The sequence below is a fragment of the Saccostrea cucullata genome, unplaced genomic scaffold (assembly GCF_032062105.1).
Source record: "Saccostrea cucullata isolate Sc308-1 unplaced genomic scaffold, CSIRO_AGI_Scuc_v1 ctg3744, whole genome shotgun sequence".
Classification (NCBI taxonomy): domain Eukaryota; kingdom Metazoa; phylum Mollusca; class Bivalvia; order Ostreida; family Ostreidae; genus Saccostrea; species Saccostrea cuccullata.
The window spans coordinates 122,053-185,410 of record NW_026921571.1 but is presented as its reverse complement, the minus strand read 5'-3'; the positions used below and the strand labels follow the sequence as shown (position 1 = coordinate 185,410).

At 35.7% G+C, this 63,358-nt stretch overlaps 4 protein-coding genes across 4 annotated transcripts; 2 read left to right on the top strand and 2 right to left on the bottom strand.

Annotated features, from left to right (window-relative positions):
* Positions 1-5,804: 5,804 nt before the first annotated feature.
* LOC134260378 (putative nuclease HARBI1) lies at positions 5,805-8,445 on the bottom strand. Its single transcript, XM_062742949.1, has 5 exons — positions 8,333-8,445; positions 7,803-7,954; positions 6,769-6,881; positions 6,453-6,564; positions 5,805-6,205 (listed from the first exon to the last, which is right to left on the bottom strand). The coding sequence occupies exons 1-5, from the start codon at positions 8,443-8,445 to the stop codon at positions 5,805-5,807; spliced, it is 891 nt and encodes a 296-aa protein (XP_062598933.1).
* An 18,777-nt stretch (positions 8,446-27,222) lies between these two features.
* On the top strand, positions 27,223-29,560 carry LOC134260377 (uncharacterized). Its single transcript, XM_062742948.1, has 7 exons — positions 27,223-27,330; positions 27,453-27,540; positions 27,643-27,699; positions 27,800-27,978; positions 28,073-28,345; positions 28,507-28,647; positions 28,743-29,560. The coding sequence occupies exons 1-7, from the start codon at positions 27,243-27,245 to the stop codon at positions 29,558-29,560; spliced, it is 1,644 nt and encodes a 547-aa protein (XP_062598932.1). The 5' UTR covers positions 27,223-27,242.
* A 4,065-nt stretch (positions 29,561-33,625) lies between these two features.
* LOC134260376 (uncharacterized) lies at positions 33,626-35,134 on the bottom strand. Its single transcript, XM_062742946.1, has one exon. The coding sequence runs from the start codon at positions 35,132-35,134 to the stop codon at positions 33,626-33,628; it is 1,509 nt and encodes a 502-aa protein (XP_062598930.1).
* A 15,788-nt stretch (positions 35,135-50,922) lies between these two features.
* Positions 50,923-63,124, top strand: LOC134260375 (perlucin-like protein). The gene is made up of 4 exons (XM_062742945.1): positions 50,923-51,226; positions 52,853-52,926; positions 53,055-53,151; positions 62,889-63,124. The coding sequence occupies exons 1-4, from the start codon at positions 50,923-50,925 to the stop codon at positions 63,122-63,124; spliced, it is 711 nt and encodes a 236-aa protein (XP_062598929.1).
* The last annotated feature ends 234 nt before the right edge of the window (positions 63,125-63,358 follow it).

Sequence of the window (63,358 nt, the reverse complement as noted above, 5' to 3'; positions counted from 1 at the left end):
AAATAATTATTAATTAAAAGAGACTATGAGATAAAAATAATGTGCATGGGAAAAATATCAAATATTATACAACTATTAATCACCGTAGTAAAATTACAGAAGAAAATCATTTAACGTTCACTCTGAAAACGTTTGACGTTGTTGAAAAACATGACGTCATTATTAACCTGTTAAAGTATATTTGATAAAAATAAAGAAAAAACCTATTAGAGTAGACGTAGGACCATAAAAATTCATATTTGACAACTTCTAACCATACTCTACCAGAATCCGTGAAAAACTCAAAATGCATAAAAATTGCCATAAGGACCCTTTTCACATGGGCGCAATCATATATAATTTTTAAGAAGTAAACAAAATATCACAAGTATAAAAAATGTTGATAAATGGGCGCAATCATATATAATTTTTAAGAAGTAAACAAAATATCACAAGTATAAAAAATGTTGATAAATCAGCCTGTTGTCATTTAGAGTCCATATAAAGTAACTACCCCTCCCTCTCATCTTTTAACAAATTTGAAATACTTTGCGATTTAAAATTAAGATTATTAACTTTTTTATTTAACATCTTAAAAGGATTTTCAAACTACACTGTATATAATTTATCTGCCTACTACACATCTCTGTGTTTGCTAAATTATGCTTGTCTAGCTTTTTCATTTTTGAAAAGGCATCTAGTTTTCAGAAGGTATCTTTTTCAATTTCCCTAAGTTGTCATTGACAATAAGAATTATGAAATTGAAGCTGTGCTTAATTTATATTAGTAATTTCAGATTAGCTTAATAACAAAGTTCTTAGGACACCTGGCACAATAATTAACCTCTCCAAAGAGTCCCGTAAACAAGTAGGACCCTGTCCCAATTGACAATGAATTTACTCTTCTTTTCCAAAGTTTAAGTAAAAATTTCCAAATAAGATGAACTTTGCATTTTTCGGTGTTTCTCATATTCAACAGAATGTGAAATTTGAGATTTTTAAATAGTGCCCGTATTGAAAATGTATCAAATAGTTTGAATATGAACACTTTTATATAAAAATATCTTTATAAAAGACCAAAAAGCACTTTTTAATAGTGTGTAGAGTTTCCTTAAGTCTCGAAAGTGGCAAGCATGCAATCAGTTAATTAACAGGTTTTATTATTGTCAACATTTAAACAAAATCGAAGTATTACTATGTGAAGATCTCAAATAAAAACTACCACATCATGTTTGAAACGAATTCTTACAAAAATGAGTATGGATACACATGCACAGGTTATGAATGAGCAAAATCGGTGTTCTTTAAGATGTGTAATTCGTAAGACGTAAAACTTGAAAGCATCATCAGATATCGATCCATAAGGATGATCCGATCGTCTTATAAGCGCCACTTAAAAATATTGAATTATGAAATAAAAACGTACCTCAATATCTTCTCTGTAAGACTGCAATATCACCGTTTTCCTCTCTTTTTCACTAACTATATTTTACGTGCTTTCTCCTTCTTCGATAATGCGCTGTTTGAATCTTCGAGCTGATAAGTGCGCCCAATAAAGCGCATGCGCGAGTTCAAAATCTCAGCCTCACACAGCTACTGATAACACCTGTGATCAATTAACATTGGCGGATCCAACGGGGCAGTAATTATCCACAGCAGTTGTTTGAATATTCAGTCGTATCATGCGAAAATATTTGCTATTTTATTTTATATACTCTTCTATCCTTTTCACTTTGCTGGTAGAGCAATAAAGCCGGCTTTTTTTTCAATCATTATAATCCGTTCGTTCCACTTACCATTCACTTTCAAATATAAATAAAGAACTTGTAATTAATCAAAATTACATGGTAATAAAACAATATACTGGGTAAAACGCTCTGTACACATAATCTGATCGTTGTCTCTCTTCTACAATTTCTTTGAGCACTAGGGGAAATATATAAATAAAATACAAATATTTGTCGCTGTATAAAACATTTAATTCCGTAAACTCGGGCGATACATGTAAGAAATTTCTTAATCTAAATTTATTTTATGCCGAAAACACCGAACCACATGTTAAGACGGAGCTTCAATTAATCATGAAGATGTTACAAATCAAATGGTCATTGTTTGCCGAGTGTAATACGTATAGTGTATAAATGCAATCGCTCCCAATATTTTATTTTATACTAAGTTGTGCGCGATTAATTAAAAAACTGTACCTACACTTTAAAGGGAGAAAGAATGCAGAAAATTAAATAAATATTTAAGTTGAATAGATCGCACATTTGAACATTAAAATAAAACAACACTGGATATATGCAATAGATTTTGTTAAAGGTGTAAATATCCCTCTGGAAATTAAGAGTTTCCGATCCGGGAACTACTATTTAGTGGTGGAGAATTAGAAAAATAAAAAATAAATAAATAAAAAAATGAATGAATAAATAAATTAGAAAATAAATTTAATTAAAAAACTAGCAAATAAAAAAATATTTAGAGACCTTCTGGCATTTGATAAAGCCGTTAGTATATTAAATTAGGTTGTGTTAATATCGACACTTCAATGAAAATACTTTCTGAGCTAGAAATTCCAGGTATATAAATTAATGTAGCATATTCTTTTAATTGTGGTCCAGTTTTGGAAACGCGTCAACACTTCCGTATATTTTAAAGTGAATGTATCCAGGTCCGTAAAACGCGCAATTTAAGCAGTTTTTTCCCGGGTATATTATTTTGCTATGGTAAATTTTCCCTACAGTATGCCCCAATTTCCCCAATTTAAATAAAGACGATTATTTTGGAATCTGAACTTTTCACCATTTGATCATTTTTGGGACCCTTCCCCGTTTGAAACCTTAATACTGGCCTATTATCAATGTATAACACAATTACATCACACCCTCCTCAAAAAGAGGGGGGGGGGGGCTCAGTAATCCACCCCTTTTAAAAATAATATTCTTTACTTTTGTAAGAACAATATAAATATAACTGTAAGCATATTTCTAAGTGCATTTTATATGAAAAATAAATGCTAGTAAGAAATGCTGACTTACTTGAATTAATGATAATTCTACTACAATTATAATTTTTTTACATCAATAAGATTTTATACTGTTAAAAATCCATACACATAGTCACATTGTTTCAACAATGAATTTTTTCTCAATCTTTTTTAAAAATGAAAATTATGTTGTACCTTCAATGTTGTTTCAATGTCAAAACAATTTTACTTGTATATGCAATTTTGAAAATAATATTTTGCTTACACACTATGTTGTTTCAACGTTGAATATCGACGAACATTAAACATTCAAAATATTCTGATGTATGTTCAACGTTGACAATCGAAAAATTTCAAAATTGAATTTTTTTTTTAGCTTTTACTGACGTTGTATCAACGTTGAAATATCGACAAACATTCAAGGTTGAAAAAAGTTGTAATTTCAACATTGTTTCCATGTTTGACAAATAAAGAACTATTAACGTTGAAAAATATTGCAGCTTCAACGTTGTTTCAACGTTGTAATATTGAAAAACCTTCAATGTTCATAAAATTCTGCATCTTAAAAAATGGTTTCAACGTTGAAATTTTGACGAACCTTCAACGTTGAAAAAACGTTGCATCTTCAACGTTGTTTCAACGTTGAAATATTGACAAACTTTCAACGTTGAAGATACGTTGCAGCTTCAACGTTGTTTCAACGTTGAAATATTGACGAACTTTCAACGTTGAGGATACGTTGCATCTTCAACGTTGATTCAACGTTGAAATATCGACGAACCTTCAACGTTGAAAAAGGTTGCAGCATCAACGTTGTTTCAACGTTGAAATATAGTTGCTCAACGTTGCAACCTATATTCCACCTCCTTTCAACGTTGAAACAACGTTGCGTGCCTGCTGGGATGTAACATTCGTCCATATTTTTTTGAACCCCAACAAAAGTTATGTCGCACGTCATTCATGGGGGTTCAAAAGGGGTATCTATGAAATCGGGTTGAAAAAAGTACATGTATCTGTAGTGGATTTTGAATCATTCCTCTTTATTTTCCAGTGTTTATAGTATATTTATAACAAATATAAAAAAATGTTATAGTAATCAACTACATGTAACCACATATGGAAAATTTTCCCTAATCATTAAATTTATTAGGCCTACATGATGTTATTTTTCTGTTACAGAAGATTCAGTTTGAAAAAAAGAGAAGAAGCAGAAATAAAAAAGAAGTACTACAACGTCAAGCAACGCAGTAATTTAATTTGTAAATTTTCTTACACTTAGCCCCCCCCCCCCCCCCCCACTTTCAATTTGCTTCCGACGCCAATGACATATAAATGTATCATATAAATTTCTGCATGTAATCAACAGGTTCGAATAGTCTAAGCGTTTTTCAAAAAAGGGGGAGGGGTGTTGGAGTAAAAAAAAATTAAACCTTATTTAAAAAAAGGGGGGGGGGGTTGTTTCATGCAAGTATTTAAATTATTACGTTACACAGTCTAAATATCGAAAAACTATAGGTACAGTTAAATTAAAACAATATTGACCATCCCATTTTATACAGGCAAGAACAAACTTGATCAAATAAAGAGACCAAAAACTGGGGGAGGCAAACCCATAGCTTTGACCACAGCAGAGGATCTTTTACTTCAGTCCATGGAGGGAAGACCTCAGATAGAGGGAATCGTATCCGGGATTGATACAGTTGGCAAGAATTCAATATTATTCAATTTTAATTTTATTAATAATGATTTTAACAAATTAAATTAGAAGATTATATACTATATAATAATGATACATTTTACTCAATTTGTAAACGTAAGGTATTTATTTTTAAAAATAGAAATATCAGGATTGGCGATGATCCTACATGTAGTGACAATGCAATTCAAGAGGAAAACCAGTGTAAATAATTTTATTAAGTATTTTCATTCGAAGTAAAAAATTCTCTATATTTGGTTTTAATAGTATCAAAGACAAACCAAAGTAATGCAGATGCACAAGAACCAAATATAAACAAATCAACATCTTCGACTGCTACATCTACGAATTACACGTATAGAAAATCAAGAAAAGGTAAAATATGTCATATTTAGCAATACACAGTATTACGTTTTTGACCCTTGCAATTAATAAATACTAGTAATAATCAATAAATCAGATTACTGTTTCTCTTTACATATAAAGCTGATACACGCAACAATACACGCAACAGGGGGAAGTTAGCAGAGCTTGAAGAAGAAAATATGAAGTTGGATAACCAGAAGCTTCGGATGCAAATTAACCAACTAAATGAAAACAAAGAAATCCTGACACTCAAAAAGGAAATTTTAATGCTCAAGAAATCAAAACTGGAATTTGGAATCCAAGCTAGCTATCCATTTTTTACCGAAGCACTTTCCGCAAATCAATGTACAGATATTTCTGAGTGTTAAAGACATTTATGAACTTAGATAGAATGTTCTTATCGTAGTTATAAATTTATGAATGACGGAAGGTTTGATACACTCACTTAAATCACATGTTATGAGAATCTATCGAGTTAAGGAAATATTGTATAGGAATACACCTATTTTGTAGATAAATGAATGTGTATTATACGAGTTGAAAGTAAGAAGGATAAAGCTGATCGAGCGTTATATCAATTGAGTTGTATGAAAAGGTAATAAAATTTATGACATCTCTGACCACTAATTTTCATTTCTACCTAGATTCGACAAATGCAAATTAATATTGCCTGTATATTTTCCCGTAAAGACTGCCGGATTGCATGGGTAAATTATGCTTCAATTGTATTCGTGTGATTAAATGAACAGAAATTGTGAATTGAATATAGCAAAATAACTCAAGAGAAAAACAAATCTGCAATTTCATCTCTCTTCCTACAACCATCGTTACTAGGCGGAATTCGATCTACATTCATGGCAATATTGATGCATTCCTGCAAATCATAATCTGCGCAATTACTGCTGATGAAAATATCTGATTTTTCTATCCTTTTGTTGTGTAGTAAGACACAAGCAGTGATATAATCAACAGCTTGTTCAGGTGAACATCTCAGACCGTAATGAAGGCACTGAAACCGCTTCTTTAAAACACCATAGATTTGTTCTATGAGAACACGGGTACGGCACAACGAGCTGTTGAAGTTTTCCTGGGCTCGGTTTGAAGGTACATTATAAGGAGTCATGAGGTAATGAGTGCAGGGGTATCCAGAATCTCCAAGTAAAAGTCCACTGTGTATTCCTAAAAAAAACGTTAAATGTTTTAATCAATACTAATAATTGCCATACATGTCACACATACATGTACTTGCGCAGATCTATCACTGTATCGCCCTAAAAAAATCCTGGATCCGTGTATATATGTCATATAGTAATATGTTTTTGTGACTGTATATAGTTTTATTATTTCTGTTTACTTTATGAAAAAAGAAAGGAATTCATTTTAACAGTACATTTTATAGATGTTCACATTTCTTACTTTTTCTTACCTCTCTCGAATTGATGGCATAGCGCGGATGATCTCCATACCCTACTGTCGTGTGTTGACCCAGGCCATCTTGCACATAGTGATGTAATTCGAAAATTGGGGTCGCATACCATCTGCATGTATTATAATATATATTAAATATTTATATTATATACCTGGTTACTAGCAGTATTTCATACATAACTCAATACCAATTTGAAGCAAAAATATGCGATTTCAAGACTTTTTCAACCTCTAAAAAACTTAATTGTTCATCATTTCAGAAACGGGTGTATTCAAGTTTGTTTCCCTAATATGAAATCTACATGCAATAATACCTGCACATTCAATGAATGGTACCCCTTTCTATTTACATAGTCCACCTCGTTTTCAGATGGCATCGTAATTTTGATAAAAGTGCCGTCCACGCATCTGAGTACTTGGGGGAAACCTAAACAAATAAAACATGAGACTATACACAGGACCATTTTTGAAAAAAAGTGTTCTTAAGATACATGTAGACGAAACCTTTTTTCAGGAAGACTTGAAAACTATTGTGGTGAAAATGGACTAGTTTTATAGACTCCTCTTATTTTCTATTTTTACATTGTTCTTTTTTAGTTATCTCCCGTGACATTACGCGGGCTATACTGTACACAGAATACAAGTACATTTTGTGGCCAGCTCGCGTTTGTTGTTTATTCGCTATATATTGGCGATATTTGTGGTGCCGACAGCTAAAAGCACTACAACTGGTGTCACATAAGTGGGATTCGTCCAGGATTGTTCCACATTAGGACGGATTTTTGTTTATTTTGACGATTACAGATTGTCACAGCGAAGCGCACGTGTTTCATGGCAATGTATGGGGGTGCCGATTGGGAATATCTCGAGGTACTCAGTTACTAAACAGTAAACACTGTCGCGTTCAGGAAAATCTTGTTTCTTAAATTCAATGTTCAACTTCTGTTAATTTTGATTGAATTTATCGCGCAAATTGAATGTTTGTTGATGTAATCTATTTATAGAATTAAAGTTCTAGAGGTACAGGGTGTTTACAAATTATAGAACATACTCGCACCAATTTTTAGGAAAAAAAAGTTTAACAATAAAAGTTTCCGAGTAAATTACAAGTAAATTCATGAATATGTGTTGAAATAAAATAAAATTCATTTATAATTAGGAGAATTAGATAATTATAAGTAACCAAATTAAGGGGGAAAAATTAATTGAATAAAATTACTGTCAACAAATTTGCATGCCCTTGGTGCTCACTGCGATCACTTTGGACATCAAATAATGTTCATTGTTCACTGCGAACAAAGTTTATTGTAGCGGTCAGTAAAGGATTTGGTGCATCTCCTAGAGTCACGACCATTGGTAGTTCCGCAGGAAGAGGCACGAAGCATAGCAGTCTTGGTCTCCGACAGTAAAGGCATTCGATTGGAGCAGATAAAACAGGACACATCCTTGCCACTCGTCTTCCTGTATAAAAAGGGGGCAACGACGAAGGAGCTTGTAGACCTATTGATACAAGAGTTCACCCATCTTACTAAAGGACACAAGCCAGTAACAGTCTACTTTTGGGGTGGAACTTGTGACATAACAGAAAAACGAGGAAAATATATAAACATTCGTGGTCAAGTGACAGATACAGTATCATCTGTAGTAAAAGAGCTACACAGGGCCAAAGATTTTATTCTTGGTAATAACTGCCGCATTAAGTTTATTGGCATACCTATTTATTTAGTTTCCCTGTACAACGATATCAAAGGGCATCTGAATCCAACAGTATTCCTTGACTCGGACAAAGAAGTTGAGATAGAGGTAGATCTCCTCAATACACGTATTGAACAGATAAATCAAAGCCTAGGTCGAAACACACTTAAGTTCAACGCTGACTTGCGGGACTGCAGACGGGGCAAAAAGAGATACTTCTTTGAGTTGCTATCAGACGGTTTGCACCCAGGCCATCTTTTATCCCAGAAGTGGTTACGGCGACTCGAGCTTGACATTATTAGGGAGTGTTACACCCCATGTGATGCACTTGAGGTAGATGAACAAGAGTTCCTCTCATTCCAACATGGCGAACAAGGCCGAAAACACTGATGATGAAATAATAAAGAATACTGACTTTACACAAAGTGACAATGGAGTAGTGACTGACAATAAAAATGAGGAAGACAATTCTTGGCTGCACAAGACACTTGAGTCTTTCAGTTCTTCTTTTGACAGAAAGCAGCAACATAATCAAAAATTATTTGCACAGACTATGCAAGAAATAAAAGAATCTTCTACAAAACAAATCGCTATTCAACAAACCATGTTTCAGAAATTTCTTGAGGAATCGAAGGAGGAAATAAGTCATTCTCTGAGAATACCACCATTTGCTTCAACCCCGAGGCCACACGCGGCTTCGGGATTGATGCATACTGGACAGTATCCGCCGGTTAGTTCACAGATTTCAGATGCTGCACCAACCCCTAGATCACAAGGTCATGCAACTTCTTGGTGGACACCATCGTCTCAGCCACCCTCATTTGCTGGTTATGCACCTGACTTCCCCTCAGACCGAAGAGGAACAGACCGACCATTTGATGAAACCTTGCGTGTCATTGAGGCTAGGGAAGGACAACGACCCTCTCCTTATCAACCTAGCTCCCGAGGTGGATCTAGATCCTCAGAGAACAACCAAGCTGCACCAAGAGGTCCACAGACTAATCTCCCGACTTATGAAGGCTAGAAAGAAATTGAAGTTTTCCTTGTTCCATTTAAAAGACTAGCCGAGCGGTATAACTGGACGGAAACCAAGAAAATAGACCGCCTCTATGAAGGTCTGAAGGGTAAGGCAATGTGGTATGTTTGCTCCTTGCCTAAAGCAATGGCAGCCAACTACATCTCAATACGTGATAGCCTAACTAAACGCTTCGGGCGGAAGGACCCTCCAGCCACTGTTCGCAGGAAACTGGCAGAGATCCGACAAAAGGGAGAGTCAAATGATGAGTTTGGTGAAGAAGTCCGTCGCTTAATTACCCAAGCTTATCCTGGTACTGACTTGGAAATGCAAGATCAACTTGCTGCAGAATCTTTCTTAAGAGGATACCGTAATTCCCGGATTGCATATGATGTGCTAAACAGAAACCCTAAGACACTAAATAAAGCGATAGAGCTTGTCACTTATCAAGAGCATAATTACAGAGCCACTGTTGGATGAGATAATGACTATCAGAGGCGAGAAAGGACTAGGAGGGTAACCTGGACAGATGATTCTGATAATGACGGTCCTCCTGATGATGAGGCAGAAATTCCTAGAGTGCAGCGGATTCAAAAACCCACATATATTACCATGGAGCAGCTGGACCACCGTCTTAAGCAAATAGAGACGCAACTTAAACGGAACCAGGAGAAAGAGAGAATGAAACGAGGCCACCTATTTAAGGATATAAAAAGTAGATGTTTTCAATGTGGGCTGGGCACTTCAAAAGTGACTGCAAATCTCGACCCCAAACAGTCAAATTGCAGGAACAGAAAATGCCAACAGTAAAGGAAGAGACATCCAAGACAGCAGAACAAATCAAGTGCACAAGGCTTTATGGAGCTGGGAAAGGAATCGTAGTCCCTGTCTTTGTGAATGATGTCCAGACCAAAGGTGTAGTTGATACTGGTGCGGATGCTACTATTGTCTCTTCATCCATTGCCCAAGAGGCAGGGATTATTACGAGTAACTGCAAGCAAGTTCGACTCATGAATGCGGAAGATGGTGCAGAGATGACTGCATTTGGAGGTGTCACTGCGACAATCCAAATTGGCAGCCAATCAACCCACTGGCCAGTATATGTTGCACCAATACGGGATTCTGTTGTGATTGGAATGGATATTCTTAACTCCCTAGAAGCTGTTATATTCACAGGTCAAGGTAACCTTCGCATTGGAAAAGAAATATCTGGAACCCTGAGCTGCGATAACAGTTACCCAGCTTGCAGCTCTGTAATGGTTGATGAAAGCTGTTGGATACCTCCTCAGAGTGAGAAGATTATTGTTGGAAGAGTCCAAGTTCCTACAAGTGGTCTATTGTCTGTTTTAGACAGTTGCAATGATGATCTTCCTAATGGTGTTATGGTTGGATCTAGCTTAGTTAATATGAAGGACAAAGTACCTGTTCGGATTCTAAATGTCAGAGATAAGAAAATTCGCCTTGCTAAGGGAACCCATTTGGGGAAGTTGGCAGAAGTCTGTGAGGATGCTGATGCAGTTATTGAAGATGCAGCACATCAAAGTGAAGTCACTGTTGAAGAAATGATAGGCAGACAAGCTGAAAATGGAACCGTACCAACCCACCTAGTAGAGCTGGCAGAGAAATCATCCAAGAATATGACTAAATCGGAACAACAGGCACTTTTCAGCTTTCTCTCTGAATTTGAGGATATTTTTTTTAGAGAGGACTATGATCTTGGCACTTTTACTGCAATTAAGCACCAAATCAACACAGATGGAACAAAACCTATCAGACAACCTGCGAGGCGAACACCTCTAAGTTTCCAGAGTGAAGAAGCTGAATATTTGAAAAAACAGTTGGAAAATGGTATGGTAGTTCCCTCAAGCTCTGCATGGGCATCTCCTGTAGAGTTAGTCCGCAAAAAGGATGGTGGAGTACGCTGGTGCGTGAACTATCGGAAGCTAAACGAAGTCACACAGAAAGATGCATATCCCCTACCTAAGATTGAGGAGTGTCTGGACACTTTAGGGGGTTCCAAACTGTTCTCCACACTTGACCTTATGAGCGGGTATCACCAGTTTGAGGTTCTTGAAAGTGACAGACCCAAGACTGCATTTATTACCAGGCATGGCTTGTTTGAATTCACACGAATGCCTTTTGGGCTCTGCAATGCGCCCTCTACCTTCCAACGAGGAATGGAATTGATTTTAAGAGGACTTCAATGGATCATCCTTCTTATCTACCTAGATGATGTAATCATCACGGGGAATACATTTCATGAGCACCTAAGTAATCTTAGAAAGGTGTTCCTCCGATTTCGAGAATTTGGACTAAAGTTGAAGCCTAAAAAATGCAGCTTAATCCAAGAGGAGGTTATATTTCTGGGTCACGTTGTAAGTAAAGATGGGGTTCGAGCAAGTCCTTCGCTGATTCAAGATGTGCAGAGATGGCCAATTCCAGGAAGTCTTAAGGAGCTCCAAGCCTTTTTAGGGTTGACGAACTACTATCGTCGATTTGTGAAAGGGTATGCTGATATAGCTCGTCAGCCTCACACGCAAAGGTGTACCGTACCAATGGGGTAAAGAACAGGTGACAGCGTTTAAGGAGCTAAAAATTGCACTTACTTCAGCTCCAGTCCTTGCTTACCCACTTGCTGAGGGAACAATGATTCTAGACACAGATGCTTCGAATTTCAGCATTGGAGCGGTCCTCTCTCAGGAACAGGATGGTGTTGAAAAGGTGATTTCTTTCTCCAGCAGACGCCTAGGACCTGTACAGGAGCGGTACTGCGTCACTCGACGAGAATTATTGGCATTGATTGCCTTTTGTCACCAGTATAAGCATTATCTGTTGGGCAGAAAATTCCTCCTCAGGTCTGACCACAGCAGTTTGGCATGGCTATTCCGCTTCAAATCACCTCAAGGTCAACTGGCTCGGTGGCTCGAGGAATTGAGTCAATATTCTTTTGTCATTCAGCACCGAGCAGGAAAATCTCACGGCAATACAGACGCCTTATCTCGGCTAGATACGACAACTTGTGATTGTTACAGTGCTGGGACTTGCTGTAAGTCGTTACCTTGTGGTGGGTGTGCATACTGCCAGAGAGTTGGAGAGCAGTGGGAGAGATTTACAGAGGACGTTGATTATATTGTACAGTTGACTGTTCGTAAAGTAACACCCTCTGAACCTGCTACCTGTAACTGGTTGGAAAAGGAGGATTTAAAAACTGCACAATCTGAGGACAAAGAAGCGCAACTAGTATCCAACTGGTTGTTACATGACAAACCAGAGTCCAGTGATGTAAGAATCCTCGGTCCCGCAGCTAGGAGTTGGATGCTCACTCCTCCATGGCACCTGATCCCACCTCTGATGTTTCGGAGGTCCGTGTTTGCTCTGCTCTTATTTTGTATATTTGTTTAATGGACGTTGAGATTGAATACTGTTCGTTATTTCCATATCCTCAATCTTCAACAGTTTCATCTGGTCAATGGGATACTCCACTATGAATGGTTGCATGATTCAGGCACACGGTCACTGCGACTGTTTGTGCCAAAATCACTCAGGAGGAAAGTAATAGAGAGTTGTCATGATCCACCATACTCTGGACACCAAGGTGAAAGAAGAACTCTCGACAGGGTAAAACGCAGCTTCTGTTGGTATGGTCTGTCAGCAGATGTCCTGCACTATGTATCAAGTTGTGCCACATGTGGTATGGAAAAGAGAGCTTCTCGTAAAAGCAAAGCAGCAATGCAGTCCTTCATTTATGGTGCTCCACTAGACCGTTTGCATATTGATGTACTTGGCCCATTCCCTGCAAGTTCAAGTGGTAATAAGTACATTCTGGTAATAACTGACCAGTTCACCAAATGGGTGGAGGCGTATGCTGTCCCTGATCAGTGCAGTGGGACAACAGCAAAAAAGCTTGTGGAGGAATTCATAGCCCCTCTTGAGATCCATACAGACCAGGGCAGAAACTTCCAAAGTGACCTCTTCAGGACTGTGTGCGAATTGCTAGGAGTTGCTCACACAAGGACCACACCGTATCATCCTTCCTCTAGCGGTCAGGTTGAACGCTTCAATAGGACTGTTTTGCAAATGATCCGGTGTTATGTCGACAAAGAGCAGAATACTTGGGATGAACAGTTGCCTCTCTTACTTTCTGCATACCGAAGCACTCCACACAAAGCCACAGGAATATCCCCAAACTTTATGATGTTGGGTAGGGAGGTACACCAATCTGCAGAACTAGTTTTTAAGGACTCAGAGACAATCCGAGACCCACTGGATACCCCAACATACATTGAGAAGCTTAAACATGCTCTGAGTACAGCCCATGATGTTGCGCAGAAATCACTTCAGCAGGCGCAGATAAAGCAAAAGCGTCTTTATGATCTGCGCATTTCCAGTAAGCAATACGGAGTAGGTGACTTGGTTTATGTCAACAAAATGGCGAAACAGCTGGGTAAGTCGCCCAAGTTGCAATCTGTTTGGGAGGGGCCTTTTATCGTCAAAAAGAAATACGGGCCTGTTTTGAACTAGGTACAAGGACGCAAAAAGTCATCATGATCGTCTTAAGGCATATACCTCTGATTTCGTACCAGGCTGGGTCAATAGGTATACTCTCCCAGAACAAAACGACTTGGAAACCATACAGGAATGTCAAGGAGGAGTGAACAGTGAGACAGACAGAGCGCCCGAAGAAGAAAACATAGACTCAGATGATTCTCTGGAGACGCCTGAGGAGATTAATGCTGGACAAGAATCGAGGCCACTGCGGACTCGAGCTGGCCGTGAAGTACGTCGCCCAAGTCGGCTTAACCTTTAGTGGACTTAAAGGAGCCTAGAGGGGGGAAGTGTGGTGAAAATGGACTAGTTTTATAGACTCCTCTTATTTTCTATTTTTACATTATTCTTTTTTAGCTATCTCCCGTGACATTACGCGGGCTATACTGTACACAGAATACAAGTACATTTTGTGGCCAGCTCGCGTTTGTTGTTTATTTGCTATATATTGGCGATATTTGTGGTGCCGACAGCTAAAAGCACTACAATATATATTGAAATATTATATACTTTCAAGAGCTATCTCTATAACAACTTTAAACAGTAACTGTTTTAAACTTTTGAAATATTACTGATTGCAATTAAAAAAAATATTTAGGGAAAAGGAAATTTATAGAATGTCGAAATCTTTTCGTATGGGATGGGTGTGTGTGAGGGTGTGTATGTGTGTAAAAAGGTTAAGCTCGAAATTCTTGCAGTTCATTTTTTTCATGTACAAATACTACATGAAAGGGGAGAGGGTTTTAATGAACAGTTTCTGTTTTTAAGGGGGCCGACTTTAGTTTCCATTGTGCAATATTTCGCGCATCATAGTAAAATGAAGCGTATTTACTATTTTAATGCAACTTTTTTTCTCTTAATTATTAAAATTAAACAAAATCAAGAAGTAATAGGTATAAAAATGCAATTACAATTTAATATTACTGATTTTTTTTAACTGATTTTGCAATTGATAGGTGGGTTGACGTCGCAATAAAAATATTATTAAAGAAAAAGAAATAAACATACGCTCTTGAAATTTAATACGCAGAATTCTAAGAATATTTTCTATATTTTTATTACGTTTTCATATGACTCCATTTTGTAGTACTCTATAAAAATAGTAAAATTTCGTAATTTTTTTTTTTTTTTTTTTTTTTTGCATTCTTCGTTATATAGACCCTATTCACCAATGAAAAACTTTGGTGACGAGACCCTTTATACCAACATTTAAAAGGTAAATACGTAAGTGTTTATCTTTTCTTTTTATATTTTGCATCATATATTATACCTGTTATTCTTTCTGCATTTTATACTCCATATATATTCATATTTGAAATTCATTATCAATTTAATTTTTGTGTTCAAGATTTTTGACTAGATACATATCTTAATCTAGGTGGCGCTTTTGTATGTTGTCATTCATGACTTCAGCGACATTTATATGGGTAAGTTCAAGTTTTGATTTCATCTGTTTGTTATAGAAACAAATATTACAATGCAGAATATAAGAAACATGTAATACCTGCAATTTGTCTAAAACCCTCCATTACTCTGTAGGCAACTTCTCCGACGGGAATGGCGATGAATCTTAAGAAAACATGGATGATCAAAGAGGTTACAGCCCGAATTTCCCTCCCTGCAGCATTTCTTGAAATATTTAGACTGTCTCCTATAAGAAGATGTGTTGCCCCGGTGGCCAGGAATCGTAAGCAAAGTAAGATAGAGAGAATTGGCGAGAGGGCCATGTTCCGGTGTGTATTCCGTTCCAAATTTCCTCTAATTTGGAGAGAACGATCATAGGCATTAATGCCTGCTGTTCAATCCATTGAATAAAATATATTTTAAACTAAATTTCTTCTAATTTTGTTATGAATGAAGAGAATTGATGCCCTTCGGAACCGATACCTCTCAAATAATTCATTATCATCCAAGGCGAGGGGATCCATTCTGTCACGGAACACCCGAGGAGCTGGCAGTGCCCTGCGATAGCGTCTATAACGCCTTATTCGTCTGTGTACGGCTGCCATTTTGAGACTGAGAATTTACTTAAGTCTGCTATTAACCAAACTTAAGAATTTTCTTATTCTGAGAACAAATTTTGTCTGAGAATTTTTTATGGTCTGCAATCGTTCTCAATTTGAGAAAAAAAATAATAAAATTCTGAGAAAAAAATTGAGTTGAGAACTTTTATTGTCTGAGAATTGTTTTATGGTCACAAGGCCTGAAGAGCTTATGCGATAGTAATGCGTCCTGCGTCCGTCCGTCTGTCTGTCTGTCCGCCTGTAAATTTTTTTTTTTCAAAACGCTACTCCTCCTTCAATTTTAGTTTGATTTCATAATAACTTGGCACACAAGTAGACTACACTTAGATATATAAAATAGTGCATCGGATTTTGATTTCGATGAACGGTGTTGCCATGGTTACTAAAAATAGAATTTTCTGTGAAATTCCTTAAAAACGCTACTCCTTCTTCAGTTTTGGTCTGATTTCAATATAACTTGGCACACAAGTAGACTAAACTAAGATACATAGAATAGTGCATTGGTGTTTGATTTAGATGAATGGTGTTGCCATGGTTACTAAAAATAGAATTTTCTGTGAAATTCCTTAAAAACGCTACTCCTTCTACAGTTTCGGTCTGATTTTAATATAACTTGGCACACAAGTAGACTACACTAAGATACATAGAATAGTGCATCGGTTTCTGATTTCGATAAACGGTGTTGCCAAGGTTACTAAAAATAGAATTTTCTTTGAAATTCTTTAAAACGCTACTCCTTCTACTGTTTTGGTCTGATTTCAATATAACTTGGCACACAAGTAGACTACACTAAGATACATAGAATTGTGCAATGGTTTTTGACTTCGATGAACGGTATTGCTACGGTTACTCAAAATAGTATTTTCTGTGGAATTGCTTATAAACGCTACTCTTTCTACAGTTTTTGTCTGATTTTAAAATAAGTTGGCTCACAAGTAGGCTACAGAAAGATGCATAAAATAGTGCAATGGTTTTTGATAAGTACAAACCAGTAGAGCTACAGTCTCGACAGGTACTTCTGGTTTCTCTTGTAACTTTTAATAACTGTAACGTGTACCCCTGCGTTTGGGTTCTTATAGGGGATAAAATTTTCCTCTTACTCTAACTGAGTGACTCTATCTGAGTATTTGATCTATTCATTTAAATATTTACAATATAAAAATTTTTCTTTAACCTTTCTGGGTAATTCTATTATTTCTTTAATCACAAAATATATACAAGCGTGGTTAAATTATGACTTGGTAACAAAGCACCGTGTACCTTGCCCCAGGTTCCTATTGATGGCGGATACTAGGAGTTTCGTTCTTATGCAGATCTACAGCCCCCAGTATCTCGCCTCAATTCCCCGGGTTTCTTGCCACTGGTGCAGTTTCTTTTACCTCGCCTTTTTCTTATACTTACCCTTCTTCCACTGCTTCTTCTCTGCAGCTCCGCATACAACAGACTGGCCCTGCAGCTCTCGGAGAGTTCTTATATATACCCCTTTTTGGCGAGTCTATTTCAACTCAGACAGGGGAGACAGGTTATTCCATTTGACCTGTATTCTTGGTCTTCTAAACGTTTATAGTTACCACAAATCATTACATCACCCACGCCTCTGATTTCATGCGTCCCGCATGTTGTTTGTTTGTTTTTTCCTTTTCTATTTATTTTTTTTTTATAAGACATTTAGGCAAATAAAATCTTTAAACATTATAAATACATATTAATTTTTATTTATAAAGAGTTAAAGTAACACCTGGTTACAAATTCAAAAGAAGGAAATGCGAACCAAAAAAAAGTCAGTTTTGCTTGAATGTAAAATCTATACGTTAGGCATTTTAATCAGACCAAATGTCCTCTTCCAATCTTTCAATGGTTTCTCCATTCTCTTGAATTTCTTGATTACTCTTATGATCTTCTTATGCCTTCTCTTATTAACATCTTCAACTTGAATGTTGGCCTGTGTAGCTTTTTCCACTGTTTCAACTTGTTTCTTGCAACAGGAGCAATGTTGATCTTCCACGAGTGCCTCCTGTTCTGATTTACTAGTAGTGGCTTCGCCTTCATTCTCCACATCTTTGTCTTGTATTATTCCCTTCTCAGCCACTTGGTTCACTACGTCTGTTGTTTTTCTTTTCACACCAGGCAAACGTGGGGGAGTTCTTTTTCTCTGCGTTCTACCTAACTCGAGGTCGTTTTCTTCAAAAATAAGTTCCCCGGGGTCTTCTTGCCAATCTTCTTCTTTATGCAATTCCATTGACAGATCCTGAATCTGCCTTTGCCCCTTTCCGTGTAATTCTGAGTTCTCTTGTTCTTTATGCATGCGTTTCAGGTGCCTGGTTAAGATAATTTTCTTACTAAAAGCTTGATCACATAACTGGCATTCATACTTTTTTTGATTATTGTCAGCCATTCCACATGCTAGCAAGTGATCCCTCCATTCCTCTTCAGATGGAAGGCGAGCCAAGCAAATTGAGCATAAAATCCCAGGCTTTCTTTGAGTCACTTTGGTCTTCGGCATATTCATCAAACGCACTGTGACATTCTTGGTTAGATTAACCAAGGTTCTAGCCATAAGTGCTTTACTGCCGTTAGAAACCGTTTTGGTTGGCTCTATCAGTAGAGGTCCTTGTACCTTAACTCCTGTAGGTGTCAACAACCGGCCAGAACAACTCATCTCACTTCTTCGGGGAATTGTTTTATTTTCCTCAAGACTAGCACTCAAGCAACCTATTTGGCCCTGCAAATGCAGTTCATGTTCTACTCCAGACGCCAACATTTTAGTATGTGCTACATCCACTAAGCATTGACTTGATTGAAGGAAATCCAAGCCTAGAATTCCATCTGCTTTAATGTTTGCCACGACAGCTTGGCAGTTAACCTCAAGGTCTCCTAGCTTAATTACCAAGTAACCTCGTCCTTGTACTTTTAATGGAGTTCCGTCTGCAGCTACTATATTCTGTGATATCCTTTCAAGGGGAATATTATCCAACTTTATCATTTCATCATATAATCTATCAGCAAAAATAGTAAGTGTTGCTCCAGTATCAACTAGTAGATTACAAGGAACACGGTTCACTTGAGCTTTTTTGAAAAGACCTGATTCTAGACCTGTATTTGCATGCTTAACCGTTGCTGTACTAGACTTGGTAGTATCTCTTTTCTCTGGTGATGACCGTTCCACAGTTTCATTGTTCTTCATATTTTGTCTGGTTCTTGGTACCTGGCCTGGATTAGATTTATTCTTTAAAAAGCAATCTTTGATTTTGTGTCCACGCCTCCCACAATGATGGCATTTATACGGAAAAGCAGGTTGTGATGGTTCAGCATTTTCGGTTGGTTTATTTATTCCTTCTTTCGAAAGGTTTTCAATTTTGCTCTCCAATTTTCTCAAAGATACATGTATCTCATCCCTAAGCTTCTGAAATTCTTCTCTTACACTTTCATCACCATGACTTACATTTTTAGCCCCTTAATCCCTTGTGGCATTTCTAGCAAACCCAACATCATGCCTTCGTTGCCTTTCTGCTCTGCAAAATGCTTCAATTTCAACTGCTAGTCGCACTACATCATTTAGTGACTTTGGTCGACTCTGCTGTATTCGTAGTCTCATGTCAAAGTCTGTCAGTGCATCGACAAACTGGTCTTTGGCGATCATTTCTGTTACTTCACGGGGAGCAGTTGGGTAGGCTAAGTGTGTTAATCGGCGAATACTTTCACCTAACTCTGGCAGAGTTTCTGTTGGTTTCTGTCTTTTCTCCCTCAGCATTGCTCTATATAATTCAGTTTGGTTAGCCGGGGCGAACCTGGCCTCTAAAGCATCGCACAAATCCTCATATGTACAGGCGGTACCTGGGCTCATATTTCCTAGGACAGTCTGAGCCTGTCCTCTTAACGAAGCCGCCAAGTACAAACTTTTCTGTCGAGTGCTCCACATATTTATGTCACAACAGGCCTCAAAGTGTGCCTTGTAATCAATCCAAGATCCTACTCCATCATAAGTGGCTGGTTTCATCACTGTTTTGCCCATAGTATATTCTGCTGCTTTATTTCGTGCATTGTCTAAACTGGGTGTTGGCTGTTGAACAGACATTGAGCCAGTCCTTGCATTTCGGCTGTCTGACCATGTCACATTCGTACTTGTTGAAGGAGCTGCATATCAACTAAAACTCCAAGGCAATCCTGTTGTTGGACTAGATCTAGGGAGAGTTGTGTGCTTAACCTGTCCCGATAAATCATACTTTCTTGGTTTCCCAGACGTAGTAGTACTTCTATCTTTCAATTCTTCTTCATCATATAAGGCATACCTGGGCTTTCGGGACATAAAGTACCTATAGTCTTCTGTGCCACCCGCAGCACCCTTTTCTCTGTCCAAGGTGTGTGTGTATTTAGATGTAAGTTCATCTAAACTAGATTCAAATGGCCTGTATCCAGTATCTATTCCTGAATCTGGTATCTTTGCCGGATTTGTAGACATCTTTGGTGTAGATTTCATTCTATCTAAAGATTCCTTTAGCTTCTCTCGCATAGCGTCTATATCACTTAGGTCGGCCAAAAGGTAAGCTTCTTTATCAGACATTTTACTTTTCTTCTGTATTCTTAAGGATTCCTCTATTTAATAATAAAGACAAGTACACTGAACCCAGATTAAAACCTTGTGACACTATACTTGCCCTGGTAAAACTGGACCTGGTAACAACGCACTTGGCTCTCTGTACCTGGTTATACTGGACCTGGTAAACTGTACTTTGTAAAATGTCCTTGGTAACACAGTACCTGGCTCTGCGTACCTGATACCACTTAACTTGGTAAATAACGCTTAGTAAACTAGACCTGGTACCTAGTATTTTTGTCTCAACTTCTATCCCCTTACCGGCTGCCACCAAAATGTAACGTGTACCCCTGCGTTTGGGTTCTTATAGGGGATGAAATTTTCCTCTTACTCTAACTGAGTGACTCTATCTGAGTATTTGATCTATTCATTTAAATATTTACAATATAACAATTTTTCTTTAACCTATCTGGGTTATTCTATTATTTCTTTAATCACAAAATATAAACAAGCGTGGTAAAATTGTGACTTGGTAACAAAGCACCGTGTACCTTGCCAAAGGTTCCTATTGATGGCGGATACTAGGAGTTTCGTTCTTATGCAGATCTACAGCCCCCAGTATCTCGCCTCAATTCCCCGGGTTTCTTGCCACTGGTGCAATTTCTTTTACCTCGCCTTTTTCTTATACTTACCCTTCTTCCACTGCTTCTTCTCTGCAGCTCCGCATACAACAGACTGGCCCTGCAACTATTATTTCTCTTTTTTCACATTGGTAAAGAGTTGTCTTGGTCAAGGTCTACTAAAATGATAACGGTTGAATATTTTCCAATGCATGCACATACGTTTAAAAAAACATGTAAGAACATTTTTCAAATCATTCGACAAAGGTGTTTTAATTAATATGATAAATACTTATAGTTCTCAAATTTTCTAAGATATCGCCTTGTGTGGAGAAAAATCGGGTTATGTTCACCTGCACGTGATCTTCCTGGTGAAAATTACGAACATGCATTTACTTCTTGTTACATTAGATTAAGAAGTAGATTGGGAAAATCCAACTGATTAAAGTATTTTGGAAATGTATTTTATTTGCACTCGATTTACACTCAAGGGGGTGGGGTGCATTTTTTTTCTGAATGTGAAATAAATAAAAAAAATAATACGGTACCTTTCAGTACATCCAAAATTGTGTAAAAAGATATACATGCATGCATGTATGTATTTGATTTCTATATATTATGCTTTATTACATATATTCTTACATTTTTTTGTTGTGGTGATGGGGGGGGGGGGGGGGGGCTACAACAGTATTAACAAGTTATCGATCTTTTCAACACATTACAAAAAAAGAATGTCGGATGTACGTCTGTTCAATTAATGTAGCTTTGTTAGCTGAACTAGAGTCACTTTTCTTCCAGGAGGTTCTGGGTCTACAATAAATGAAAAAAATACCCCGGATTTAGATCTGGCATTGGTGTGGGTTAACAATTCTGTAATTCAGTTAGATCAGTTTCTGTACAGTTTTCTTGGCAAACGATTAAGCCAAATCAATTTTCGCCACGAATTCGGATCAAAAAACATTTCAAACTACTCTTCCTTCCTTTTTAAAAATAATTTTTACACTTAATATCATCATTGCATGTAATTTTTTGTCGTTGTTGAATAAGAAAGAGTCGTAAATCTGAATTTTAAACAACAGTTGCATGACAATTGTTTAATTTAGTTTAAATGAAAACTTAAATTGTACATGGAACAGAATAAACGTCGACGTGTTGAGACATTTTGTGTATTTAATCAGAACACTCTTAGGTCGTTTTAATGTGTAATACATATGTAGTTTGACAACAATCAGAGTCAGATATGTTATAAAATAGACAATAAACATGGAGCCATGAAAGAAAATATAAAGTTAGTACAACGGAGAAAGTTCTGTGACATAACACAAAGCATGTAGTTGGGACGCAGTCAGTGCGCGATATATTTTGATCAGAGTTTTTGTTGCAAAACAATGACGTCGCTTTTTCTATTGTGACGTAAAATTCTGTCAGATTTCATAAGGGGGGTTTTTGCTTGGAACGGCTCATTAAATCTTTTAAAATTTTCTTCTCTGTCTCTGGGTATGAAGCAGATGAACTACCTATATAGATATGATGAGCAAGGGACCTAATCTTGCAGAATTGTGAATTTCAAGGCCCCAGGGTCAGAGGTGGGGGGCTCTACTTATATACTGGAAATGAATTAATTGTTTGAAATCTGGCCCTTTGTATTTATAAAACACTTATTTACTTTTTGATAGGCAATTTTAAGGGTGCTTTTTAAACATTTGTGCAACCTAGGGTCAGGGGCTTATGTCAGAGTGTTAGGGGCACTACTGATTATTGATGAATATTACTGATTAGTTGGAGTGCATTTTTGTTCCCCTACCCTGCATATGGGTATTCAGTAACCAAGCTAAGCAACTGCTAAGTTTATTGTTATGATGATCAATGATGCTCTTTCAAAATTGTGAATGCCATATAGCATCTGGCTTAAAACATGTTATTGAATCAATACACTGTAACTGGAAAGATGTTGCATAATGCTCAGGTGACCTATAAGGCACGTGGGCCTCTTGTTTATTTATTATTCTTATTAATAAGCAGCTTTCTATTGTAAGATATTGGAATTTTTTTTCTTTCAAATAAAAGGAGTATATACATGCGTTTTTATTATAGAGTTATAAATTTCCATTTAATCTTTATGTTTTTGTACTACATTTTTCTTTTATTCTAGAAATAATTTAGAATTATGATCGGTATAGATCACAGACACACAAAAAAAACTTGATGCACAGCTAAGTCCTTCAGTTGGACCAAATTCCTTTCACTTCCTTCGCTCCCTCCCCCTTTCCCAGTTTTCCATTTTGATTTATTATGTAGTGAAACTTTCTTTTTCTAGCATTACATAACTATATTAAAGGGATTTTTGAATTTTGCATTATCAAAATTCTTTTGATTAATTTTCCTGAAGATATTTTTGTTTTTAATTTTCGATCGTAAAATTGTAAAATGAAACTTGATATTAGAGAAATTCAATTTAAATTTACTTAAAAACATTTAATTTATCGATTCAAGTGACTGCAACCGATCTTGTTCAAGAACGTTAATAATGTCCATGTACATGTATAGGCATTTATTTTTTCCCTGCAAACACAGGTAAGCTCAATACACATATATACGCTCACTCTTCAATGTTATGAAATAGAGCGAAGTACTGTTTTCTGCACAAATGTACTTCACACAGTCCACACCCGAATGATGTATCCTTACTCTTTTTGGGGACAGCTTTGGCACAGTTTTTGCAATACGATTGTTTACAGGACAGTCTTATTAATTTATGAGTTGTAGAATTTTCAGACAGTAGTTGCCTGGCATCTGTCTTCGGCGGTGTCCTGATAGTTCCTATCAGGAATTTAGCTAGGGCGAGGAGGTAGTCGAGTTGTCTGTACTTCTTTGGCAGATTCACACTCTCCTTCAAAATAATAAACGTTTTTTTTACTGGGTCGTCCAACGGAATATTTTGAACGTAACTGGCCAAATATGCCAACTCCTCGAAAAAAGGCCTGTAATGACCAACACTTTGCTGTCGAGGAACAGTAATATCGGTCCCATCTTTAAGCCGCCGACACGCATTGGCACTCATTTCTACTGTTGAAGCCGTGGTGGATAGTATAGCTACAGAGTGACTGTCCATCCAGACTGTGGCACTGACCATCTTGACTGACATTCATTCAGAAATAAAATATTCATACATCAGTATTTTGGTGCAAACTCCTAAATATAAATTTATTACATTATGAATAAAGATTTTTCCTATATATTCCTAGGTAAAACTTAGGTCGACCATTTTGGCCCCACCATAGCCCGGTGGATCATGATTTGAACAAACTAAAATCTGCTCTACCTGAGGATGATTCCACATGAGTTTCATCTTTCCTGGCCCAACGGTTCTGGAGAAGAATATTTTTAAAGCTTTTTCCTATATATTCCTAGATAAAACTAGGGTCGGACATTTTGGCCCCACCCTTGCCCCAGGGATCATGATTTGAAAAAATTTAAATCTCTACCTGAGGATGATTCAACATGAGTTTCATCTTTCCTGGCCCAGTGGTTAAAGATTTTTCCTATATATTCCTATGTAAAACTTAGGTCGGCCATTTTGGCCCCACCCTAGCCCGGTGGATCATGATTTGAACAAACTTAAATCTGCTCGACCTGAGGATGATTCCACATGAGTTTCATCTTTCCTGGCCCAGTGGTCCTTGAGAAGAAGATTTTTAAAGATTTTTTCTATATACTCCTATGTAAAACTTGGGTCGGCCCTTTTGGCCCCACCCTTGCCCCAGGGGTCATGATTTGAACAAACCTGAATCCACACTACCTGAGGATGATTCCACATAAGTTTCATCTTTCCTGGCCCAGTGGTTCTTGAGAAGAAGTTTTTTAAAGATTTTTCCGATATATTCCTATGTAAAACTTAGGTCGGCCATTTTGGCCCCACCCTAGCCCGGTGGATCATGATTTGAACAAACTTAAATCTGCTCGACCTGAGGATGATTCCACATGAGTTTCATCTTTCCTGGCCCAGTGGTTCTTGAGAAGAAGATTTTTAAAGATTTTTTCTATATATTCCTATGTAAAACTTGGTCGGCCCTTTTGGCCCCACCCTTGCCCCAGGGGTCATGATTTGAACAAACCTGAATCCACACTACCTGAGGATGATTCCACATAAGTTTCATCTTTCCTGGCCCAGTGGTTCTGGAGTAGAAGTTTTTCTCAAAATGCCATTAATTCTTAACAAATTCATGATTATCCCCCCTTGGAAAAGGGTGTGGCCCTTCATTTGAACAAACTTGAATACCCTTCACCAAAGGATACTTTGTGCTAAGTTTGGTTGAAATTGGCCCAGTGGTTCTTGAGAAGAAGATAAAAATGTGAAAAGTTTACGACGACAACGACGACAGACAACGGACAAATTTTGATCAGAAAAGCTCACTTGAGCCTTCGGCTCAGGTGAGCTAAAATGCAAGTTAGGTGAAAAAATTAGATGCACGAGTACGTTTTTTTTTCAGTGTGCCAATTTATGCAGAATAAACTTGAAATATAAAGCAGTTAAATCTGCAAACACGTTTTGAAATTATTATAAGATGAATGGCACGAAAAAAAAACCCAACGTCTTTGATTTTCAGCCCCCTCTGCAATAGGTGCATATCGAGAAAACGCCTCGAACGCTGTAAACGTTTATGAACCTGGTAATAAGGTTACTGCATTGGTTCGAAGATGTGCACAAGCCATGTGATATACACCCTGAATTCTTATTATTTAAATATGCATAAAAAAAGAAATAAACTCCGGAAAAGCTCAATAGTAAACACGCTGTCACTACTCCGTACAGACAAGCACGTCGATACACCTAGTCCGTGCTGATCAGATTTTGGTCAGGGAAATATCACAAGTGGAAAGAGAAGTCATTTGGTTTTTGCGCAGCTGAAAGGGGGGGGGGGGGATAACTGCTGTTCATAAGCTATAATTTTGAATTGTCTATCTACATGTAGTTCTAATATACATTCTATACAAAGTCATGTATTTAGTCTGCAGTTGGTTTGCGTCGCAAAATTTATTTATCATGCAGTTATATTTACATCCACTGAATATTTTGTTCTTTATTTTGTTCTTTATTTCTTTAGAAATCCCATTGAGATTATCCCTGCATAAACTACATTAGGCATATCACCTGTACAGATTGCTGTTCCATCAATGAAACTTACAAAGATGTTCGCAACATTAACACAATAATTTATATTTTTAATCCTACTTAAAATGATAATTTAAACAGATAAAAATATAAACAATAAAATGTCTTTCTTTGTTTGTTGTTACTGGAATGAACGATTGCAGCTGCTTCCGTTCATTCCAGTAACAACAAACAAAGAAAGTATTTTATTGTTGAAGTAACTGATTATTGTAGTGTATTACTCTCAAATCTAAACCAAGTACTAGTTATTTGATGTACGGTAATTATTTACTTCAAATCTTGAAAACAATTAAGGTATCCGATCCACAATTCGCCTCTATCAAATCGGCCGACTTCGGAACATGTCGTACAAGATCGGAAAACTAAACATACCTTATAATTTTTTTTAAATTAAAAAAAAATACATTATTTATTTTATTTTTAGTAAAAGTTAAAACGATTGAATATGAATAAAATATAACCCATGCTTTAAATCTAAAAATAACGCGTACGAGAATTCTCGAGACTGCCAACTTCCGTCATGGCGCCAGTTAAAATAAGACGGAACAAACTCGGGCGGTTCAAAAGTCAGCCGGGAATAAAGCCAAAAGTCAGTGAAAACAAAAAAAAAACTGTGATCGAAGAACATAATTATGCATCAGAACATATCTGTACAAGTTTTAACGGGTGTGATGTATGCTGTCCAGGGCTAAGTAAGTTGGATGCAGCGAAGAAAATCATCACGCACGGTTTGAAACTAAAAGGAAGACGTATTGTAGAATTTAACATACTCATTGAAGGTCTTGCGAACTGTAATAAATGTTTTTGTGGTCCTTTATTTCTTTCCCCCCAAACAGTAAAAGCAGAAATGAAAGTGGGACTTTCCGGGTATTTATATGTGCAATGCACCTACTGCGGAAATGTAAACAAAGTACCCTATGGGAAAAAACAGAAGAAAGTAAAAGGCAAAAGAGGAATGCCCAGCTTCTGCGTGAATACCAAACTCGGTTTGTTTATAAAATTAAACAAAATAAGGCAAGTCTCTTGAGATATATAAAACTTCTATGTAGATAGATGGATTTCTAAAAATTTATGAATTTGTTTTTGCTAGCAATGATTGATTCAGTTGGTGGTCCACAGAGGATGAACAATTTTCTTGCCACACTCAATCTGCCAACAATTAATAATAAAAACCTTAAAGTAATGGAGCGCAGAGCTGGTGAGATGATTGAGAAATTTGCAGATGAAAATATGAGGAATGAAAGTCAGAAAGCATTCAGAGAGGAAATGAGGTATGTATACCTGTATGTAATATTATTTCGTACTCGTATGAAAGCGTACTTTGAATTTTGTATTCCTAATATTAATTTTTTTGTTGACTTTTTTAGAATTCATAATGTTTGGTTAATTTCTGAGAAGTTGCAGCACAGGAGATGAGTTCAAATGCAGATTCCTATGATAAAGAACTTGGTGTCGCAATAATTGAAGATGAATTTGAAGGGTAAATATTTGAAGTTTGAGCCTGTTATATTTGATTAAAAAATAAAGAATGTTTCCTAAGATTCAATTTATTTTTAAAATCAATATCTTGTGTTATTTTTAGAGATCCATCACTCATTGAAAAATGCAATTTTGGAGCATTTGATTTACTGGCGGAGAGGTAAATAAATCAATATTTGTGTATTATTGTGTACTATTTTAGCTAATAGTCACATACATCGAGAACCTGTGTGATATGTCAGTTGTCACCCTGCTTTCAGTAATAGTTCATCCCCTCAACTTCCTGCCAAACCAATGCCAGTAGTGAAAAAAGTTGATGTTGACAGAACTGTATCCACGAAAACAAAAAAGAAAATTATATTCCCTTCAAAGACTCGATCAGGAATGACAGTAGCAGCTGATCATGCTTGGCAAAAGAGAAGTTATGACAGCTTAACAGGTATTTTGTTGAAACTGTTCCAGCATTTTCACAATTAATTATAATGCTTATTTAGATATGGGCTGTAACAAAATCATGTATTTATTTGTAACAGGACATACTTACCTGATAAGTAAAAGGAACAAAGTATTAAAGACAGTTATCAAGCATCGATCATGTGCAACATGCAAATGGTGGAAAAGAAATAGGCCAGGTCAGAGAATGAGGTCTCACAGATGTGTTTGGAACCACCGAGGCAGTGCTAAGATGATGGAGAGTGAGGCTGGACTGCTTGCACTGAAAGAAATGACCAGTCAAGGTACACCAGTTGAGATTATTGAAGGTGATGGGGATAACACTCTTATCGCCCGTCTAAAGAGTCAGTGTGGTCTGTCAGTTGTGAAAAGACTTGACAAAAATCATTGTGTAAAAAATATTATAAAAACTTTTTATGAACTTCGCAATTCGAAAGTGGTCAAAATTTCCAATCAGGTCATACAGCATTTGGCAAAGTGTTTGTGTATTGTTATGAATTTTTTTTTGTTTTAGAAATAGGACTTTCTGTAAATGATGAAGATATAGAAAGTATCCCTGAGCCTGTACCAAAACCCAGCTTTTGCTCTTCCACAAAATTGAAGCACTGCCCTTCACCAAATGTTGTCATTTTAGATCTGGAAACCACTGGCCTGAGTAAATATTTTTTTTTAAATATTTATTTTAAATACTCTCTATGCAATCAAATAAGATTGGACTACCATTAAAATTTGCATCCATATTTTTTTCAGTTCAGCATGGCATTATGCCCCACATCACCCAGATTGCTGCTGTAAATAGGAATACAAAGGAGCAGTTCTCCAGATATGTGGCTCCAGACCTGCCCATTACACCAATGGCGGAAAAGGTCACTAACATAACCTGGAGTGGTGGAGTTCTATGTTACCATGGTGAGCCAGTTGATTTTGTGAGAATAAAGTCGGCACTGGAGGATTTCTTGGAGTGGTTAGAGAAATTCCCCAGCATACTAATGGTGGCACACAATGGCCGAACATTTGATTTTCGAGTATTATGCAAAGCATTTCATAGATGTGGTTTACAAGAGAGATTTTGCTCTAAAGTTGCAGCATGTTGTGACTCACTTACTCTTTTCAGACAAAAGTACCCAAAACTTGATAAGTATAAGCAAGAGTTTCTGGCACAGTATTTTTGTGGTCATGCTTACAATGCCCATAATGCTCTTGATGATGTTGCAATGCTAGATGAAATTATTGAAGCTGGACTTGTCTCTGTTTCAGACTTTATAAAACATTCGTATGATACAGAATGCCAATTTATTCAAGAAGAATTTAATTTCTGTAAATCAAAAAATGTTGCTTCGCTTCGTCCTCTTATTGGTGAAAAAATAATGAAGTCATGCACGGTAGAAAATATTGCTGGATCTGGACTGAATCTGGGACACTTGAGACTGATATTCAAGAGAAGTGGTGAAGATGGACTGGTTAATGTGTTTTCCATGAAAAATAGCTTAGGGAAACCAAGAGTCACATCAGATAAAAAAGTGTTAGGAGAATGTATTCCAAAACTATGTGCATATTTTAGCAAATGATATGTTATTATGTGTAAAATTGTATAATCAACGTCAGATGTCCATTCAAGCAATACAAACTGGGAACAGAGCAAACATTTATATATTTATATTTGAGACAGATATTTCTATGGTTTATTAGCTTGAAATTTGAGTGAAATACATTTAGTGTTATGAAAATGTATAGATTAAACACAAAGTTGAAAAATATTTTTTGCATTGCATGTATTTATATATAAATGATAAAATACAACAGGTATTTAATTTGACTTTTATTGTTTTTAATACATTTCTGTCATTTTATGAATTTTATGCATCTGATTTTGCAAATTTTGAAAACATCCAGAGTTATCTGTCCTTATGAGTTATCGCCCTTGATGACCTAGTTTTTGTATCCCCCATGGGGTGATCATCAATACTCAATAAAAATATCATATGCTTTCCATGTATCAATTTTTATTGAATTATGGATCGGATACCTTAATTATAATACAATTTTTCTGTGAAATAGATTTCTTTAACACACGAAGAAATGCCATCCCCTGTTCAGACTGACATTAAGGCATTTGATTTTTTAGGCGGGGCGGGGGGGGGGGGGGGGTTGCAAATATCTAAAATTAAAATATTTTTTGGAAGACAAACATCTCTGCCGAATTCAATTTTGTCAAACATTTTCAAAGTGTCAAAGTTTTTGTCAAAGTCTTTCAAAGTGTCAAAATTTTCGCAAAAGTTTTTAGCTCACTTGAGCTGAAAGCTCAAGTGAGCTTTTCTGATCACCCGGTGTCCGTCGTCCGTCCGTCCGCCCGTCTGTAAACTTTTCACATTTTCAACTTCTTCTCAAGAACCACTGGGCCAATTTTTACCAAACTTGGTACAAAGCATCCTTGGGTAAAGGGGAATTAAAATTGTTAAAATCAAGGGCCAAGACCCCTTCCAAGGGGAGATAATCAAGAAAATAGGGTGGGGTCATTAAAAAATCTTCTTCTCAAGAACCACTGGGACAGAAAAGCTGAAGTTTATGTGGAAGCATCCTGGGGAAGTGTAGATATTAAATTGTTAAAATCATGACCCCCGGGGGTAGGGCGGGGCCACAATAGGGAATCCAAGTTTTACATAATATATATATAACAAATCTTTAAAAATGTTCTTCTCAAGAACCACTGGACCAGAAAAGCTGAAACTTATGTGGAAGCATACTTGGGTAGTGTAGATATTAAATTGTAAAAATCATGACCCCCAGGGGTAGGGCGGGGCCACAATAGGGAATCCAAGTTTTACCTAGAAATATATAGAATAAATCTTTAAAAATCTTCTTCTCAAGAACCACTGGTCCAGGAAAGCTGAAACTTATGTGGGAGCATCCTTGGGTAGTGTAGATATTAATTTTTTAAAATCATGACCCCCAGGGGTAGGGCGGGGCCACAATAGGGAATCCAAGTTTTACATAGAAATATACAGAACAAATCTTTTATTAATTTTCTTTTCAAGAACCACTGGGCCAGGAAAGCTGAAACTTAAGTGGAAGCATCCTTGGGTAGTGTTGATATTAAACTCTTAAAATCATGACCCCCAGGGGTAAGGCGGGGCCACAATAGGGAATCCAAGTTTTATATAGAAATATATAGAACCAATCTTTAAAAATCTTCTTCTCAAGAACCACTGGGCCAGGAAAGCTGAAACTTATGTGGAAGCATGACCTTGGGTTGTGTAGATATTAAATTGTTAAAATCATGACCCCCGGGGGTAGGGCGGGGCCACAATAGGGAATCCAAGTTTTACATAAAATATATAGAACAAATCTTTTAAAAACTTCTTTTCAAGAACCACTAGGCCAGGAAAGCTGAAACTTATGTGGGAGCATCCTTTGGTAGTGTAGATGTTAAATTGCTAAAATCATGACCCCCGGGGGTAGGGCAGGGCCACAATAGGGAATCCAAGTTTTACATAAAATATATAGAACAAATCTTTAAAAATCTTCTTCTCAAGAACCACTTGGCCAGGAAAGCTGAAACTTATGTGGGAGCATCCTTTGGTAGTTTAGATATAAAATTGTAAAAATCATGACCCCCGGGGGTAGGGCAGGGCCACAATAGGGAATCGAAGTTTTACATAGAGATTTATTGAACAAATCTTTTAAAATCTTCTTTTCAAGAACCACTAGGCCAGGAAAGCTGAAACTTATGTGGAAGCATCCTTGAGTAGTGTTGATATTAAATTGTTAAAATCATAACCTTCGGGCTTAGGGCGGGGCCACAATGGGGAATCAAAGTTTTACATAGAAATATATATAGAACAAATCTTTAAAAAAGATCTGCATCACCCAAGTTACTCAGGTGAGCGATGTGGCCCATGGGCCTCTTGTTTAAAGTTTCGAAGTTTTCGCCAAAGTTCTTCAAAGTATCAGAATTTTCGATAAAGTTTTTCAAAGTATCAAACTTTTCGATAATATTTTTCAAATCATCTCAAGATTTCGATAAAGTTTTTAGGTCACCTGAGTAAACTCAGGTGACATATTGCTATCCGTTTTCGTCCGTCGTCGTGCGTCGTGTGTCGTGTGTTAACATTTGAACATTTTCAGCTTCTTCTCTGCAACCACTGAACCAATTTCAACCAAATTTGGCACAAAGCATCTACGGGTAAAGGGGAACAAAAATTGTGAATTCCATGATCCCTGCCCCCCTGGGGGATGAGAGGTGGGGCCAAAACCACTAAAATTAATGCAATCTTTAAAAATCTTCTTCTTTACTCCTGGACATCAAGCAGTCAAACTATTTGCATGGTTGTAATCAGCATTGAGTCCTCTACCAAAATTGTGAAATTCATGGCCCTGGGGTCAGGGGTTCTAGTGCTAGGGCGGGGCTAAATAAGTATATAGTGAAAATGCATTATTTCTTTGAAAATCTTCTTCTCTGCTCCTGGGTATTAAATAAACCAACTAAGTACATAGTTATGATGAGCAAGAGTGCCTCTACCAGATTTGTGAATTTTTTGGCCCCAGGGTCAGGGGTTCTGGTGTTAAGGTGGGGCTCTATTGATTATATAGTAAAAATACATGATTTCTTTTAAAATCTTCTTCTCGGCCCCTGGGTATTAAATAAACCAAGTAAGTAAATAGTTATGATGAGCAAGAGTGCCTCTACCAAAATTGTGAATTTTATGGCCCCAGGGTCAAGGGTTCTGGTGTTGGGGGGGGGGGGCTCATTGAATTACATGAATTCTTTGAAAATCTTCTTCTCTGCTTATGCCGTTAAACAAACTGAAGTTCTGCTTGACAAAGTTGTTTATTGCTCCTCCAGTGAGGGTAAAAACTGTAAAATTACAATCAAAGAGTTACAAAGAGAAAATAGTTAATATTACATAATAATCCAATCCATAATTCACGCAATGTCAAATATACAAAAATTGAGAAAAGGAAGGTTTTTAGGCTTAAACAATAAATGACAGGTAAATATTCTATAGATTCATAATTACTGTTTTGTCTCAACAGAATAAAATGTGATTAAATTGTGAAATATGCTGATAACAAGACATAATTGACAGAACTCGAAAGTAAACCATGTTTAACATTATGCCAAATTGACGTATAGACAAAAAACTTGCAGCAATAAACTGACTTAAGAAGATATGACAATAAATTGCAAGGTTAAAAATTGACAATCTGAAGATTATTAAAGCTTCCTACAATGCTTATACAAATACTTACTTCATAGTGCGTCAAAATACACCAAACGTGAATTGTGCAAATAATTCTCGAGCACATGTAAACAACGGAAGAACTATAATAAAATTCAAACCAATCCAGAAAAACAATTCCGCATTCACCACACTCCCCTTCCAATTTTCACAAAAATTGCCATTTATCTAAATAAAGACTTACACATAATTCAAAGGCATTTGCTTTTGTATCCAAAAAATACATTTGGTTTATGTTGTAAACACAAAAATACAAATGTTGTAACAAGGATTATAGTTCACTTGTCTACTGTGTTACAAATAAATGTATCTTTACCTCAAAATAAAAGCTTTGGAAATTTCTGAACACATATTGGCATACAAAAATGCACAATAGGCCGCACAACAAATACATCACTCACAATCAAGTAAATGAATCAGTTCTGTGATTGGTCTCACATATGAAGTACGAATGTCGTCACGAACAATGGTGACCTTGACCTTTCGAATGAAATCGTCCTTGCTCGGGAATACTTCGTCGATGACACCAACCGGCCACATGTTTCGATGAGAACTGTCGTCCTTGACTAGCACCACATCACCGACCTTGAAAGTTGTCCCTGGCAACTGCCATTTCCTGCGAGTCTGCAGACAGTGGATGTACTCAAGCCGCCATCTATGCCAGAAGTCATCCGCCAGTTTTTGAACCAACTTCCACTGACTTCTCATAGCATCTTTATCTCCAAATCCTGTAACGTTCATGGGTGTAGAGAAGTTATGTCCTTTCTGTGTAAGGATCATGGACGGAGAGAGAACAGATGGAGCTTCCGGATCACTGGAAATGGGTAACAAAGGGCGAGTATTCATGATAGCACTCACCTCACTCATGAAGGTATTTAGAACATCAAAGTTTAAGTCCTTCGGTCTGTTCTCCAACAGCAAAGCATCCAGTATACGACGACAGGAACCTATCAGGCGTTCCCAGGCACCTCCAAAATGATGAGCATAGGGCGGGTTGAAAACCCAGGTAGATCCACACTTTGTCAGATAGTCATGGACTGTCCCACTTTCATCAAAAGTTGCACTTATCCCTAGCTCCTTCATTGCCCAAATAAAGTTCGTACCCCTATCCGAACGAAACTGGCGTACAGGGCCACGAATCGCCATGAATCGTCTCAGGGCATTGATGAAAGCTTCACTACTCATATCTCCAACCAATTCCATGTGTACTGCTCTTGACACTAGGCAGGTGAAAAGAATGGCCCAATACTTGGATGTAGTTCTAACACCTCTGGTAGTTTTCTTTATAACGACTGGCCATGGTCCAAAGGTGTCTATCCCTACGAAACTAAATGGAGGCCCAGGCTCAACTCTCTCTAGGGGAAGGTCAGCCATTTTTGTCCATCCTAGATTCCCACGCAATTTCTTGCACAAAACGCATGACCTAATCAGAGAATTTACAAGTCTGCGGAATCCAACAACCCAGAAACCTGCACTTCTGATGGCTCCTTCCGTCATGTGCCTCCCCTGATGATGAACTTCTTCATGATAGTGACGTACTAACAATGTAGCAACATGGTTGTCCTTGGGAATAATAATAGGTTGTGTAGTTACGTCAGAAATCTTCATATGTTTGACTCGACCGCCCACACGCAGGATGCCATTTTGGTCTAACACTGGGTTAAGGGGAATCAAAGAGCTGTTCCGTGGTGGGTGTTTTCCTCCTTTGATTGCAAGGATCTCCGATGAATATCTGTCATATTGGGTCTGCTTAATAATAAAATGTTCAGCATCTTCTTTTAGGGCGACTGTATTTGGTTTGTCAGATTTGGTTCTACTCAAAAGTCCTTTGAGGCGCGCAATAGCACGAACCAAACTTGCCCATGTAGAAAATTTTTCAAAGCGTTCACACCATGTAGACATACTTCTGGGTTGAGAAGAATCTGATCCCTTGGAAATGACTGCAGTCTTTGAACAAGTCACCTGTTTACGAACTTCCTAATCAAGGTCATAGGTTGGAGGTTGATCTGCACATTGTTCGCTATTTCTCAGGAAATCAGGTCCTAAAAGCCAACTGCTCGAAGGGAGTTCTCTGGTGCTGCAACCACGAGTTGCAACATCGGCTGGGTTCTGTTCAGACATCACGTATCTCCAGCATTCTGGGCCACAGAATGACCGTATTCTGCTCACCCTATTTGATACATACACGTGAAATCTCTTAGCGTCATTGGAGATGTATCCCAAGACGACTTGGCTATCTGTGTAGAAGGTAAAGGCATCTTTGGAAACTTGCAGTTGTTCTCTGATAATCTCTGCCATCTCAACAGCCAGAACCGAGGCGCATAGTTCAAGCCTTGGGATCGTGTGCCCGTGTGTGGGGGCAACTTTGGCCTTGCCAAGAAGAAATCCTAACTCCGCATGTTCTTTGTGGAACACTTTCAAGTATGCCACGGCAGCAACTGCCTCCTTTGACGCATCAGAAAAAATGTGCACTTCCAAATGTGATGCCTGTTGTGTGGAAAGTTGGCAATACCTACGGGGTATATGAACTGTTTCAAGAGCATTGAGTGAATCTACCCATCCTTCCCATTTGATCTGAAAGCTGTTTGAGAGTAGCTCGTCCCAGCCAATTTTTGTAGTCATAGCATCCCGCAGAAGCATCTTCCCCACAACAGTCACTGGGGCTGTAAATCCAATGGGGTCAAAAAGGCTATTTATGACAGACAGGACACCTCGTCGTGTGAAAGGCCTTGGTTCTTTGTTTACTCTGAATAAGAACTTGTCCATTTCAATATTCCACGCAATGCCCAAGCTCCTTTGTTCCGGTAAGTCGTCCTGCATTATGTTGAGCCCAATGAGATCTTTGCTGAGGTCCTCTTGTTGGAAATGTTGCAAAATCTCAACCGAATTAGACGTAATCTTGTGTAAGCGTAAACGACCTCCGTCATAGAGAGCATCCTGAGTGCGCTTGAGAAGATCTACTGCCTCTGATACAGTACTAAAGCTCAACAGTCCATCATCAACATAAAAATTATGAGAGACAAAGTGTTGAATGTCCAGGTCCGCAGATGAAACTGACTTCCTCAACCCAAATGTTGCCACTGACGGACTGGGACTATTCCCGAATACATGTACTGTCATCCTAAATTCCTCTAAAGGAGCCTTCAAGTCATGGTTAGGATGCCACAAGAAACGAAGGTGATCACGATGGTCTCTCTTCACTCGGAAATTATGGAACATCTGCTCCACATCTGCCATCACAGCATACTTTTCCAATCGAAATCTCATTAACACACCTTGTAAATTGTTTGAAAGATCCGGTCCTTTCATCAAGGAATCATTCAAGGAGACTCCCTCATAGCGTGCAGATGAGTCAAAGACAACCCTTATAGATCCTGGTTTCTTTGGATGATAGACGCCAAACATTGGCAAATACCATCGTTCTACGTCATCTTCGAGCATAGGTGCTTTCTCTGCATGGCCTCTATTGAACAGCTTTACCATAAACTCCTTGACATGCTCAAACTTCTCGGGGTTGTGTTGTAAGCTCTTGTCGAATGACTTCGCACGCTGCAATGCCTGTTGTTTGTTGTCAGGTAGGCGTGGACGATTCTGTTTAAAAGGAAGGGGGGCCACCCAGTGTCCACTGTCATCCCTCTCGAATGATGTGTCCATTAACTTCAGGAATTCTCTGTCTTCTATCGACAGTCCTATCTTTTCATCATGTTCGGTTTTCTGGAACAGTCTATCATTAACTAACAACTCGTTGTTACATGGTTCAAAGGTTGAGGGCCTACCATTCCTCAACGCAAATGTTTTGAAAGTCCTGACTTCTGGTAGGTTGGCTCCACCAAGACAAACTTGGCCAACAATGACCCATCCTAAGGAAAGCCTCTGTGCGAACGGCTCATCTTCTTCCCCAACTATCTGCTCGTGAACTATGTGAGCACTCGTAAGGTCTCTCCCTATTAAAAGTTCTATGTTTGCCGTTTCAATAAGTGGGGGGACTTCTGATGCAATGCACTTCAGGTGCGGATACTGCGTCGCGACCTGGCAGGATGGAATTTCATCTCTATTACTAGGTAAGTCATTACACTCTATCAAATCTTGAAACTTCAGCTGACAAGTACCATCTAGGGATTCAACTGTGTAACCAGTACCAAATCTTCCAGTTGCCGAAACTGTTCCAGTGCAGGACACAAGTGTATAAGGGACATCACCACCATCATCCTTGAAGTAGTTGAAGACTGAGGAAGTGGCCAATGACCGGTTGCTCTGGTCATCGATAATCGCATAAACCACCATTGACTTCCTTGGATTAGCAGTTGTACTAACTCGAACAGGTACTATCTTCGCACAAGACTTACTCATTCCATGCACCTTCGTACAGGCTGAAGAGACAGTGGGTACGTTCTCCCCTTCATAAGGATCCCCCCTTTTGTCCTTCACAGCATTTTGTTCAGAATCTTGTGTCTCTGTGTCTTCTTCATGAAGGGCTGTGGGATGTGATGATGCTTGACACACACTACACTTGACGTCTGCTTTACAGTTCTTGGCCCTATGCTTCTTGCCGCTGCAACATTTGAAGCATATTCCATTTGTCAAGATTATTTTCTTACGTTCTCCAATAGGCTTTTGGCGAAAAGGTACACAGTTGTTCAGAGAATGTTGACTGTTCTTATGTAGTGGACACATGTCCGACACATTGGTAGAAATTGCCTGTCTTTCTAGCATGTACTTTAGGCACTGGGAAAGTCTTGTTCACAGAAAACTTGTCAGAAGTTTTTCTTGGCTGCTGTGCTTGGAAGTTTGACTGTTTCCTGGCGCCTTTCTTCTCGAACTGAAATCCGGGATCATTCTTCATTTCTGCCGTATTTTCCAGAAACTTGAGGAAAACTGAAAAAGGTGGAAAGGTCACTCCAGCACTTCGCTTGTATTTTGTAGCCTCTGAAGTCCACTTGTCCTTCAGGTTCCATGGAAGTTTTTCAACAAGTTCATTCACACCTTTCTTAGAGTCAAAGTAACTGAATAACACTCCAAACTGAGGTTGGCTCTTTAATGATGCGATTTCAGATGCTAGATCTGCTAAGTCGTATAGTAGATGAAAGTGATCTGAGGTAATTTCTGGAAAGTCCTTTATTTTCTTCAGAATGTAGTTTTCAATTTGTTCTGCAGCTCCAAAGCGCCTTTCTAGTCTTTCCCAGATTTTCCCGATTGCTATACTTGGACTGTTAGCGTTGCAGGCTCTTATTGTCTTAGCTTGCCTCGAAGATTCTGGTCCAAGTTTCTCACACAGTAGCTCCAGTCTTTCTGTGTCCGTAGCCCCAAGCTCTTCCATTATGCCGTTAAATCCCATCTTCCAGGAAATAAACATCATTGGATTATCATCGAATGTCGAGAGTCTTGATAGTATTAAGTCTCTTTTAACTAGGTGTTTTGTGAACACGTCGATCATTGATAGTCCGTTCCCTGGTGGTACAAACGGTTGAGCTTCAGGGTTCAACTGTGCCCCGGGGACATTGTCATTAGAAGGGGAAGAGAAAGGCTGTGCTGGTGTGGACATAACTATAGCCTCTTTCTGTGAATCATCAATTTTTGGACTGTTTGTCTTGGAGAATTGTCCTACATCTTCATGTTTTTTACGTTCCTCCTCGTACCTTGGAAGAAGTTCTAAGTATTCTTCAGTCTTCGACCTGCTCGACAAACTTGGCGCAAGCTCCCGCAAACGTGGCTCATCTTTTAGGACACTTAGTTCACTTTCAACCATCTTCATCTCTCGCTGTGCTCTAAAGCGTTTCAGTTGTGCTTCAAGTGCTAACTCCTCATCAAGATGTTTCAGCATGGTGCGATGAGCTTCTAATTTAGCCTCTTTCTGTCGAAGAATGGACTCCATAGAGCGGTTGGAAGCTTTACTTGAAGAAATCGTCCGCTGAGTAAGCGCTCTAAACGACCTCTGTGACATTTGGTCTTCTTCTTTAGAAATCCTTGATTGATTTATCAGCCGCTCAATCCTGCTTCTAGCCACATTCATCTTTGCTAGTAGAGTCTCTTTAATCAACAAATGCGATGCAAGTTCATTTGCACTTTCCTCTGATCTAGTAGCTCTTAGGTATTCACAAAAAGAATTTGACTCTTTCTCATACGCCTCGAAGCCTTTCTTCAAAAGCTCGTCTACTGCTTTAAGGGTACTAGCGTCACTGCTTGATCTGTCGATTTCATCGAAACATTCCCTCCATTCATTCCTAATGTTGCTCAATTTGCGTTGAAATGTCTCTACCCTCACTTCGTACTCCTCTTGAGCCGGTACTGTCAATGTTCTATAACGTGAGCTTCTTCTTATAGGGTCTGCAGACAAACTCATCCTGGTGACTTCTATGTGACTTTCTATGAATTTTTACTATGCCGTTAAACAAACTGAAGTTCTGCTTGACAAAGTTGTTTATTGCTCCTCCAGTGAGGGTAAAAACTGTAAAATTACAATCAAAGAGTTACAAAGAGAAAATAGTTAATATTACATAATAATCCAATCCATAATTCATACCATGCCAAATATAGAAAATTAAGAAAAGGAAGGGTTTTCGGCTTAAACAGTAAATGACAGGTAAATACTCTATAGATACATGATAACTGTTTTGTCTTATCAGAATAAAATGTTATTAAATTGTGGAATATACTGATAACAAGACATAATTGACAGAACTCGAAAGTAAACTATGTTTTACATTATGCCAAATTGACGCATAGACAAAAACTTGCAGAAATAAACTGACTTAAGAAGATATGACAATAAATTGCAAGGTTAAAAATTGACAATCTGAAGATTATTAAAGCTTCCTACAATGCTTATACAAATACTTACTTCATAGTGCGTCAAAATACACCAAACATGAATTGTGCAAATAATTCTCGAGCACATGTAAACAACGGAAGAACTATAATAAAATTCAAACCAATCCGGAAAAAACAATTCCGCATTCACCACACTGCTCCTAGGTATTAAATAAACTGACTAAGTGCATATTTATGATGAGCAAGAGTGCCTCTACCAAAATTGTAAATTTTATGGCCCCAGGGTCAAGGGTTCTGGTGTTGGGGGGGGGGGGGGGGCTCTATTGATTATATAGTCAAATAACATGAATTCTTTCAAAATCTTCTTCTCTGCTCCTAGGTATTAAATAAACTAACTAAGTGCATAGTTATGATGAGCAAGAGTGCCTCTACAAAAAGTGTGAATTTTATGGCCCCAGCATCAATTGTTCTGGTGGGGGGGGGGGGGGGGGTTATTGTATATAAAGTGAAAATACATGAATTCTTTGAAAATCTTCTTCTCTGCTCCTAGGTATCAAATAAACTAACTAAGTACATAGTTATGATGAGCAAGAGTGCCTCTACAAAAATTTTGAATTTTTTGGCCCCAGGGTCAAGGGTTCTGGTGGGGGTGGGGGGGCTCTATTGATTATATAGTGAAAATATGTAAATTCCTTGAAAATCTTCCTCTCTGCTCCTAGGTATTATATAAACTAACTAAGTGCAATGCATAGTTATGATGAGCAAGTGTGCCTCAACCAAAATTGTGAATTTAATGGACCTATCATCAAGGGTTCTGGTGGTGGTGGTGGGGGGGGGGGCTCTATTGATTATATAGTGAAAATATGTGAATTCCTTGACAATCTTCTTCTCTGCTCCTATGTATTAAATAAACTAAGTACATAGTTTTGATGAGCAAGTGTACCTCTTCCAAAATTGTGAATTTTATTGCCCCAGATTCTGAGGTTCTGGTGTAATTGTGGGACTCTATTGATTATATACTGAAAATACACTAAATCTTTGAAAATTTCTTCTCTGCAACTGGGTATAAAGCAGATGAACTACCTATATAGTTCTGTTGAGCAAGGGTCTTTTTCCAGAATTTCAAGGCCCCAGGGTCAGGGGAGGGGCTCTACTTATATACTGGAAATTAATTAACTGTTTGAAATCTGGTCCTTTGTATTTATAAAACATTTATTTACTTTTTGATAGGCAATTTTAAGGGTGCCTTTTAAAAATTTGTGCAACTTAGGGTCAGGGGTTTATGTCAGAGTGTTAGGGGCACTACTGATTATTTATTGATGAATATTACTGATTAGTTGGAGTGCATTTTTGTTCCCCTACCCTGCATATGGGTATTCAGTAACCAAGCTAAGCGACTGCTTAGTTTATTGTTATGATGATCAATGGTGCTCTTTCAAAATTGTGAATGCCATATAGCATCTGGCTTAAAACATGTTATTGAATCAAATTCAATACACTGTAACTGGAAAGTTGTTGCATAATGCTCAGGTGACCTATAAGGCCCGTGGGCCTCTTGTTTAAATTTTGAAAGTTGTTGATAAAGCTTTTTATAGTGTTAAAGTTGGCAATTAAGTTTTTCTATGTGTTAAAGTATCCAAGTTTGCGATAAAGTTTTTTAAATTTTCAAAGTTTTTGATAAAGTTTTTCAAGTTTTCGATAAAGTTTTTTCAAGGTGTCAAAGTTTTCGATAAAGTTTTTCTAAGTGTTAAAGTATCCAAGTTTTCCATAAAGTTTTTCAAAGTGTAAAATTTTTCAATAAAGTTTTTCAAAGTTTCCAAGTTTTCGATTAAGTTTTTATAAAGTATCAAAGACTTCGATTAAGTTTTTTAAAGCATCAAAGTTTTCAATAAACTTTTTCAAAGTTTTAAAGCATTCAAGTTTTCGATAAAGTTTTTCAAAGTATCCAAGTTTTCGATAAAGTTTTCCGAAGTATCAAAATTTCGATAAAGTATTTCGAATTGACAAAGTTTTGATAAAGTTTTTTGAAGTATCAAAGTTTTCATCAAAGTTTTTCAAAGTGTCAAAATTTTCGCCAAAGTTTTTCAAAGTGTATAAGTTTTCGACAAAGTTTTTCAAATTGTCAAAGTTTTCGTCAAAGTTTTTCAAAGTGTCAAAGTTTTTGCCAAAGATTTACAAAGCGTAAAAGTTTCGCCAAAGTTTTTTAAAGTGTCAAAGTTTTCGCCAAAGTTTTTCAAAGTGTCAAAGTTTTCGCCAAATTTTTTAAAGTGTCAAGTTTTCGCCAAAGTTTTTCAAAGTGTCAAAGTTTTCGCCCAAGTTTTTCAAAGTTTTCGCCAAAGTTCTTCAAAGTGTCAAAGTTTTCGTCAAAGTTTTCCAAAGTGTCAAAGTTATCACTATGGTAAATCAAAGTGTCAAAGTTATCACTATAGTTAACTACAGTTAACTTTAGTATTTTTTGTTAGGGGCTACGCCATTCGGAAAAGCTACTTGCTGTCGATTCCGTCACCTTATCAGATGAAGTGGAAATCGGCCGAGATGTACCGAATGGAGTTTAATCTAAAAATATGATAACATGACGCAACGTGATGTGATGTAGAATTTACATGTCAAGTCGAAGAACAAATTTTAAATTAATTCATAACAATTAATGTTTTAGCAAAACTGTTCTATTTAGCCTATTCCAAAAAGTATGTATTGTGTGATTGTGGTGTCGAGGGGTGGGGGGTGGGGGTTAGTAAATTTAAAAAGGTCCTATTATGAGCAAGTCTTTTATCAAAATCTTATTTACATCATTAATAGAATTCAAACTGGTATATAATGAATTAAGCATGTAAATAAATATAAGAGGTTCTGAGTTATGGGTCACAGGGATAATTTCATACTCAATTTCGTGTATACATTTAAAATTATAGGCACGTAGCAACCGGGGGAGGGGGGGGGGGGGCTGCCCCCTTTTTTTCCCCAACATTAACTATACTACAAGAAAATGTCCATTGAAAAGATGGTTTCCCCCCCCCCCCCCCCACTTTTTACCACAGTATATACATAGCAAGGAAATATGGGGAAAAATTGGAATTGAAAGTAATTTTGCATTGAAAAAAGGTGGCCACTAACCCCCCCCCCCCCCTTTCATTTTATTTCCCTTGTTAATTTTTTTAGGTAAGTAATAAAAATTTTCTCGGGTTGACCCCCCACTTTCAAAAACGATGCTACGTGCCTGAATTACATAGAATTATTTTGACATTTTCCTTGGTAAGCCGCCCGTAGGATTGTGTATTTAGAAGCAAACACCTTAGTGCGGGTATTACTTTCTCATGACAGCATCTAGTTATACATTTGTTGTAGGCTTGTTGTTTTTCCTGCTTTACTGTTAAAATGGCCTTTTTGTGGTTTATGTCCTCCTGGATGAAGAATTAGATGGTAGATTGTTGGAAGTAAAGGTAGATGGAAGAGACTTAGATGTAGACCTGGGAATAAATGTGCGGTTCTGCATTGCAGAATCAGCGGAACACATAGTTCTGTAACGAGTAAAGTCAAGTTCTTTTTACGGTTCTTTTATTTTAATTAAATTTCAAATTGGCAATGAGCTACAAACAAACAAAATATATATACACATTACCAACAAAACACACAAACAAAAATAAAATAATTAATCAGCAAATCAAGTTAAATTCAAACGAACACATACCACCAAAATATGGCGATGCCACACCCAGTCACTCATACATGAATGTTTTACACTGCGTATGTGATGTCTACATCGAAATAAACAAGATACCGGTATTTATTATATATACGATAAAAGGATATAATATTTAGTATAATTCAAGTTAAATAAAACACAAAAATAACACCATTCTTACCGTAACACGCATCACTCTCAAACTCTCTATCTCGAACACGTTCCGTTCATAAACAGGGGTGTCAGCATAGTGAGTATAAATAAATTACTCGACGAACCAGTTTATCTCTTAGAGATTTACTCAACAAAAGAATAATTTTATAAATTCAAATCAATGCACCAAAAATTAATTAAAAATAGATAACAACTAAATTAATATTCAAATAGAATTTTTATAACGTTTTTAATAATATAATCTCTAAATAAAATTAAATACCAGGCGCAAGAACAGAAACTCTATAAATAGACTGTCGGTAAATAAAGTATGGTGCGCGTTTCGCGTACTTTAAATATGCGCAAAATCAACCGTTACAGTTCGGAAAGACGAAGACGCTAAAGGAAGGTTTTATTGGACAGGTGCAGACACGTATCGAGCATTTACACTTGCACATATACACGGACAAGGTACAGACATTGATGGACCAGCAAACTATGTCTCATCTTTATCTGACGACCGCTTTCCAGTCATTTGCAATCTAGGATCGTGTTTTCCTTGATTGGTTGCAGGTCGTATCAACCTCATCTCAATATTTTTTACCTTCTTCAATCCACTCCTAAAAAATACCTTTATATTATTCTGTTGTCTTTTATTTAGCTCAATGTTTTTTAATAATAGGCCTTGTACATCCTCAGTATTGACACGATTTTATTGAATGATGTTTCTCAAATGCATGTTTGAAATAACCATTGGGTACTGGTATATGCAAGTGTCTCTCCTCATTACAACATTTTCTATGTCGCCACCTGACATAGGAGTTTTGAGAGTTTTGCAGACAATTTGTCTTTAATTTGTACATATTTTGTGTTTCAGATGGATGTTTTCAAGCTTAGATTTACGAATGAGTACCCAGGCACACGGATGTACCTTTTAGCTCTTCAGCATTAGTATGATCTCCTGCTCGCAGAACTTTATAACACACTCTCTTTTAACTAAAGCTTGATGATCATAATCTGTAATACCAAAAAAGAAAAACTTAAAATAAAACTTCTCTTAATTTTTCAAAGCGTATAATGGTTGACAGCGAATATCTATAACTTGATTAGGGTGTGTTTGTTTGGTGGGTGGGGAAGGGTTGTGTTTGGCAAAGATTAAGATCAATTTATAGATAATTATTTACAGAACGTACACTTATTAAAACATACACACTCTTTTATCGGACTAATTGGAGGACTACAATGAATAAAAAGAAGCATTTTAGAAAACAATTTGTATTAATCCAAATAAAATGAATCTTGTTATTTTCAAAACGATTTATTTGTGTAGATGTGTTGGTGTACTATAAACTACAAACTATAAAAAACTATAAATATCTCCAATTCATTTCTTATCAATCACATATAAATAAATTATAGAGAGTCATACATCTTTTAAGTTTAAACTCTTGGAGAAAATAGAGTTGAATTAAACTCACCATCTGGTATCTCATCCATTTTTTTCTTACAAATGTCCGTGCTCTCGGTTCAAATTGGGCGCAATTTGAAAGTCATGCAACAATACACCAAGATGTCCAAGATGGAAAAAAAAGTGCAGATCTATGTTTGTTTTTAAGAAGAGGGATCAATTGTAAGGAAAAATTTGAACAACCATTAAAATAAAATAAAACTTTATTGGCGCATGAGTGAGGGGGGGGGGGGGGGGCTGTAAATTTTAAAATACTTTAACATTTTGTGAATTTGAAAGAGTCAAATATACTAATATCATAAAAGAGTTAAAGTTTACATTTCAAGCAAAGAAAATCCGTATATTCTGACTATTAGATGAGAAATAGATGTCTGGAAAGGAAGAAATGTTTTTGGCATTTTCTCAGAACACCCTTTTCAGTAGTAAGTATTCATTTCCACGGCGTCGATATGTCTTTTTCACAAGATAATATCTCGTTTTCACAAGATAATATCTCGTTTTCACAAGATATTATGTCGTTTTCACAAGATATTATCTCGTTTTCACAAGATATTATGTCGTTTTCACAAGATATTATCTCGTTTTCACAAGATAATATCTCGTTTTCACAAGATATTATGTCGTTTTCACAAGATAATATCTCGTTTTCACAAGATAATATCTCGTTTTCACAAGAGAATATCTCGTTTTCACAAGATATTATCTCGTTTTCACAGTATAATATCTCGTTTTCACAAGATAATATCTCGTTTTCACAAGATATTATCTCGTTTTCATCTCGTTTTCACAAGATATTATCTCGTTTTCACAAGATAATATCTCGTTTTCACAAGATAATATCTCGTTTTCACAAGATATTATCTCGTTTTCACAAGATAATATCTCGTTTTCACAAGATAATATCTCGTTTTCACAAGATAATATCTCGTTTTCACAATATAATATCTCGTTTTCACAAGATAATCTCGTTTTCACAAGATAATATCTCGTTTTCACAAGATATTGTCTCGTTTTCACAAGATAATATCTCGTTTTCACAAGATATTTTCTCGTTTTCACAAGATAATATCTCGTTTTCACAAGATAATAAGTCGTTTTCACAAGATAATATCTCGTTTTCACAAGATAATATCTCGTTTTCACAAGATATTATGTCGTTTTCACAAGATAATATCTCGTTTTCACAAGATAATATCTCGTTTTCACAAGATTATATTTCGTTTTCACAAGATAATTATCTCGTTTTCACAAGATAATTATGTCGTTTTCACAAGATAATTTTTTTCTAGGATTTAAAAAAAAATAATTGCGCGTCCTAAATATACCACCGTATGATTGGGATATGGCGTCATCCGAGGAGGAAGTTACCCATTGTTATAGACATTGTTACAGGACTTGTCTGTAGACAATACAATCTTTGATTTATACACTTCACTATATTGCAGATGCTTGTACAATACCTACACGTTTTTGCATAATAAATATATACATATAGACACATTTTAATCACTCAATAAACATTATTTACGCTTATAATTATGATTCTTTTTATCTTTTTCCATGTTTAAATTGTGTCACATACAAGGTAAAAAATCTCAGAAAAATGAAAATATGAAAAGTCAAATTTGAGAAAGACCGAAAACATATTTTTATACGTTCCTTGAAAGCGGTCTTTTGTTCAAAGTCCGCAGTCCGTGGTACGCTGTCAGGTGAATGGGATTCAAAAATGTTCTGAAGTTGGAATCATTGAGAGGTGTTTTATATAAATGAATATGAACATTAACTTTGTGTAGCCATAATTTTGTATATATATTATGCATGCGTAAAAATTAGTTTTATCAAATTTCTATTCTTTACAATTAAATTATTCAATTGACAACGCAGCGACTACAGATGATGATATGCTTTTTAACTTTGTAAAAAGATCTTCAGAATTGGGTCTTTTGACGATGCCATTTATCGATTAAACAAACATGGTTAAGTTCAAGTTTTTTTTACTGCGAAATCTGGAAATATATTCTTTTGTCTTGGAATTAGAGAGAAACAATTTCTCATTTACAGGTAATTTTTTTTCACAGCAGTATGATATAAAGTATTTTACCCTTACAACTCTTAACATTTTTTCGGAAATTGGGAGATTATTTCTGAGCCATTTTTTAAAAATGCAATGCTATCTCTTTTGTGCGCAGGTTTGGGATTTTACCCCAAACACTCCTGAGAAGACTCGCTCAAACAACTCAGGACTAGATGGACAAATGATCATTAATCACCAAACAAAATAGCAGATTCTGTAACAAAACATTTTGAGCGAAATTTTTCAATAAAGGCGGAAAAATTGCCATTTAAATTGGCCAAAAGCTGAAGGGTGTCTGGTAAGAAAACAGATGCTTCTGATTCTTCCAACATATCAGGGTAACATAAATTTAAATATCCCCCTACGGTTTGAAAATTTTGAGGGTATATAGGATAAAATTTCATAATATTAAGTTAACAAATTCTTAATTTCAAAATGTCGTTGAGTTCCTCCTAATTTTATTTCTTTCATCTGACACTTATTACGGGCATCCCCGAGCAAAACATGACCTTTGTTAATATAACTAAACGGGAGACGTATCATTTAATGAGCTCAATTCTCACAATAAGGCTAGTTTTTACTTACAAGTTACGGATAAAATAAAACTCGATTCCATGAATTTTTATTGTAAATGTAATTTATACCTTTAATTTGATTTCCAAGGTGTATAAAAGCTCTGAATTGATTACTTAATACCTTTCTTGATTTGATAAAATGATGTCTAGCATTAAAAACAATTTTTTTTTCAGTGTGAGGTTATATCATTCTCGTGCCCCGTAATCGAAGGTTAATTACAGGGGTGAAAAGTTTTGAACTTGAGTTTGAACTACTTTTAAAAGAAGGATATGGAAATAACGAACAGTATTCAATCTCAAAGTCCATTCAACAAATATACAAAATAAGAGCAGAGCAAACACGGACCTCCGAAACATCAGAGGTGGGATCAGGTGCCATGGAGGAGTGAGCATCCCCTGCCGACCGGTCACACCCGCTGTGTGCTCGTTGTCATAATCAGGAAATAACGGTAAAAATCCGTGGTCAATTCAGTGTATGAATAATGGACTAACAATTGGTATGAAAAACGTCATTCAGCATTTCATTCAATGATCAATTGTATTTGCTGACAAGGTCATTGTATCGACCATAGAATTTACGAAATGATGACTTTAAACGAGACTGTTGATATTCTTGTTTCATCAACTTGCTTGTCAATAATTTACCTCGTTTAAGAAATTGTTCATAGTTACGTAGAGCATGCTCTTGCGTATCGAATCAACTGAGATATAAATACTCCGTATGCAGGTGATGAAGGTATATTGCTGCATAAGTAAGGGAAGTTGACGATAGAAAAGTTAAAGTCATCACGTTTATCATATAGCTTGGTTGTTAGATTACCATTAGTGTCTTTTTCAAGTAAAATATCCAAGTATGAGGCAGAAGTGTCGGACTCTGTGGTATCTTTTTATCATAAAACATATACCAATTTTAACATTACTCAGAACTCAATAATAAAGATACATGTATTCAGTTTAGCTTCTTGTTATTTTTTAAGTTAGTTAAAAGAATTATGGTATTTGAAACATAATAAAACATGGCGAATTCTCATATAAAAATCTTCTGATGCAATTAAAGCTTTTCTGACGGAACTGCTAACCCTCTGTCTTGTTAACATATTTTATTAATTGGTATTATCATGCTCAGTATCAAAGAAAACTTTATGTATCTATACACAAAGCTGTATAATAATTCAATGGTATGAGGATTGCTAATGAAAAGAATACGGCAATATGGGATCACGGCGAAGTCCCTAATAAAAAGTACAATAAAAAAAATTATAATTAATTGTAATTAGTTTAATCAAACTATACGTAATCAAATTTTGCAATATGGTGATATTTTTTACTTTGAATTTCAGATAATTATATTTTTTTTCTGAACTTCCTATTGGTTATTTTCTGATATTAAAACTGTTTCTTGTTTATTAATTTATTTTAATATTACATGTATTGATATGCGCTTATAGCTCTCTCCTTCCCGGTACTCCTTGATAACATAACTTGTCGGTTTTTGGAAATTCACGCATGTATGCTTTGATCATCATGTTCTTCCAATGGCAATATTTGTTTCCATCGCAATTGAAATTAACATTATCCATAAACAAAAATATTTCGTAAACTGCGATTAAGTAGTGAAGCATTGCGTTCAAGTTCTTTTTTTGACCATGTTGTACTCGCATTGGTCAATATTTAAATAAACTATAAAACACTCTCTTATCATTCAAACACAGCCAGAAAGGGGGAAGATCGTACAATTTGTCCATGGGTCGCAACGATGTTTATCCTTCTGATGAATTTTTAATGGGTTGTTTTCTGCTCTCTCCACAAATATATTGTTAAATTCTTGTAAGGTTTATGCCTCCTTACAGGTAGTAATCACTTTCTGTGAAGCCTGAAAGATACCATCTCATTAACTTCATTCTCTATAGAAATTAAATTGAAGATTACAGAATGTATGAAGCTCTCTCTATCTGTCATCATTGCTGTACAAAAACAGTATCCTCCTAGAGATGACAAGTTTTCAAACCTAAAATACCGCCTAAAATTTTCCTATATACATGTATTCCTATGTAAACATTTGATCAGCCATTATGGCCCCATTTTTCATGATTTAAACAAACTTTAATCAACACGACAACACTGCGTGAGGAAGTTAACATTAGTTTCATTTTTGTCTGTCCCAGTGGTTCTGGAGATTTTTATTTAAAGAATCTATTAAATTTTCATAAATTCATAATTATCTCCCTTGGAAGAGGGCTTGATCATTCATTTGAACAAACTGGAATCATCTTTACCCAAGGATACTTTGTCTAATTTTGATTGACATTGGCCCAGTTGTTCTTGAAAAGGAGATGAAAATGTGAAAAGTTTAAAACGACGACGACAACAACGACAGACAATGGACAAATTTTGATCAGAAAACCTTACTTGAGCCTTCGCTCAGGTGAGCTAGAACTATTTTCCATGAACATAATCAATTAAGAATACTTTTCATTTCATTTTAAAAATTTATAGCATAACTCTATGGATCTCAGATAAAATTAACTGAGTATAATGCTTCAATTCCCAGAGGGTAAGGAAATTTCCACATTTCTTACAATAAAATCAGACCGATATTATCTGTCCTTTTGTTCACCTCAAAACACCAAGAACCATTAATGCCTTTGCAATTACGTATGAAGTGATGTTTTGAATACATAAAATTAATAAATCGTAATCCAAGAGTAATGGGCTGATTAACACTAGTAGACTTCTAAAGAGTTTAAAAGAAAGAAATGAAGAGAAATAACAATCGATTGTGACAGATTTATATATTATTTATAACCTGGTATCGCATTAATTCCAAGTATATAATACAGGCGATAATATCAAGGGTATAATACAGAGACCTTAGATAATAAACAATATTGCAACTGACGGATACCTGAAAGGAATCTGAGATTTATAAATACAGCTAATTCCATGCATTAAATCTTTAGCACTCTCACCATGTTAGGATTTCTAGTCTGTCTGATTCTATGGACTGCGCTGACCACGACTTCTACAGATGGAGTCCTCTTCCAGTCTCATTATTTCGCGGACACTGACTTAGATGATACAGTGTTTTACGACACTCTTCTGTCAGTACACCGTTCGGATTCTCTCACGCTATGTTTCGCTATGTGTGGTCAGAACTGTCACTGTCTTGGCTACAACTCCCAGAAAAAGAGATGTCATCTATATAAATCATGTGATTCTGTGACTATAACTGATTACGAAACTGGTTGGAGGTATTATAATTCAATGTTGGAAGGTACGAAACATTTCCTCAAAAATAGTATCATGATAATAGCCTTAATACACTGGATACACACAGAAATATGCCTGGACTGGTATACATTTTTTTTACCCATATTGGTCACCTATGAATGATTCAAGAATGTATGTACGTATAGTTATAGAAATATGGTTTTTCTAAAATAAAAAGAAATTATTAAAGAAGATGGGTGGATAAGGCGGGTGAAGTGCCTAAAGTGCGAAAGATAAGACGTGAAAATTTAATTAATTAATTAAATCAAAATTTTATTTGATATTTTATCGAATATTAAAGTATTCTTTATGTAAATTCCCTAAAATTTAGAAAAATCTCACAAAAACAAAAACTATTTAACTATGAAAAAGCTTACACAAACTAAAAAGAGCTAAAACGATCATTTTCTCGTACTTCAGAACCTAACCCACTTTTTTCCTCCAATCAGCAGCTGCTAAATTTTCTATTAAGTAGATGATCACTTAATTGTTAAAATTTTATGTCTATGCAGTAACTCCGCGAGCTGACGTATTAGCCAATCAAAATAGGTTCAAATTAAGTTAGATCATATTAAGTAAAATTTTAGTGGTAAAGAAGGACTCGGTCGCTTCGCTCCCTCCGGATCCGCCCCTTCTTAACCACTAAAATTTTACTTAATATGATCTAACTATTACTTAACAAAATTTGTCAATATAAATGGGTCTTCGCTCCATTTCTTTTAAAGATGATCCTACAAGTTTGTAGTAAAATACACATTTTTTGTTTACAAAAACATGGAACAAAGACCCACTATACCTTAAAGTACACTATTATGACACAACATTTGCATCTTTTAGAGAAATACTCCAAGTCCATTAAGTCGCGGGTAATACCACAAGCATGATTTAAATGCCAAACATCACCATGAGTGATGTAGCATAGTGATTAACGCTTTAGTCTCAAAGCAGTATGTTATTGATACGCCGGATTTTTATTGCTAGGGTTCGAATCCCATCTAATAATTTTATAAAAGAATTTTTTTTACGAAATTTTTTTTTTCTTTCAGAAAAGTTTTTTTTTCCTCATAATTAATAATTTGAACAAAAATTCAATAATTAGAATTGAATTGAATTAATTCACAAGTCATACTGAATATGATTTTTTAATATCGGATGCTATAGGCATTCTACCCGACTTGTTCCACCATCTTCTTTTATGATGTTTAAAAGTCTACCTACCTGCAATCAACCTTATCAATCTAAACAAATTTGCTTCAGTTAAAACCGAATAATACATGAACTTAGAAGATTTTTAAAAATCTATGAGATAAGACATATTCAATGAGTATGTAAAACATGACTTTTTGTGTCATTTTTAAGATCATAGGTAAAGAATTTTTCGAGTGCACTGTTACTTTTATAATGTATGTATAATATCATCGTATCAGAAATATTTACATTGAAATACAAGCTGTTCCCACGTAAACAGGCCGAGTTCTTGATAAAATAAAAATTAAGTTTTTACTCTGTTTATTTATTTTATCTTATACCATTTTGTTTTACAATTTTGGATTATTCTTTACATTCAAAGGTTAAAACAAGCTAAGGTTAAATTCATTACAAACTTAAGATATGATATTCATACATATAGGAGAGGGTTGGCTGCTGTTCGGAACCCATTATTACTTACATATCAAGAATAACGCCACATGGCAAAATGCCAAGGTAAGAATAATAAGGTCATAAATATAAAATTCACTTGCCTTAAATATCGTTCAAATTTAAATTATATTTTTTTTAAATTTATCCCGCCAGTCTAGTGCCAATAACACAACCTATTATGACTATTTCAGTTTGAGTGTGAAATGTTAGGGGCCTACTTGGTTTCCATAGACACAGAAGAGGAGAATAAGTGGTTAACAGAAACCTTCCTGCCGGCCTGGGATCCTGGTACAGTTTTTCTTGATAAAAATATTATTTGTATAATGCACTTATTAAAATTTAATATTTTAGCATCGTTCTACATACGTGTAGGTAATGAATCTACGTATAACAATTATTTTCCAGAAAAATTTATTAGGTAACGTTAGAACTTATAATTAAGAAATAATTAAACCGTGCAGGATTCTTTTGCCACGAAATAATGATTCTTCAAACTCGATATCTTTACTATTTGTTATTTAAAACCGTGTAAGACATTACCTTCAAAACGATAAGTCCTTTCACTTCCGATTACCCTATAACAATAAAGAGTGAACGTTTTATGAACGGGAGCGCACAGAGAGCGGTGAACGCGAACTGTGATTCACGCTAAACGAACGGACAAACGGGGAAAGTTGAACGTTTCCGGGACTGTTCAGGAGAAATAGAAAATACTGTTGTTATATGTAAAAGAATTTTTACCAAATATACAAAAAATCTAACATGTGTTGTTCAGTGATACACGATAACATGCTAGAACTATTTTTGATAAATATCAACAGTATTGTTGATATATAGTTAATTTAATACCCTATGATTAGAAAACATATTTGATTCCTTATTTGGGAGATATAAAGTCACATTGACCTTCTGACCTTGATGTTGCAGTTTAACCTTTTCAAATCGTTTAACCTTGACCATAACTTTTGAATGGTTAGGGCTTTGGCATCCATACTTTACAGTGTTCTTTGTGGAAATATCGTGATTTGGAACAGATGGTGATAGGACTTTCATGTTTCATAATTGTATTTCCAGTTAGGAGAGCTTACTTTAGGTACCAATATATTACATTAATTTTGCATTTAAGAAAAGATTAATCTTCACTATGTTGCCATACTGGGGCATCAGTTATTCTAAAACACATCTTGTTTAATATTGTTTTACATTTAAACCTAATTGATTTAAAAACGAAACAAAAAACAACTATCAATTTAAATCGCTCAAAGTACATTTTATCGATTCTTGATTTGATAGTGTTCCTCGATGGAATTCTATACGCAGGCGCAACTTCATTCATAAATGCAATAAAGCCATCCCTGACACAATCCTTAGAGGCAAATAACCCTTCACTACCATATTTTCTATAGAATTGGATATAGAATCGGACTGAGAAGCGGACAGTTTTTTTGGTCAACGGGTGACAAATTCTCCAACAGTTGCCTGTGCCTCATCGTCCAATTTATTTGGATGAATATTTGTTAAATGATAACGTATATGGAAGTAGTTCCAAAATAGCTTAAATTTCTCTAAAAATTACCACACGCTTGATTTCGGCGGTGGAATTTTCAAAACTGAACTGAAAATCCATGAAACCTAGATGTTATTGGGGGTTTGGTTTTTCTGAAAGGATCTTACGTAGTGAATAATACTCACAAATGAAAAGCTACTAATGACTTTGTGAAGAAAGATAACCAATGAACCTTTTCAAAATTTTTAATTAAGATTTATCGCTCTTTTTTTATCGTATTTATTTTATTCGATAGTCAGTCTCATTATTCGATAGTCGTTCCTTTCGACTGACAGTCGAATAGTCGACTATCCGTTGACATCCCTAATATAATTTTAAGGAAAATGTAAGATTCGGTCAGATTAGTTTTGACAATTTAAAGACGTGCAACACACTGGGGGAGATAACTCTTGCGATTTCAATTGAACGTTTGACGTGATGTCAAATTTAACGTCAAAAATAAAGCGTCAAAACGACGAGTAAAACGATCCCGATGTATATCAATCGTGAAAGAAAATTGGGATATGGTACTATCACTTGGTTGCGATTTTACGTACCATATTCAATCAATAAGTATTTTTTAATTAACCCGATTAAACTCCGTAAAAAGCAAGACATAAAATACCATTTCATTTCATATACAATAAATTGTTTTTTTTCCCAAAGCGCAGCATCTTTTTTTTATTCTGAAAATCTTATTTTATATTGCCGAAATTCTCATTATGTACAGATGGCTATATAATATTCCGATTAATGATCTTCATTTCAATTTGTGCATACACGATATAAATACATGGATTGCTTTTCTTTTCTTTTTTTTATTAAATAAAACAACAATAAATAAACAAAAAAAACTGTTTACAATGTAAAATCGATGTCGTTCTCAGACCCTTACTGATCAAAGAGGAACAGCTCTGAAAATGTAGGAGATGTTTATTTTCCTCCCTTTATTCGCGGTTTTCCACAGAATCAGATACATTTACAGCTAGACTTGATAAATTCGAGAATTGAATACTATAGACCTCATATACACAATGTAAGTATAGAATTGAAAAGAATTGTTCACTTGAACTGAAATTATCTGCATTTATGAATATCCTATTGAGCAAATCGTAACTTTGACTTTCTGTCAACAATGTGTTACATTAAAAGTTTAAATCTAAAGTTTAAACTTATCTATAACTATCTTCCTCGAATCAAAACAAAACGTAGTCTATAAGATTTTTTTAAAAAAAATTACAATGTGCGATTTGATTTAAATTGAAATAGATGAAGAGTTTAATGTGGATAAATATGGAATTTTCATTTTAACTTTAGAAGCGACGACATTGAAAGAAATGCGTACAATATCATGAGGGGTGTAGTGTATATGACGTACATCTAATGCAAATGTCGTGTATCCCCACGGCCACATACTGTCTCGTTTGAAATAATGACATGAAAAAAACTACAATTATTTCATTTATATCACAGAAAATTGAACATACACCATTTTTTATGAATAAAATTAAAGATATAAAATTAAAAATCAACATATTCACGTTCAACAAAACTAATTACTTGAATATTCGTATCCAAGTTTCATGTGATATGGAATGCATAACGCATACGTTTATGGATTATAAACACTAAAATCTTTCAGTAATTTTTTCCTCATACATATAAAAAGAGTAGTCAATATTTATTCTGCATTCATGAATTTGAAAATTAATTCATACCTCCTATATTCTTGACGAAATATACCAGTTTGCACTGTAAACGACAATTTGTCAAACGCTAATGGTCTGCGACGCATAAAAGGAAGGGGGTGGGGGTGATAGGAGTATTTAAAAATTGCATAAAAATCTACATTTAAATACGCTTTACAAATGAGAACTTTTAAACTTGTAAGTTAATATATTTTTCAAACTAAAGCAATATTTCAATTTAATTTTTTTAATGTGTATTTGTAGATTCATATAACAAAGTGATCGACCCCCGTCTCAAAGACGCACGGGAACGCGATTTATAGAGCAAGCGGGAGGGGGTAATTTTCCGCTATTAAATCAAAACTGGTCGTACAAAAATTATACAAAAAATTATGAAGGTTATTTGTACCATCAGCTACCTAAAGAAAGTTTTTTACTAAAATTAAACGACAGGTTTTTTCACAAAAAAAAAAATTGAATTTGAAAAATACGCATTTTCAAGGCTTAGAAAATTCATAGTTTTTCAGTTTAAGGTCTTTAAAAATTGCTTTGATTATATGTATATCAAAAAGATGATATGTTTTTGTTTTAAATGGTTAAAGGAATAAGCCAATGAAATTTGACCTTAATATCTAACCTGGTTTTTTGAAAATCAAGGTTTAAGTAGTTCATTGATTAAAAAAATTTTCTCCTTGTAAACAACTAAAGGGGGCAACTTTCGGAAGTTCCTGTCCAAAAACCACTCGAACGATTTTGTCCAAAATATGCATACATGCAGTAGATATAGTCATGTACTAAATATACTAAAATAACGAAAATTAAACGACAGGAATTTTTTGGGGGGTAGGTGTGTTGTACATCCTTAATGGGGAGGACGTAATCGAGTTATAGTCAGTCTAAGTGGATAAGGTGGAGGATTTCACAGTAATTGTTGTGATCCATTGTAGATGGAGATTGAATCATAATTTATTTCAGGGGTTTTAAAATCCTGGTTTAACTAGATTTTCAAAAACAGGATTTACAGAAAATTTTTCGATAGACATTGATGTAACAGATTTTGAATTTCTAATTGATTGAATTGCGACATTAAAATTGAAGTGAAAGAGACGTGTGGCTGTCATCAGCAAGAAGGATTTAAAAAAAAATAAAAACGCGAAAAAAAGGACTTGACTGATTTTGCACGAGGATAGTGGATGTTTTCCGTTATTGCGATTTTTCTTTTCGTTTGGATCAAAATTACACCTAGAGGATGTTTTCCATTATTGCGAATTTTCCTTTAAGTTTGGATCGAAATTATGTGTATAGATTCTGTGTGGAATAAGTTTTTAAATAGTGATTGAGAAATGTTGACATTTTAAATTCTCAGAAAATACCGAGTTTTTCTCCAATATTTATAATAGGAAAACATAAGTAATTACTAATTGTACGTATTTTTGCTGAATTGAATCAGTTTTATTTTTACCATGCTGTATTTTAGATACAGAATAGTTGGCAAATACATTAAGTATGGTAGGCAGGGCTAATACAGAACGGAAAGTAGCTTCGCTCACCGCAGTCCTGTTCTGCATTGCTATTACAGAACAGTAAACTTCAAACAAAAACATCGCTATCGTGTCACAAGAGTGGTTCCTCTACAGTAGCGAAAGAGTTGATCCTTACGTCGCGGGTTCGAGTCCCACTGTGAGACGTGGAGATTGGTCCTGCGAATGAGACCCTTTAAATCGAGCTCTCGTGTAGCAGTTGGTGCTGGCACGCAAAAGATCCTTCGTTGCTGAATCCCTTTCATGGCATATATACGCATTTCTACGCAGTCTAATTAAAATTAGATGTTAGATCCGCTCGCATACTCGCTACACTAACATCTAACAACATCCCATAGAGGGTCACGTCATAGGTCAAATTCGAAACAACTCTAGACTTATTCGCTTCGATAACATCAACATATATCTGAGGATTTTTCCAGCGACAATTAGATTGATTGATATAATTTGACCTCTGACGTGACCCTCTATGGGATGTTGTTAGATGTTAGTGTAGCGAGTATGCGAGAAGATGTAACATCTAATTTTAATTAGATCGATTTCTCCGCAGCTGACTTAAAAAACGACTATAGTGTGAACAAACATTCATAACTTCGTTAATACTGCAAATATCAGAATATTTCTTGCACCATTAGAAATAGAAGATAATTACAAGAAAATAATATACAGGAGTTTTTTACTGAATGTACGAGTTTTTTGCTAGAACCAGTTAAACTTTGAGCATTATTCGAGCGATTTAGCCATTGTCGAAACAAATGCGGTGGTACATGTAACACGTAATTTGTTAAAATGCTAAACTAAAATGACATTTTCATTATCATATTCACAAAGTTCACAATATCTGTTTTCATAATATTTGTATAAACATTGGTATATACAAAAATTATAAGAAATACCCAAATAAATGCATTGAAATTTTAATATAAAGAGTTAAGCCCACGAATGGTCAAAAAATGCCTCATCTAAAAAATTAATGGAATTTTGATAATATATAGAATAGACTTCAAGCTTTATGGAACTGTTTTCCTTTTTTGGATATCTATTTTACTTTTTCTTTAACAGAGTTTGCAGTATGGCATTGTTTTACTAGAGAATTGTGAACAGAACGTCATCATTGGTATAACGTAACGTTACGTCATATAGGACAATAAAAATTATTTGATTGTAAATAAAGAAATGACTTAATAATGGTTAATTGACTACCAGGTATGACATTATCAGTTTAATAGAAGTACGCTGTTCAGAAATTAACAAAATTAATGTAAAAAAAAAAAATACAAGATCACTAAAAGTTGCCAGACATTACCGGACATTAATTTTACTATACACCACAAATTCATTATTGTGGACTGTTATGATAAAGACATCACTAAGATTACAACACACCTTTGAGTATGATGGGCTAGAAAAATCATTAACTTGTAATAAGCCGAAAGTTTTACTTGTCCTATATGCCTCTCTTTGTATTAAGAGGCCTTTAGTTATAAAGACATGGGTGTCAGAAGCATATTAAAGTGGGGGGAGGGGGTTGGGGGGGGGATTAGTATCTTTAAAAAAAAACCTGACAAGCAAAAATAAAAAAGAAAAAGTCAATTTCCCAAACACGACCACTTTCCTTATTTTTTAACTATACTGCGACGTGCCTGTGGAAATTGGGGGGATATTCCATTTTCAATGACTAGGTATATATTTGGAAAAAAGTATGATGAAACCAAAGTTAAGCATGTTTATATATCTTATTGTAAGACAAAGGCATAAACTTCTTTTAAATAAAAAAAAAATGACTGAATCTGAAATTATAGCTATTAATTCAATATGCAAATGCCTTATAAAAGAAAGAGGGCATAAAAGGTGAGGACAATTTAATCTCCCCCTTTATTATATTTGAGACATTATATTTCTCAATTTCTTAAATTAAGGGAAAACATTTATTTTTCTAAAATTGTGTTGTCAGTTTTGTCATCTTTAACACGTTTGATTCATCTATTTTATTGCATGACTTAATTGATATATTTTTAAAGTTGACATGCAGTTACGCATATTTACCGGGAAATGGTCATAGCTATAAATTGTTTTTTTTATATAAATGGGTCAAGTCTCCATTCCACATTAAAGTCGCTTGGTCCGATTCTAATCGCTAAAAATATATATTCGTTTTTCTTCTTGAAAAATAATTGTCCATTAATTGTTTAAACTTTCGTCAAATTATATCCCCAAAGTCTTTTTCTTTTAAAAGATATCAAAATTCAAAAGTTAAAAAAATAATTTTTGTTAGGTCAGACAAAAAATAATCCTATGTTTATCATTGTTGATATTGCGTTGAATCACTTTCGAAAAATTAAATTTATCGCTTACATGTTTATCTCATGAAGAACGAACCCGATCATTTTTTTTCCCACAACAAAGCTAAATCCACATAAATTACCTGTACACGGACAATAGTTTAGCTCCTTTAAAAAATCATTTAAAATGTCTGATTTTCCTTTATTCTTTAAATATGCATATGAATATAAAAATTACTATGGATTATATTCAATTAATTTCTTAATTTTGAAAAGATATATTATGACCAAGGCTTCTACTATTATAGGGGAAAAATACTCGGGTTTGAATTTTCTTCATAATTAGATCACCGATAAATATATACTTTTTTCAAAGGTGACTTCATAACAGATCTTAACTTCCGTCAGGAACTTCTGTTTGTCTATAAGGTTTTTGATCTATGTTTTCCATGTAAGGATTGTTGTAATAAACTATTAAATCAATCTTATAATTTATTTTTATATACAATCTATGTAATGACGAACTTTTCTTGTGTAAGATATTATGTGCCTGTTTCGGGTCAAGCGGCTTTAATGTTTAAAAGATTGAAAAGTAAATGTAAAATCTATTTTTACATTTCAAAAAATGGAGTCCGAAACCATTCAATATAATTAGCGATTTATGGAAAGATATTTAATTCAACAACACGATTTACCTAAAGCACTCTATCATGCATTGATGACAAAAAGCCCTCGTAACGTAGTGGTTAACATGTTCAAGTTAAGAGAAAAAACGGGTTCCGTATTATGCCCAACCTTATGCTTTGGATGGAGTTCGAATCTTGTGAGAGTTTTTCTCACACGTCTAAAACAAACCTAAGTGAAAAATGAAATTATATAATCAGTAAGTTGTTTAAAAAACTAAAAGAGGCAGATATGTAAAAGATGACTCTGACAAGGCAATTATTGAAAAACGTCTTAACATGAATTCTTACACTAGAGTTATTTTTGTCTCAAAGTGGGGATTGTCCTAGCCTTGGACACCTCTATTCTAAAACCATAAAGCAGTAAATAATTGTGCCCCAATTAAATATTAAACCTTGAATTTGGTGAAAATTAGTGTACAGAAAGATAAATATGCACATGCATTTCATCAAAGTCTAGAAGTAGTACTGTACAAAGGAATAGCACATGGCAGCTAGATACGTATATTCCTCTCTGCAATCAACATCCCCCCTCTTGTAATACTAAATAATAGATGAACATATCAAATGCAATATCTCACGGGAATCAGGCCGAGTGAAAAATCTTATGGAAACTTTAATTTTATTTTAGTAAGTTTTCATTTTAACCAAAGTGTTACATAACAATCAATCAGTACTTGTGCAGGCTGGAACCCCCCCCCCCAAAAAAAAGGAAGAAGAAACGGTTTTGTATTCAAGTCGTCCACCTTGTACCGTCGAAGGGGAGGAAGGGGGCTCTGAACTTGACTAAGTAATCTTAAGTTAGTGTAAAATATATATTTAAAGACCAGTTTTTTCTGAACTAGGGTGTTGTATGCCTTACTATTGCCAATTAACACTGAAAGATAGATAAATATTGATAAATTGCTGCTTTAAATTTATCCCCTAAACAATATTATACGTTTACGTTCTTTATTCCTGCCAGTCCTGGAATTTTTTGTGGGTTTGTGGCTGCAACCCCCACCCCCAATATTTCTTCCTAGGACATTCATGGCTCTAATAATGCCTGAAAAAAGAGAATTTGATTTCCTTGAAGAATTAACCCAAAAGCTACATGTAATCAGTATGAGTATTAATTAAAAAAAAAATTAATGTGTCTTTATTTATTTCATAAAACGTTTTATGTCGTTTCTGGTATTTAGTGAAAACTTTACTTTCACTTCTCACCTGCTGTAGACCATATATTCCTGATTGTAGTTCGAATAGGCCGATATATCAATGTACACAAACATGGTTTAAGGAAAAGCCATGGTTTTAATATTGAGGATGAAGATGTAGAATTTTACGTGTTATGCTTGCGCATTTCGTGTTGTCCATTTTACTGAGTAATGCCAAACAATAACAATACGTCAATAGCGGATATGACTTTGAATATATTCAGTAATTTTACACAACTTAAAAATTAATGTTTTTCGTTTAAATTTCTGTAGCTCTTATTTAATATTTTTTAATGTATTCTTTTTTTTTTTGCTGATACATGATACATACGTTTTATACGCATGACTTCAAAGAAAAGTCAGAAGATATTTGTTTACCTCCTGTGGGATCAACTTATTAAAGTAAACTGGCCACCCCTCCCCCCCCCCCCCCAAAAAAAAAAAATTAAAAAGTGGACCTATACACCTACTAAAGAGTTAGTGAACAACTAAAAAAATCGTAGTATGATACTTTTCTGTGAAAAATGTGTAATATTCTAACAAAACCTATAACCATACAATGTATAATTTACAAGGGGCGAAAGGGTTAAAACTGAGGAAATTCGGATTTTTGTGGAAATGTTCTTTTTAAGGTATGAGCACACTTCTGCCCCACAAAATTTTTTTCATGAATAGACACCTTTGATGTTAGTTTTTAACTGAACCCTAAATAAATTTGGGACAGGCCTGTGCTCTATGTAAAATTTGACTATTTAGCCCCCAAAATGTGATAAATCAAGCAAATTCCTGATTTTCTATGACTTTGGGGTTATATATCTCAGGTATACAAGTACGGAACTCCAAGATTTTTTCCTCTTTGGTAAACTACAATACCTAGACTACCTTTTAAGCAAAAAATGTTTGGCTAAAACTAGTTTAATTTTGACCATTTTACAGGGCATATTTTGACCCTTCGTGGGCCAGGCTCTTTGTCTAGAAATGCTTTAAATCTTTGCCATAGAAAGGGTTAATGGCTTTACTGTCAGTGGCAAGTGGCGTGGTCTCCACATAAACAACATACAATCAATCATTTTATTTTGAATCTTTCAGTGACATGTGACCCTTGGTGGTTTTGCTGTTTATACTGGATAGGTGCCAACGATATTGAACAGGAAGGGAGATTTGTTTGGACGGGAAACAACAAAAACCTCACTTCCTATTCCAACTGGCACCCGGATGAACCTGATGACACTGGTGGCCAGGATTGTGTACATCTGTGTCGTCAGGGGTTTTGGGAAGATGCCAGCTGTGATGGAGTGTTTTCATACATTTGTGAAATGGATTAAAAATGTCATTAGTTGTGTTAATATTTGGGTTGTCAGTAATTGTGGGGAAAAACCATAGAGAATGTTTTATACTTCTGTGAAAAATATTTAAAATTTGCAATGTTATGTATATAGTTGTGTTCTTAACAATAATCTGAAGAAGAAAACATGGACAAAATTTTCAAACGTTAGTGAAAAAGATTTTTAAAATTGCTTTTATAATTAGATTGTCAACAAATTTCGGAATCACCATTG

Excerpts from the sequence above, each read along its gene's own strand:
- LOC134260378 (XM_062742949.1), bottom strand. The coding sequence starts at position 8,445 with ATGTCAAGCTCGAGTCGCCGTAACCACTTCTGGGATAAAAGATGGCCT. Across the intron at positions 7,955-8,332 it reads CCCCGTCTGCAGTCCCGCAA|GTCTACAAGCTCCTTCGTCG; the intron begins GTCAGCGTTGAA and ends TTGTATCAATAG. Across the intron at positions 6,882-7,802 it reads CTGCGGAACTACCAATGGTC|GTTTCCCCCAAGTACTCAGA; the intron begins GTGACTCTAGGA and ends TTATTTGTTTAG.
- LOC134260377 (XM_062742948.1), top strand. The coding sequence starts at position 27,243 with ATGGAGCGCAGAGCTGGTGAGATGATTGAGAAATTTGCAGATGAAAAT. Across the intron at positions 27,979-28,072 it reads AAGTTATGACAGCTTAACAG|GACATACTTACCTGATAAGT; the intron begins GTATTTTGTTGA and ends TATTTGTAACAG. Across the intron at positions 28,346-28,506 it reads CCGTCTAAAGAGTCAGTGTG|AAATAGGACTTTCTGTAAAT; the intron begins GTCTGTCAGTTG and ends TTTTTGTTTTAG.
- LOC134260376 (XM_062742946.1), bottom strand. The coding sequence starts at position 35,134 with ATGTCTACATGGTGTGAACGCTTTGAAAAATTTTCTACATGGGCAAGT.
- LOC134260375 (XM_062742945.1), top strand. The coding sequence starts at position 50,923 with ATGTTAGGATTTCTAGTCTGTCTGATTCTATGGACTGCGCTGACCACG. Across the intron at positions 52,927-53,054 it reads CCACATGGCAAAATGCCAAG|TTTGAGTGTGAAATGTTAGG; the intron begins GTAAGAATAATA and ends TGACTATTTCAG. Across the intron at positions 53,152-62,888 it reads CCTGCCGGCCTGGGATCCTG|TGACATGTGACCCTTGGTGG; the intron begins GTACAGTTTTTC and ends TGAATCTTTCAG.